This window comes from Cryptomeria japonica, chromosome 7, assembly GCF_030272615.1.
Source record: "Cryptomeria japonica chromosome 7, Sugi_1.0, whole genome shotgun sequence".
NCBI lineage: Eukaryota > Viridiplantae > Streptophyta > Pinopsida > Cupressales > Cupressaceae > Cryptomeria > Cryptomeria japonica.
The window spans coordinates 481,782,680-481,854,768 of record NC_081411.1 but is presented as its reverse complement, the minus strand read 5'-3'; the positions used below and the strand labels follow the sequence as shown (position 1 = coordinate 481,854,768).

The window sequence follows — 72,089 nt, the reverse complement described above, 5'->3', positions numbered from 1 at the left end:
AGATGCGTCTATAGACTCTAAGAGCTCAATCAATCACAAAGATAAAGCTAATTTGGATCCCAATTAAGTGATTTAATTGACCCTTTGGATTATCAATTTGATAGTCAATTGTGAAATTGGGTTCTAGAAATTGCAAAAAGGATTATAGTCAAATATGAAAAAAATTATTGGCAATTGCAAAAAGGATTGAGATCAAATACAAAATTCTCATAGGTCAGATGTGAAAATTGACAGGACAATTGTGAAATTTTGTTTGTTTTAGAAATGAAATTTTGTGGATTGTTTGAGGGAGATTTTAAATAGATTAAGTGATCAGATAGTTAGAATATAAAGAAAATAGTATGGTTGTGGACTTGGACTGCTCTGAAATTCAGAGACGCATAAAAGGGCGTAAATTAGCCCAAAAGTGGAATGACTTTTCTAGCATTGCACAATGATTTTTAGCAAATAGTTAGAAGACACACATGTATCCTACACAAGGCTACAAAGGATAGTACTCGATAGGGCCCTCGCTGCAATAAAATACCTATTCAAGGTGAACAGCTAGAGGTCAAGTGCCACTTGCTCTAGGACTAGCACTTAACATGCCCTTCATCTTACCTCGAAGGTCTGAAAACCATGTAACCAAGGGATTCATGTCTCACAAAGAGGGGTACATGAGGGATATCTATGGGGTACGATACACACTCATTGAATTATCAGGTATGAGATTTGGGCATCTAAAAATAAAGGTTCTTAGTCATTCTCCAAGGAACATCTCCACATGTGAAAATTCGTGAAGCGGGCTACTTAAGCTCTGACAACCATTATAGGTCCATGGTGATTGCACTCTAGTTGTATGTGATGATAGTAATTTATGTACCATTTTATGCCCCATTTCAACCTATTTCACGCACCTTCATACCCATTCCAACATTCCATTTTCGTTCCATTTTCATATCATTTAACCCTTTTACACTAAATATGATTTAATATATATGTCATATTTAATATAGTTTTGTGATTAAATTATGGAAATTAATTATTGATTGTCTTTATTAATGAGCATTGTTATTTTATGCCTTGGGAAATATATCTTGCAGATCTTCTTGTCACGTTCAATGCACCATCCTGTCACTTTCTGGCCAGGAACTTCTATATTTTACCTTTTGACCAGCAACTTAATCTTTCCAAAATATGATGTTAGCTCCCACAGTGGCATTGGTTACCTGTTGACTATGTACTAGGTTTGAGTTAGCATGAGAACCCGTGAATGGATATTGTTATCCGTTGTCTATTTCTATTCATTATAACAAAATAGCTTGTGACTGGATGACTCTCTTTTATTTGCCACCTCAACACTACCAACAGATCCAATGGGAGATGTATTTTCTATTGGAGAAAACTAAAATATGTTATTTCCTATTTCTTAGCTACTATTATAACAAAGTCATTTTGTAATATGTGGCCAAAAATAAAGGTCTTACGTAGACCATTAGTTGTAGACATAAAAAAAAAATTGCATGTAAGACATTATTTTGTTAGCAGATGTTATATGCTCGAGCGATATATATACTATGTAATATTAACTCAAAGGCATATTATTGTACATAGATTTCTATACCAAACTTCTATATCATTGACAGATTACTTTCTAATAAATAAAATCAATGTTTGTGTGATCAGTCCCATGTAGAAAAGCTTGTGTTTCATCATCCAACGCACTGAGGAAAGGCCCACTTCTTGGGACATCTGGTGAATCTATAGTTTAGCAGTGTGTTTATTTTGAATTAATGTTATTTGCAAGTGTGGTTTGTTATTTGTTTAAATTATATAATTATCATAAGTTTTTCTTGTCATAGATTGTTGCAGATCCTGTCGCTAGGAAGTGACAGCACCTGTCACTAGTGTGTGTGTGTGTGTGTGTGTGTGTGTGTGTGTGTGTGTGTGTGTGTGTGTGTGTGTGTGTGTGTGTGTGTGTGTGTGTGTGAAAAAGTGGTTTCTAGTTGTAAGCACAACACTTCAATTAAGTCATTACATGTATGGTTAGTAAATAAATAATCAATAAATAATAAACCATTACAAAGCGACTAATTGCCTTCTAAAAGATGTGAGTATAAGATTGCTTTCAGATTTTTTATAAGCAATACCAGTGACTAGACTACACCAAGATGAAGGATTTAATATATATGATATTAACTATATGGATGCAAGATGGATGAATAATTCAAACAAATAGCGAATTCAAACAATAATGATTCAAGCAATAATGAATAAACTAAATATGGATGCAAATAATCTAAAAAAGCACAATGATCTTCAATGACTCCAGAGCAAAATTAGAGTGATAATAATCTCCAAGCATGTTCTCAAAAATCTCTGGAGTGAATTGAATGAGAGCCGAGGATTGAATTTATAGAGAATTACAAAAGAAAAGCTCAATTTAGGATTAATTGAATAATTGAGAAATCAGGTTCAGTTAACCTTGAGATAGATTCCAATTATAGTTTAATTGAAATGCATTTAAATTAGAAGTTCAAGTTGCATTGGAAATAATAATAAATTAATTCCATGCATTTGTGATAAAAATAGATAATTCTTTTATTTATTCAAGAAAAAGGTCTTTTCAATGCAATTGAACTTCTTTTTTCTGAAAAGCTTTGAGTTCCAATTTTAGAGAATAATCAATAATTCAATTTAATTGCTTTTCTGAGTTCAAGTTCTAAATTTAGAAAAAGAAATAATATCTCAAGTTTGATTTCTCTCTCAATTCAATTTTTTTTTGTTTAATTTCAATTCAACTCTTGCTTTGTGATTAATTCCTCTTTTTTGTAATAAATTAATTTCTTTTGCATGATTAAATGGCAAATTTATTAATTAATTAAATATGCAAGGATATTTAATAAATTAAAATAGGATAATTGATCAAAATGATATTCTTGGAAATGATTCAATTAATTAAATAAATATTTAATTAATATTAAGTAATTGATTTTCCATGTGATATTTGATGATTAAAAAATTAATAATGTGCCCAAGGTTGATTTAATTGCCTTTGGTTAGAACCTTGGTGATGTTGTCGAGATTAGGGACCCATGGTTTAGATGACCATTTTTAGGGTATTACATTTGCCCCTCTTTGAATTAGTGTGCGAGCAGCACATTGGTTCAAAGAATATGTGATGTCTAGGAGATGCCAGTTCCAAACTTAATTGATCACAAACCAGATGAAGAGCAAGGTGTTTAGCTTGATTAGAAGCGATGAAGCTGAATGAAGTCTGATTAAAGCGATACTAATCCCGAACTTGATTGAACTAAGGAATGATAGAAAACAAAAGATACCGAACTAGAACTTGATTGATCAAGAAGCAGATCTTACTGATCTGGAACTTGATTTATCTAGACACAGCGAGTGAAGATAAAAATCAATCTTGAACTTGATTGATCAAGATATGATGAGTGAAAAATAAACTGGCCAGATTGATTCGAAGCGATGAAACTGAACACCTACTTAGATTTAGCATGTGATCAAAGATACTTTTTAAACTTTTGATTAAGTTTAAACGAATAATCAGCTTGACGAAAAGCGATGAAACTGATTAACGTTAAGAAATTGATTCAGATGAAAGACAAATATCAGCTTGATTTGAAGTGATGAAACTGATATGCCCCTAGCGATTGATTCGATACAAATGATCGAGAGATCTCAACTTGATGTGAAGCGATGAAGCTGAGATGCCCCTTTAGCAATAAGAATTGATTTTCTTTAGTTGAAAAGATTTTTGCTCGACTTATAAAGATAAAAAAAAATCTCGACATGTGAGATGTGAGATCATAAGGTCGTGAGTATGCCCCCTAGGCAATGAAATCGAAAGATAACGAGGGTACATTATAGGCAATTGTTGGTGATGATAAGTTATTTGAGCACAAATTGATCCTGAGGAATGTTTCAAAATTTGGTGATTATGTTGAATTGATCGCAAAGTTGATTTGTAGAATAAAAATTGAGATTCAGCATTGATTGATGAGAAATTGAGCACAATTTGAAGAAAGAATGAGCATTTGATGAAGAAAGCGCTAAGTGTTCCAAATTTTGAAATTAACTAGTAAAATGGCCTCGAATTTCAATTTTGATCCCGAAAATGGAATCAGAATGGGCAAATTAGCTAAGGGTGCAATTTTCATGTCCATCGGAGCAAGTTGAAAAATTAGGTTTTTGGCTATATATGGGAGGAAAGTGTCATTTTCAAATCATTTTAACCCTCCAAGTTTGAAAATTCAAAAAACCTTCTGCAAAGAAAATGGTGGTCCCTACTCGTACGCATCAATTTGAGTGCTAGAGACATCATAATTGACCCCAAAACTATGAGCCAGTGATAAGTGGTCAATCTTAAGCCTCTTTATGTTTTCAATTTTGAATTTTTTTGCTCATTTTTCAATTTTTTCGCATGTTTGGGGTCGGGTTTCACATTTTATCGTGCGAGGCAGGATTCTGTCTCGTACGAGTAACTGTTAAATTTTATTTTGTCATTTTAGGCCACTAGAATTGTTGTTCAGACCTTACCCTCGTATCGTATGACATGTTTGTATAAGACCATTTTGTCGTGCGAAGTCTAATAATGTGTCGTTTGGGAATGTTTTATCGTATGAAGGTCAATCCTGACTCGTACAAGATGTTGCCCTTCTGTGTTTTATCGTTCGGGAAACAGTGGCCATTTTTGAAGATCTAAATTTGAAATTTCAATTTTGTACTTGACTTAGTTAGATTTGTGTGATGTTTTATTCTTTTGTAGGCTCATTTGGAATGTTTTATGATCCTTCGTTGTTGGGTTTTTGTAGGTTTGATTACCTCCTGTTCTTTTCAGATGTGTTTATCCTCCCACCATGGCATTAGTATGACATTTATCAGACATTTATCAGGCTCATATTGACTTGTGCGGTTTAACTCATCTTCTTGGTTTACCAGATATCTGTGTGAATCATGGTATGCTCACAGCATTGGTTGAGCATTTCCATTCAGAGCATAACACGTTTCATTTTCCAGTGGGGGAGATGACCATCACTCCTAGGGATGTATATAGGACCCTTTGTATCCCTTTTGTTGGGGATAAGGTGGATTATGATGCAGCATTGTTACCTAGACTACAGGCAGTTAGACATGTACTCAGGGATCCAGACATTTTGACCCGTTCCATTAGTTGGGACATGATGATGAGCAGATACAGCGAGGAGTTTCCACTGGCGTGTGTTCTAGAAGGATTTATCAGTTGTTTTCTGATGCCAGATAGAGGGCAACAGGGTTTCTAGTGTGGATGGGGTAGGATGTTGATGAGATTGATGGAGACCCCTCAGAGGCTTGGTTGGGGTTCTTGTATATTGGCTCACATGTATCGCGAGATGCATGAGATTGTATATAGAGATGGCAAGAGCATGGTTGCAGGTGTATTTATTTTATAGGTTTGGACTTGGGAGCGCCTCCCAATTTTTCGACTGATAGTTGATGATAGTAGAGAGCTTGGGCAGCCGATTATATATAGGTATGTCGGTTATGTCACACAGCCCCATCTGGGCAAGACATATTTTTGGTGGCGGTAGTTAGATGACCTAATAGCCACAGTGTGGAGACCTTACAGAGGTTTAGAGCCATGGGATGACTAGCGACTAGTTCGCAAGGACCTTTATGTTACACGCCCTCTTATCAGGAGATCGCAGACTATTGTTGAGCGGTTCGTTGTATCACAGGTGATAAGGCAGTATGGCCAGCCTCAAGGGGTGTCGTAGGAGTATACAGCTTATGCGTGTTATGCAGATGAGGAGAGATGGGGATGGTCTCCACGGTTGTCCTACGCTTTGAGTATGCAGGAGCTGACTGGTCTACAGCGACTGAGATGGGACTACCTGGATGATATTGCAGATGCGGGGGTATTGCCCTAGTATAGAGATTTTTTCCAGCAGCATCTGTTTCCTAGGTTTACAGATCCAGGTGAGCAGGTTCCCCGTATAGAGGGTATTGAGGATGATGCCCCCGCACCAGGATAGGGCCAGGGACAAGGACAGAGAGTTGAGGCTTAGACGCGGGCAGGTGGCGATCCTGGTGCTAGCAGCAGCAGGGTTCTAGCTGGGGTTGGACAGCAGAGGGGTGAGGGCAGATCCGTAGGGCATGTAGGAGTGAGATTGGGCAGAGCTAAGGAGGAGTGAGCAGCTCTGAGATAGGTTCAGTAGCGGTGTGAGGAGCAGGGTGGAGGTGGAGATGGGGGTGGAGAGCCTGCGAGAGAGCAGGGAACTGACGTAGGGCGACCGATGAGAGAACGTCTTGCAGAGCTGCAGTCACAATTGACAATGGCTCAGACTCAGTTGGCGGAGTGAGACCGATAGCTTGTCGATCTTAGGGTTGAGCGTGATCGCCAGATCTCAAAGATGAGAGTAGAGACGAGAGCAGAGATAGAGGCCTTGCGATAGGAGGTCCTTCTCCAGACTAGTAGGGCAGCCTACTATGTTGCAGCATATAGCGTCGCAGTTTCAGTTGCACAGCAGGTTGTACCCTACTCGCAGTATATGGCACATTCAGAGGGAGCTCGAGCACCTCATCAGAATCTCGGTCATCAAGCTCCTCCTCCTCCACCATGCGATGAGGGAGAGGTTGAGAGCTAGATATTCTTTTTGTAGCTCGGATATTTTTTGTAGACACACCCATTTTTTTGTAGCCTATACAATTCTTTCTCCGATGGGAGTTTGTATATGTCATTTGACATCATTTTGTACTCTTAGACTTTATAAGATATATATATGAGATCCGATTTGACTTTATCATACTTGTGTTGATTCGTTTATGAGATGCGTTCTATATGCTTTATTCTATATGTATGCATTTCTTTTCAGTATGTAATGCAAATGATTATGGATATCTATTTTTTGTTTCTTTTCATATGCAAATAGATGAATGAGTAATGAGTAATATGAAATGCAATTTTTCATTTTCTATGTAATAAGATGAATGCAAATGAGTGAATAATGAAATGTATGAATCTATATAAAATGTTTATGTATGTAGCTAAACATCTCAAAACATAAATACTCGATCGAAGAAATGATGATAAATAGACCACTTAGCATAAGAAATGATGATACTTTTAGCTCTCATTCAGAAGATAAAGAGATTATTACCATACCGAAATCACTCTAGATTCACAAAATGCAGAATGATATGCAAAATGATATGCAAAATGCAACCTAAACCTAGTCAGTGGATTTAAAATGCTTAAGATTCATCACCGAGAATAACGAACACAACAGGCAGGTTAGAGTTCCTTTCTTTTTCAATGTGCAATATTTATTATCTTGTCCTCAATGACCCTTTTTCATTCATATCCTTGGACAGATTTCGTCGGGACCCAAATTGCATCATAAAGAAATTCCCTCAAAACAAACAAAGAAATGATGTGGACCTCTTTGTAGCATACAAATAAGTGGAGTCGAGGTATGTGAGGTGATTTCACCTTGATGTGAAGGCTCTTATCATAGACACCCAGCTAATTTAGATGTTTCCGGATCATTCCTACAAGCATAAAACAAAGAAAAAATTATACCCCCAATCCTTGCTCCTCTTAGTCACAATAGACTTCCTCGAGTTACTCAGAGGGATAATAATTGAAAACCAATATAAAAGACAACACACAAAGAAAATTTTCATTCATAGCTCAAACTATTTAGTGATTGTTTTCCATTATGTTGTTTTTCTTGTTTGCTCAGTGATAAAACTCTTTGGTAGTGAGGAGACAGGTGACTGACTTGGAGTGGACGATGAGGTTTCACTGACAGAAAGATGACTTGGTTGACACTTCTTAGGATATGTGATGTGCTCAGTCAATTAACCTAAGACTAGGACGTTAATCAGTTTCAAGTCATGAAGGTTCCAACAAACCAGGATGTCACAAAAGTGATTGAAATTTATGTACAAGTGAAAGCAAAGATGCATGAAAGCGGGAAATGCCAACGTTGTGTTGATAGATGGAGCGCTTGAGTATAAGAGGTGCTTGTTTGCCAGGTTTTCACCTGCTTGGTAGAGATTCTTTTTTTTTTACCAAGGTACCTGTTTACCAGGTTTTCACCGGGGCATTTTCTCTTTTAATATTTTTTTTCTTTTTTTTCTTTTTTTCAGGACGTTTTTCAGATTTTTAGGATTTCTTCAGGACTTTTTTCAGTTGTACATGTTCATGGCACAAAGAATGATAAGCGAATAATTTCTTCAAGTGGATGGTGTTAATCGGTTCATAGAGTTGTTCTCCTTCTGAATTTGAGAGTTGATAGGCACCAGAGCCGAATACAGTAGTAACGATGTAAGGGCCCAGCCAGTTGGGTTCAAACTTCCCTTTGTTGTCTCGAAACTGTTGATTTTGGGGATTTTCTCTCATAACTAAGTCACCAACCTAAAATTCTCTTTGTCTAACTTTCTTGTTATATCCTCTAGACATTCTCTTCTAATACACTCTGAGATGATCAAACATCACTTGTCGACTTTCATCCAGCAATTCGAGTTCTTGCAATCTAGATATTCTATGATCTTCAGCAGTAACAAGACCTTGCAAGGAAACTCTTAAAGACGGTATTTCTACTTCAATAGGTAGTACTGCTTCGGACCCATACACCAAAGAGAAAGGTATAGCCCCAGTAGGTGTTCTGATACTTGTTTTGTAAGCCCATAATGCAGGATTAAGTTGTAGATGACAATCCTTCCTTGATTCTTTTACTGTTTTGTACAAGATAGTCAGTAGGTTCTTGTTAGATGCCTCGGCTTGTCCATTACCTTGAGGGTAATATACTGATGACCAGTGTTGTTTTATTTTGAATTTCTCACAGAGCTCATCCAAATATTTATTCTTGAACTGTCCTCCATTATCATTCATGATGGACGAAGGTATCCCATACCTACAAATGATATAGTTTAGGATGAACAAGATGACTTGTTTACCAGTTGCTTTGATGAGCGGAACCGCTTCTACCCACTTAATGAAATACTCAGTGGCAGTTATGATAAATTTATGTCCATTAGATGAAGCAAGATATATCTTACCAATGAAATCAAAGGCCCATTGCTAAAAAGGCCAATGTGTAGTGAAGGGTATAAGATCCCTTGTTGGAGCATGTATGAGGTTTCCGTGTAGCTGACATTTTTCACAGGGCTTAGAAAATTTAATAGCATCTTTCTCCATGTCTGGCCAGTAGTAGCCAGTCCGTAATAGTTTTTGAGCTAGAGTAAGACCATTCGAATGAGATCCACAAATACCTTCATGAACTTCTGATAACACACATTTAGATTCTTCAGTTTCTAGACACCTAAGCAATGTACCATCCAAAGCTTGTCTAAAGAGATGATCGTTAGAAATGATAACATACCGTGAAGCATTTCAAGTTAGGTTTCCTTTCTCATTACGAGTAAGGTTTTCAGGGATAATTAGGTCTCGTAAATAAGAGTAGATGTGACTGTATCAGGATGAGTCATGTCCAATAATAGAACAAACTATTTGGGTCTCACGAGAATCATAGGCCGGGTAATGTAACTCTTCCACCAGGAATTCAAAGCGAAAATTGGATTCTGATAACTCAGGTATAGATGCCAAGGTGGCCATAGCATCTGCTGCTCTGTTTACGGATCTACGAATTTGTTGGAATGATACAAAAGCAAAATATATCTTAAGATCATCAACCATTCTCTTATAAGGCATTAGTTTCTCATCTAGAGTCTGATATGTATCATTGATTTGATTTATGATCAGCTGAGAATCTCCATAGATGTGTAATTCTGCAACCTTCCATTCAATAGATAGCTTGATCCCGTTCACCAGAGCCTCATATTCTACAATATTATTTGTGCAAGGGAATAGAATCTTATAAGACTTTGGGATTGAATACATCTGAGGAGTAATCAACAATATTCCAGCACCGGAACCATTTTGGGTGAAAGATCCATCAAAGAACATCTTCCAGGGTTGTTGAGTAAGATGCATTATTGATTCATTTGGAAACTCTATATGCAATGGTTGAGTGTCCTCAAGAGGAGCTTCAGCAAGTTGATCAGCAATTAGCTATCCTTTTATGGCTTTACATTCCACATATTCAATGTCAAACTCTATAAGGATCGTGACCCATTTTGCCAATCTTCCTGTTAGTGTTGCTTTGTTGAGTAGATACTTGAGCGGATCAATTTTAGCCACCAGCTTGACTGAATGTGCCAACATGTAGTGTCTCAATTTTTGTGATGCAAAGACTAATGCCAAGAATGCTTTTTCTATTATAGTGTAGTTGATTTCATAAGACACCAATGTCCTATTGATGTAATAAATAACTCATTCCTTTTTGTTGTCATCTTGTTGTGCCAGAAGTGCCCCCAGTGATGAATCAATTGTAGATATGTATAAGATCAATGGTTTACCCTAAATAGGCGGCATCAATATTGGTGGATTGGATAGGTACTCTTTTATCTATTGAAGGTGTTGTTCACATTCCTGATCCCAATTGTATATTATTCCTTTCCTCAATACTTTTGTGAAAGGTTGAGCTTTGTCTGCTAACTAAGAAATGAATCATCTGATGGATTGGAGACGTCCCTGTAGACTTCTCATTTGAGTGATGTTCTTCGAAGGCGGAATTTTCATTATGGCTTGGACCTTTTCAAAATAAACCTCGATTCCCTTCTTTAAAATGATGTATCCAAGTAGTTTACTAGATGTTACTCCGAATGCACACTTCTTTGGATTTAACCAGAGTTTAAACTTTTCCATTCTGTCTAGTATAGGACCTAGCTCTTGAATATGTGTTGATCTCTTCATAGTCTTCACTAAGGTGTCATTAACATAATCTTCCATATTCTTATGCATCATGTCATGAAAGATAGTTGTAAATGCTCTTTGATAGGTCGCCCCTGCGTTCTTTAGCCCAAATGGCATGACATTCCAGCAAAAGGTTCCCCATGCACAGGTGACAGTTGTATTTTCTTGATCTCTGGGAGCTATTTTGATTTAATTATATCCATAGAATCCATCCATTAGTGAGTACATCTCATACCCAGCAGCCATGTCGACTATCATATCAATATTTGGTAATGGAAAGTCATCCTTCAGACAAGCTTTATTAAGATCTTTGAAGTCAGTGCAAACTCTGATAGATTTGTCTGCCTTTGACATAGGTACTATGTTTGAAATCCATTCGGCATAATCTATAGCTCTAATGAATCCAGCTTTTAATAGTTTTTCTAGCTCAGCCTTGACCAGCAATGCTACATGTGGGTGCATCTTACGGAGTTTTTGTTTGACTAGTTTAATTCCTGGTGTGATAGAAAGATGGTGCATGATGAGATCAAGATCCAGGCCTAGTATATCAGAGTACGTCCATGCAAATTTTATTTTCTTTTTTGTGAATAGATGAGTGAAATCTTTCAATTCTTCTGGTGATAGTGATTGAGCTACATGAATGATGTGTGGTGTCTCTTGACTCCCAATGTTCACTGGCTGAGTTGGCTCGATCAATATGGAGGACCTTTCTTGGAAATGACTTGGCAGTACATCAAGTATCTCACCTTCAGGCACCTCAGAGAGGTTTTCACCTTTAGGTACGTCCTTTATTTTCTCTTTTTTAGATTCTGACACCGCCACAATGTGGTTTTTGCCATCAGATCTTTTATTTATTTTTTTCTTGTTTTTGCGACTAAGATACTTGACATCCGCTTCAGTCATGTTTTCACTTTGTTCACTGGTGGAAGAGTATATAGGTTCAACTGCATTGAGGTAATAGGCTAACGTACATAGTCATTGGCAAAAGTAGGTATATTCATGGGTTGGTTTTGTAAAGTACAGTCAATTAGTTCTGGATGTAGTAAGGATAAATGTTGGACAGGTTCGAGAGCGTTCACGGTATTGTCATCACAACTATGGATCGAAAAGTTGAGTTCCAGAAGGATACCTTGTGTAAGTGTCTCGAGACCAAGAAGAGTCAGAACATGATTATTAAAGTTCATGTTAATATTTAATTGACCTAATCCAATAGACATACTTGTAGCATCATTCCCTACACCGGACTGGATGTCATATCGTTGTTTGACAACGATAAGATCAGTAGACAAATTTTCATTGTTTGTATCAGATGATTCAGAATTTGAGGCTAAGTAGATATTGTCTTGAATAAGACTGTCATCAGAGTCATCAGAGTCATCGGATGAAGTTTATGAGTCTTCTTCAAGTTATTTAGTAAGTGTATGTATGGTATCAACACCAACATCTCTAATACTGCAAGTTCCTTCATGTTGTGGTTCATTTGTCATTTGTATCTGACACACCTGTTGACATGATCTTATTGTTTCTGTGACTCAATGTCGTCTACTCCATTCAGTTTCTTCTGGACTGATAACTGGTTCTTTTTCTATAGCTTCTAACTCTTCTTATGTAGTGCTATACCTGATTTGTTCTATTTTAGCATAGGGGTACATAGATGAGAAGCTTTCTTGTACTCTTCCTTCCTCCAGTCCTTGTTCATAGTTTGTTTGTCTCCTTTGTCTAATTTATTGTATTTCCTTCTCTAGTTTTATGTGCATCAGCTCTTGAGTATCATCTATGACACCGCTAGACTCTTTTAGAGTTTCTGTAGTGGATGTGTCTGAGAGGTGGTTAAGACCCCATTCATACTCGTTTGAGTCAGTCTTTGAATCATCTACTTGTTGCCTACCAGTATATATGACTGGAAATTTTAGTGGTGCACACAATTCTCTGATTCTTACTACTTCATCTCTTATATCCTCAGGGACCTCAACTTCTTGTATTATTGTAGCTAAAATCATCGAAGCTTGAGCACTGACTGTTTCTTCTTTCTTGACTGCTGATTCCTCTTTCTCTTTTCTACACTCTGCTTTTGTTTGTTGAGCGTCTGCTTCCTGTAATGTTGAAGGTGATATCCTTTTCTGCCACTTAGACTTAGAAACATGTTTTTGATCTGATGTCTTTTCGGATTATACCCCAGTCCAGCCTTATCATTTGTGGATTTTGTTTGTAGCTGAATTGGTTCAGTAATACCTTCCTTTTGTTTGCCCAGAGGACCGATACCTGGATATCCCATGCGCTGAATCATTTTGTAGCCAGGACCATACTGGTTAGAGGAAATCTCATAATGTCATACCTCCTCGTTTTGACTATCTTCCTTAAAGAGCCAGTTAAGAACAACATCTTCCATTTCATCTTTTAGGGAGGTAGAGAACTGTACAAAGAGACCATCATATATGGTATTCGGAGCTGAAGTTTGTGTTCTCATAGCCTCTGATGGCTTGCCCAACTGTTTTGGTGATGGAGGGAGAGAGACTAATGAAAGTATCGGTTCTATCTTGTAGCCATCCATGCCGGTATTTGTAATCTTCAATCTCTTTTCCAAGTCTTTCATCAGTGTTTCTGGATCTTCATTTGTAGAGGCTACCCTATTATGAGGCATAAAAGTATCTGCACCTTTTGTCAATGCATTATAGACAACATTCGTATCAGCAGGAATACTAACTTCAGCTCCATTATAAGGGAATTTTAAGCATTGATGGTATGTTGATGGTACTGCCTTCATTTCATGAATCCATGGCCTGCCCAGTATGATATTGTATGACAAAGGAATATCAAGTACCTGGAAAATGAAATCTCTTTCTACAGGTCCCACTTTGATAGGTAATGATACCAAACCTTTAGAGGTCCTTTCTTCTTCATCATAGGCTTTTATTGTTATTTTCTTGTCGGGATCAATGACATTTTTAGAGAATCCTAGTTGTGTAAGCAGACTGTAAGTACAGATATTCAACCCCGCGCCTCCATCTATCAAAACATGTTTGACTTTGTGTTTATGGATCATGGCTTCAATATGCAATGGTTGGTTATGTGGATGATTTAGCGAGTTGTCATCTTCTTCAGAGATGGTCAGATAGTGAGGTGAAGTCAAATGACCCACCATAGACTGAAACCGATCAATGTCTAAATCTTTTGGAATGTTAGTGGTGAGCAATGCTTTGTCTAGGAATCTTTGTGAGCAGACGAGAGTTTTAGCAATTCAAAAATTGAGATTTGAGCATTTGTCCTTTTCAACTGTTCAACAACATTATATCCAGAAGATGATGATGAAGTCAACCTTTTAAATTTATCCAAGGTTGATTCTTTTTATTTGTTTGACAAGGCTAGTGAGTTTGATGTTGCTTGAGCTGGGTTGGAAGAACTAGCTCCTTGGAGAGTGACTTTCTTCTGAGAATGGATCATAGCTCTTGCATATCGTGATTCATTTAGTTTATCTTGGACTATAATCACATTGCAATATTCTGATTGGGAAGGCTCAATCATGTTAATGATGTTGTCATTGCTAGTATAAGTATAATTTACTTTGGCACCTCCTTTGGTCTTTGAGGAATCACCTTTTTCGTAAACAGGTAAAGGGTCCTTAAATGCTTTATGATCAGCATTGGTTGGATGATTCCCAACAACTTTACCAGCATCAATGAGATCTTGAATCTCATGTTTTAGCTTCATGCAATTGTTTATATTATGACCTTTATTCTGATGGAAGTCATAGTATTCATTTACTCTCCACCATCTTGGTTTGACTTCTAGATCATATCGTCTGGAGTTATCTGGTAGCGTTATCAAGTTGTTTGTCAATAGAGTTTTGAAAGTGGATTCATATGATTCTTCGAGAGGAGTAAAATCACGCTTAGGTTTGGAAAGCCAAGGCTTTTCTTTGAACCATTCTTTTGTTTTCTTTGGTGGATTTTCTGTTGTATCCTCAGTAGCTTTAAGTGCTTGTGTACCACTAGCCAAGTTGAATATTGTGGGCTTTGTGTTAGCTTTAACAGTATCTACTACTCCATCATTAACAACATTCTTGTTGTTGTCTTTGCCAAATTTCCAATACTTGTTCTTCTCTTTAGAGCTAGATCTTGGTTGTGTTTCTTTCCAAGGTGAGATATCTCCCTTCTTTATGAGCACATCTTCCATTCGAATGGCATTATCTACCATTTTGTTAAATGATGGGTGCATTTGCATTTGTATACTATACTTTAGTTCAGGGATCAAGTTATTGACAAATATATCCATTTTCTCAGAGTCTGGGATAGGTCGAGAATACCTAGAAAACATCTTTCTCCAGCGTTGGAGGAAAGTAAGAAGAGGCTCCCCTGTTTTCTATTTAGTATTGCAAAGCTCGATCATAGTCACAGGATGTCGAATGTTGTATGAGTATTGTTGTAAAATAGTTGGATTAGTTCTTCAAACGTTTTTATTCCTTTGGGTAGACTTGAGAACCATTCCATTGCTTGTCCCCCTAAACTCCTTGGGAAAAGATGCATGAGGTACGTTTGATCATGCATGAACTCCATACAGGCGGCACAAAACTCTCTAACATGATCTTGAGGATCCAAGGTACCATCATATCTATCAAATTTTGGGATCTCAACTCATGAAGGAAACAGAGGCATGTATAGATTTTTGTCAAATGGAAAGGGACATATTGTTTCCAGAGAATATTGTTTTGGGGACTTATCCTTATTCTTCAATTCTGTAACCTCCATCTATAAGGCTTGTAATTGTTTGTGTACCATGAGTATAGACGATTCTTCCTTTTTAGTAACAAGTGTCTGAACATCATATCCAGTAGGAAGTTTGGCACCTTGTTTTGCTAGTTCTAAGAAATAGTCTTCCTTCTCTCGAGCCAAGATAGCTTTCATCATTTTTCTAAAGTCTTTGTCCTTTTGACAGTCAAGAATATCTTTTTATGGGAGTTTTGTGTCTTCTTCAGCTTCACTTGATGAGGAATCATTGTCGGTTTTGTGAACATTACAGTTGTTTTTGTTCTTGTCGTTGTGTTTCATCTCATATATAGTGGGAGATTCAGGTTCATCAAAAATTGGTCTGCCTGATGACAAAGGTATGTCAGTGAGTGGATCCTCCACGTAAATGGGTTGTCTTGATATGAGAAGGGTTGTCCTTTGCCTTTGGTTTCTTTCTTGTGAGAACTCCTGTTTGAGTAGGCATTTTTATGGATTAGTGTGACCTAAAGTTGTTTGTGATACAGAGGTCAAGATCAATTTCAGAGCTAGTTGTTCAGTTAATGTATTGTTTGAGAGAAATAATTGAGATTTTAGTCTGGTTTTTAGAAAGATCTATCCTGTATAAGATGTCTATATAAGTTGATTCTAAGAGTAGTGTGAGATTCAGTCTGGTTTCAAGAACGATCTATGTTGTGTAAGACGTTTTCTAAGTGACTTAGGTTTGATAGGTAGTTGATTGAACTAGCTGAAAGATGATCGACCAAATCATGCAACACAAATGGCAGAGGTACACTGTCTTGATCTGTTTATGCTTAGGATAATGATAACCAGTATTATGTTCATTGTAGACTATTTTTAGGCAAGTTTGACTGTTCTGTTTTGACAAAACCAGAGACCCGTACGACAGGATTTTCTGAACCGGATGACAATTTAGCAGGTATAGGACGACAACAGTTTTGTTTCATATGAGTTGTTGCCTCGTACCGTATGACAAATGGGTAATGTGTAGGATGACAAAAGAATCAGTGTAGTTTTGTTTCGTATGACACATAATTTAGCTCCAGACGACAGATGAAAAGATTCGTACGACACAGGATCTAGTGCAGGATGACAAATCAGAAGACTCGTACGCCACAGGATTTGGTACAGGACGACAAATTAGGAGACTTGTACGACACAGGATTCAGTGTAGGATGACAATTTACCAGACTCGTACGACTGTTCATAGAGCAAAGACTAAAAGTTCTGAGCTTTTTTTATTGTTGAGTAAGACAAATTCTGAGATGGACTAATTTTTGACTTAGATAGGCTAGTTTTGGACAGAATTTTGACTTAGGATCGACAAGTTCTGACACAGACAGAGTTTCGACTTAGGATGGACTAGTTCTGACGTGGACAAAGTTTCGACTTAAGATGGACTAGTTCTGACGCGGACAGAGTTTCGACTTAGGATGGACTAGTTCTGACACAGACAGAGTTTCTACTTAGGATGGACTAGTTCTGACACGGACAGAGTTTCGACTTAAGATGGACAAGTTCTGACACGGAGAGAGTTTCTAATCACTGAGTTTGTTTCTTGTCTTCTCTAATGTGGGTATTTCAGTTTTTTTTGTTTCAAGGATGAAAACACAGAAAACACGTAGTATGAATAGTAACTCAAATCACAACATGCAAACCCTAAGGAATTTGATGAGGAAAGAAAACCTTTGCTTGTAGGCTCAGGTACACACCCAATAGCTAATCAGAATACAGTCATTGAGTCTCACGTAATGGATTCTCAACGTCATATTATCCGACTCCAAACGCTAATGGGGGTACGAAATGACAAGTATCTTGGGAGAGTTACTATCTCTCTTGCACAAAGATTATCCCCCTTTCGGAGGTGAACCGGGTAGCTTCTAATTTTAATTGGAACTAGTAAGGGATTTGTTCGACGCGTCGAGGTATAAACTCAATTAAGAGGTCTCCCAGCCTTGAAAACCAAGATTTAATATACCCGAAGGTACGGAGGAGAGCTATTCCCGAGCACTGTCGTTGACTTGATTTTCATCAAATCACATTTATTTTATAGTGGGTTGGAGTACTTGGCGTTTAGCCATTCCCACTTAGGTTGTTCCCCTCACACCAGCCGTAACGGCTTTAAGAGTTTTTCAACCCCTCAGGAGGGTAGGCCTGCTAAAGATGTACAAATCTCAAACAAAGAAAAAGCCTCAAGGGTCTGGATTTCTGATTGTCTAGAAAAAGACAAGAGCATACTCTCCTACCTCTCAGAATCTTCTAAAAAACATGAAAGACAGATTTGTTCTTTAACCAGATAGCAATTTAGGTGCCTAAAAAAAATGAATTGAAAGAATACACGATGTTTGGTCAATTTTCCTTAGGCAACCTACAAAGACAATGAATCAGTAGTCATATTGTCTTTGTGCGACAAGCATATTCTTTGGCAAGCGTTCTACAAAAAACTGATTAGGCTGTGAAAAATTCTAAGATATACAGATAAACAACCAAGGTCAGTCGTCAGAATAATCAATTTGAACAGAAAACCAAAATCGTAAAATTTGCTTCTTTTGTCTTTTTAACCAAAAAAAAAAAAAAACAGAATCATACGACAGTATGTAAACTCGTACGATGCAGGATTTCAGCTCATACGAGACAGGATTCTTGTTCGTACGACACCTACAGTTTTTCATTTCAGCCTGTGGGAAATGTTGTACGAAATGTACGGACGAAAATCTGAAAAATCTAAAAACTGGAAAATAACAAAATAATAAGCAGTCAGTCTTGGAGGCCAAAAAATGTAGTCTTCTGCCCCACGGTGGGCGCCAGAGATGTGTGTGTGAAAAAGTGGTCTATAGCTATAAGCACAACACTTCAATTAAGTCATTACATGTATGGTTAGTAAATAAATAATCAATAAATAATAAACCATTGCCTTCTAAAAGATGCGAGTATAAGATTGCTCTCAAATTTTTTATAATCAATATCAGTGACTAGAATAAACCAAGACGAAGGATTTAATCTATATGATATTAACTATATGGATGCAAGATGGATGAATAATTCAAGCAAATAACAAATTCAAGCAATAATGAATAAACTAAATATGGATGCAAATAATCTAAAAAAGCACAATGATCTTCAATGACTCCAAAGCGAGATTAGCGTGATAATAATCTCCAAGCGTGTTCTCAAAAATCTCTGGGGTGAATTGAATGAGAGTTGAGGATTGAATTTATAGAGAATTACAAGAGAAAAGCTCAATTTATGATTAATTGAATAATTGAGAAATCAAGTTCAGTTAACCTTGAGATAGATTCCAATTATAGTTTAATTGAAATGCATTTAAATTAGAAGTTCAAGTTGCATTGGAAATAATAATAAATTAATTCCATGCATTGTGATAAAAATAGATAATCCTTTTATTTATTCAAGAAAAGGGACTTTTCAATGCAATTGAACTCCTTTTTCTGAAAAGCTTTGAGTTCCAATTTTAAAGAATAATCAATAATTCAATTTTATTGCTTTTCTGATTTCAAGCACTAAATTTAGAAAAAGAAATAATATCTCAAGTTTGATTTCTCTCTCAATTCAATTATTTTTCTTTAATTTCAATTCAACTCTTGCTTTGTGATTAATTCCTTTTTTTTGTAATAAATTAATTCTTTTTGCATGATTAAATGGCAAATTTATTAATTAATTAAATATGCAAGGATATTTAATAAATTAAAATAGGATAATTGATCAAAATGATATTCTTGGAAATGATTCAATTAATTAAATTAATATTTAATTAATATTGAGTAATTAATTTGCCATGTGATATTTGATGATTAAAGAATTAATAATGTACCCAAGGTTGATTTAATTGCCTTTGGTTAGGACCTTGGTGATGTTGTCGAGATTAGGGGCCCATGGTTTAGATGACCATTTTTAGGGTATTACAACTAGATTTATTTTGATTTGTAGTAGATTTATTTTCATGGCTACTTTCATAACCACTCATCTCATAACTTTCACCCATTTGTGGCATACAACCCCGACACCTTTTGCAAGCTTACGTCTCAGATTGACAGGTAGACTAAGATGAATCTAGTGATTAATTCCTCTTATTTCTTTACCCTAGTGTTGGCCTATCAGTATGCTTTGAATTGGGCAAGCTTTCACTTGCTACCCTTTTATATATAGACTCAAAGAGAAAAATCGCTCAAGGTCAGGCCTTAGGGTGACGAAATCCCCAAGGAAGCCTCTCCTAAAGAAATCTCAAGATTTGCACTTACAACCAAGATCCGCGAAGACAAGGGGAGAGGGTACTTCTCTTGAGATTTCGAATTAAAATAAAAACAAACATGTCGAATCACAAGATACTCAAACAAGGGGTTAATTCCTTTAGGAAAATGAAATGTTTTCTAACCACCAAGTAGATGAAGACATAAAACAAGAAAACAAAATTCTACAAAGAACATATCAGTAGTTTGATTTGTTTATCTTGGACCCACGAGAACCACATGCTAAAAATTAGATATTAGTAGCAAAATTTCTAACCTAAAGGTGTAGAAAATCATAAAGGACCAGAACAAAAACTTGTTAAAAATGGAACAATAATAAAAATAAGAGTGTCATACCTCTTAGATTTTATCAAGCAATTGCAAAGTTTTATTTCGCAAATATGAAAATTTCAAATAGCAGATGCAAAAATACTAAGTGATAGTTGTGAAATTTCTTTAGCAAATGCAAAATAAATCACTATCAAATGCGAAAATTAATTTGCAAGTGCAAAATCTAATACATGTAGCTACACATCACCCGAAAATAAAAAATCAGTAAGTTGTTTCTTCAGGTCGGGTTCACCAAATGTTCTCATGGGAAAATTTAGCACGAATATTAAACTGAAATGGTAACCACCAAACCTCTAAATCTAATAAATGAATCCAAACACAACACAATAGAGGAATACAAACGAAATCAACAAAACAACATGAAATTGTGAAACATATAAATCCATGTTGACTCCAATGGACTTGGCCTACATTGTTCTCCTTCTTCTTGTGCAGATAATGGCTCTCAAAGTTGCACTTCATGAAAACCTGCAAGATGTAAGCACAAGAATTACAAAGATAGTGGTTATTGATAGTAGAGATTGATGCTCAATTTATAGATTTCGAAAGGTTTGATTTGATGGCTGAGATTGATTTGAAGATGAAACTGATTGATAGTTGAGATTCAATGAAATTTGGTGAGAGACAATTACTCATTTTGACTGAATTTGATTGAGAATAATTCACTTAACTGACTAGTTAGGAGATATGATTAAGAGTGGAACTGAATTGGCTAAGCAGTTAGAAAAAGTGATTTTGAAAAAGGGGGAAGTGATTGACAAGTTAGAAAAAGTAATTATTGAGTCAGTAGTTAGAACTAAGTGTTAGTGTGTGTTAGGAATCTCTACATGTGATGTAAGAAATTTAGAATGAAATGTCATTTGGATTGAATTTGTGTTTTCAAAAATGTGAAATGAAATTGGAATTAGTGGGAAGTAAATTTGAATTGAATTTGGAGGGAAATGAAACTTATTCGAAATGAGAGTTAAATGAGATTAAACAAATTTAGGAATTTATTCAATTTGAGAAGACAGCATTAGATAATTAAATAATTTAAAGAAATTATTTAATTATAGGAATTATGAAAATTGAATTTAATTAAACAATAAAGATCATTTAATTAAAATTAGAAAATCAAGATTATTTAATTAATTTAGAGGGAAAATGGCTAATTGATTAAATGATTAAGAAGGAAATTGAAAAATTAATTTTAAATGAAAGGAGAATACTAATTCTGAAAAATAAAGTCAAAATAATTAAATAATTCCTCTATCTTAATTAAATAATTCGGAAAAAATATTTAATTAAGATAGAGGAATACTTAGCGAAATTGACATTTGGAGGCGTAGGACAATTTTAAGTCTACAACCATTGTTAGAGTTATCTTTTATTAGCTAATAATTATTTATTTAATTATTAGTCTATTATACTCTATGCTTAAGCTAAACTTAGGACTCTTATAATTCTTTAGGGTTTTCTCCTTAAGGGTTTCGAGTATCCTTTTATAAGGATTCTCTCTTTGTATTTTCATAACAACTGTAATTATTGAATTGCATTCTTGTTGCACAATCAATATGACTCCTCTTTTCTGGATCTCTAAATTCTAGCCTCCATAGCTATTTTGCTTCTCTCTTTCTGTAACAGGTTTGCATGCAGGTGATCTTTGGGAGCTGTAAAGTTGATTTTTCCTCAACTCCAATATGGTATCAGAGCTCCAGATCTGCATGCCCCTATTCTCTTCATGAGAGATTTTGGGTCTTGTTCTTCAGATCTATGTATTTGGGGGTTTGTGCTGTTGTTTTTTCATTTCTGAGAGTAGCTGATTTTTTGGTACATTTTGGTGCCAAAAGGACCTTACAGTTGGATTCAAAAAGTTGATTCCATGAATTTTGATATATAATTTGTCTATTTTCGATGATAGGGGCGTCTGGGGCATGATTTTTTATTGGCACATTTTTCAAGGCACGAAAAATCCGTTCGACTGTACCGCGTCAGAAAATTTTCGTCAAAAAAAAAATTATTTTTTTATTTTTTTTGCTTTTACCCTCTTTATGCCCTAAAAGAGGAGGTTTTTTTTTTCTTTTGGCCGTAACTTGGTCATACGGAGGCGCTTTTTCAAAAACTTCATATCGTCAAAAAGCTCTTTTCGAGCTCTCTTCAAATCTAGAGGTTTGATCTTATGATTTTTATTTTTTTATGGTGTTTTTTTCTGTCAAAGCCAGAATTTCGTTTTTGCACTCCAAGAGACATAACTTGAGCATCTGAACTCCGTTTTTCAAAAACTTTATATCATTGGAAAGCTTGTTCTGAACACTTTCTAGTCATATGAGTTTTATTTCTAGATTTTGCTCCAGGTATATTTTATTCAGTTATTGTCTTTTCTACACTTTAGTGAATATCTTGGATGTTTCAGGTCCTGGGATCTCTTTCTTTGAGTAGGATATCTCGTCTTTGGCTATTATTTCTATATTTCCAATCTTTTGTCTCTTTTGATCATTATAGCATTTTATTTATGCAAATGCACTGAGATAAAGTGTCATCATGCATTGTATACTTGGGATCTTGCAAATCTTGTGCCTTATTGCACATGCACTACTTATAAAGTGCCATGGGGGGGTTGATGTTTGCCTTTTGTTTTCCATCTACCTTTGTCAAGTGAGTGTTCCTTCTACAACATTGGTCTCATGATGTGTGTCAAGTGAGTGTTCCTTCCACGACACTGTACTTTCTCTGCTCCTTCGATGTTCCTAGTTCTTTGTCATGCAGTTATTGTTGGCCGTTTTTTTCAGTGTACATGTCCCTCTCCCATTTCAGCATTATGGGGAGGTTTGTCCTGTTGGTTCTAATGCTTTCGTGGTTCGATTGATCAGCTCTTTAGGCTTTGGTGTTTCATGCCATTTGTATCTTTGAGTTCAGTTGTTTTCCTTTATTTGCCATCTGATTCGAGTAGTGTCATTTGAGGGCACTCATGCAAATTACAGTCTTCTCTACCTGGTCATGTTCTATTTTAGTGGAGGTTCTTCATATCAGCAGTTACTCTTCGACAATGTTTGCAGCTATTTCATGCTTTAGTGGTGTTCTTCATTCTCTTCTTTTTGTTCCTATCTTCTGGAACACTCTTGTTTGGAGGCTTCTTAGTCCTTCACTTGAGCTTTCATCTCTTCTTGGAGAGGAGTTTTGTTCCCACGGGGTTTTCTCATTTTTCTCCACTTCACAGAGATTTTATTATACTTGGGTACCTCATCAGGCCTAGTTGTCGGGACCCATTGTTGCTTTCCTGCATTTTTTACATGTTTTTTTAGTTCTTAGTTGTTTTTTAGCTACTACCTAAGTTCATCTTAAGGGGGGTATTAGAGTTATCTTTTATTAGCTAATAAATATTTGTTTAATTATTAGTCTATTATATTCTATGCTTAAGCTAAACTTAGGAATCTTATAATTCTTTAGGGTTTTCTCCTTTAGGGTTTCAAGTATCCTTGTATAAGGATTCTCTCTTTGTATTTTCATAACAACTGTAATTATTGAATTGCATTCTTGTTGCACAATCAATATGACTCCTCTTTTCTGGATCTCTGAATTCTGGCCTCCATAGTTATTTTGATTCTCTTTTTCTGTGACAGGTTTGCATGCAGGTGATCTTTGGGAGCTGTAGAGTTGATTTTTCCTCAACTCCAATAACCATCTTGCACACAAGGAAAGAAAAAAAACCTAATCTAAGAAAAGCATTTTTATTTTATTTTTTGAGTAAATATATTTTAGGAATGGGATCTACCAATGCATGCAAATAAATATTAAGGTGGCTTCTTTTGTGCCTTTTTAGAGTGAAGTACTTTTGATTTAATATGCAAGAAATGAAAGAGAAACTAATTTTATTTTTATGGTGTTTGATTTCAAAATGAATGCTCGAAAATGATAAAATTTGGCTCTTTCTCCTTCAAAATTTGAGTGTTTTATCTTTAAAAAATAAAACATAAATGTGTATGCATGCAAGTAATCATAAATGAATTCACTTTCCTATTTGTTTTGAATTCAAGTTTTGATTGTTTTGTCTCGAGAAAAGTGTTTGTTGATTTTAGTCTGCAAAAGATTATTTTTAATTTGGTTGATTGTCTAATTGATGGTGTAGGTTGATTTTTTTTTTTGTGATTTTTGTTAATGGATATTCAATAGTTTTTGAAATTTTTTGAATATGATAAGTGTTGTTTGAATAACACTTGCAATGAATCTAAGTTAAACTTCATATATATAAAAAACTAAATCAAAATTAAATCCAATCTAAATCCAAGAAGCAAAAACTATGTGTTATACTCCCCCAAAAATAGAATAGCTACACTAGTCTACTAATCTAAATGCAATTACTAAACTAAATTAAATTGCAATTGAAAAATAAAATCCTCACACTTGGATATTATGCATCCAAATCATACAAGAGTTGTTTGGTAATGTAGAAGTCCTCATGGACCTAGTGTTACCTTCAACTTCCTCTCTTTCCTATGGGCTCTCCATTTGTGATGGAAGAAGACAAATGAATTAAAATAGAATAAGTTTTGAAGATGAGAAGAGAACAAGCATGATGAGCAGTGTTATTCAAAGCTTTGAAGTTGTGAGCATGTGTTATGTTGAAGAGCCTATGGTTGTAGATGGTGTATAAGATTTCTTGGAAGCAATAAATATTTTTGCAATGTGATTCCTCATTTATTTTGAAACTCATTTGAGTATTGAGACGACTTCTAGATTCTAAGAACTTGATTGTAAAATTCCCCTAAAAAACACCCTAATATGTCTTCTTGTCCATTGAAAAACCTAAATCACGAAAAGAGAGACTGGATCCCAAGAAAAGCTAAAACCTCTCTATTTGTAGCTTCTTATGCAAGGAGGAGGACAAGGCCTTTCTTGGGTTTACTAGATATGTTCATCTCTCAAAGTAAATTGGAAAAAAATCTCAAAGAAGCATGCTAGATGGCAATGAGGAAGAAAGGAGAAAATATCCCATTTACTTTGTTCATTAATAATTTGTTTGATTTGATGGATGTCATTTACCTTAGGGAAAACTAATGCGAGGGGTAAACATGCAATTTTTTAGGTAAAAAAAATAAAATTGAGAAGTGATAAAGTTGCACACTTGGCAAATGGTCAAAGTGACATGAAATGTCACCAAATAGGATTCCTAAGGGCCAACTAAGCACTTCCATCACTTTGGGAATTATAAGGGGAGAAAATTTCATGATTTCACACCACATAGGGTCATACTCATGTTTTGGTCCACTAATCGTCATTAGATGTTAAAATGCTTGCATATCTGAATTAGGGCACTTATACTAGTAACCAAAAGTTTTGAATCACCCCAAATAGATGAATTGGGGTTTTTGTCTAGTATCCTTAATGGCTTTTGCCTAAGTTTGGCTCTATAGATACCAAGGGGGCAATTCTTAATCTTGTTTTCAAAGTACAAACATCTATAACAATTGTTGCGAAAATCAAGATATATCAACCTTTGGGTATGTCATATTTGGCCAATTTAAATATTAATTAACTCCTTTAGATCTTTAGAAAGATCATCTCAACCCAAACATAGTTTTGTGGGTGGGCAAATGAAAAAATGCCTAGCTCAACACAAATAGCAAGGCCTAAAGAGGCCTCAATATGGTTCAAAAAATTCTAACATGGCAAAGAAAGACCAAGTAACTCAACCTAGACAAGGCCTTGCATGATGACAAAATTCTAGGTCCAAAGTGTATAGACAAATAATGACTTACACAAGTAGCAAGGGTGATATTTAATCATAGCTTATATATGACTAGGCCCTAAAAATCTAAAGAAAAAAACTTTTGGTGAGGTTTTAAATAGCATAAACCTACGGCTTCTTGACCGATTTTTTACCATATTTTAAGAGGGAACTCCCCTAACAAAATAACCTATAAAATTTTAAAATCATTTACATATATCTTCAAATTTTAGAATAGGTAGATCAATGTGAGTTGAAGATTTAAATGACATGCCTTGTGAAATACTTTTAAAATGAACTTTGGAGGACACTTTGGAGAAACAATTACCCTAAACTTTCAAACCAATAGTTATTGCTATAATGCCTAAGTTTAAAATCATTCAAAAGTCACACTTGGAAGGCAAAGAAAACAAACAAATCACAATAAATGTGGGTGGGTTATTTGAATTCTAATAAAATTAATGTCATTTTTATTTTTTTATCATATTATATTTATATACTTTTGAATTGAATATGTAAAATAATTTAATTGAAGAGAGTACGAGCTTCCATATATTTTGAAAGAAACTTTTAAGCTTAGACTACACTACATAATTCATAACACAAACTTACAATATTCTTTAAAAATCTCAACAAATACATAATATTCATAACACAACCTTACAATATTCTTTAAAAATCTCAACAAATCCTAGTAAAGCTAAACCTCCTCTCATAGGAGGTTTCAAATTTAATGTTTGATGTTAAAATAAATGCTCTAACTTTTGAACTTTTCACTCGAGGTTGATACAGGTAAATTCTGAAGTGCAGTTGTATAGTCCCAGAAATCTAGTGCTTTTATGCGCCCAATATAAGTGTGAAAGTCTCTTTTACTGTGAGGAGTGTATATTTACAGTCCATTTTGCTGTGTATAAATTTCTGAATTTTTAACTTCGATAATAAATGATGAATCTCTCGTCTGCTGAGGAGCTTCCAGTGCAAAGCGAAGTTGGGTTGATATCAGCTATGCAAGTTCTTTTCTAATCCTTTCTAGGATTAGTTTTGTGCTCGAAGATTTTGATAGTCTCTCAAAAATTCATTTAGATTTTGTAAGGTTTGGTGACAGATTATGTAATCCTGTAATGTTACAAATTCAAAATTTTCATCTATAGGAATTGTGTTTCCTTGTCTGAACATTAGTGATATGATTGTGGATCTTTCTCTAAAGCAGGGGCATAAGTTGATAAGGCTGACAAGACTCCGCAAATCCAGGAAGTCAGCACTGGGTAAAAACATGAATCAAGAAAAATAAGAAATTTTGTTGAAGTGCAGAGGTATTTGTTTCCCAGTCTACATTACGAATTACACCTGTCCAACGATTGACTGATTTGTTGTAACAGCCAACGTGTGGCGTTGATGATAAGATACCTGCCCCTGTTGAGAAGGGTTTGGTTTGAGTTACAGGGTGAAAGATAAATAGTTGATCTCATAGGAAAAAGAAATTTCGGTAATCATTAGCTGTTTTGTGTTTTTTTATGAGAGAGAATGTTGGATTGAAGATTTGGGATGCTGTGGAAAAATTGGCTGTGTTTCCTTGATAATTGAGTGCGTGTCAAAAAAGTTTGATTCTCAAATCCGTCCGGATTTATTTGTTTTCTTTGTTCCTCGAAAATGTTTTTTCTTTGTTCACTTGTATAATCAAGTATCGGAATAGCCAAATTTTAGAACATAGCTTGAGCATCTGATGTCAAATAATGATAAGAGATGCTGATGTCGTAAGGCACCCAAAAAAACTGTACGCACTGGTACAAAGTGTAATTGTAGAAGAGGTGCAAGCACTTCTTAGGAGACTTGAAGAGCTTAAAAATGTAACAAAGAGGAAGAGCTATTCAATAAAGTGATGAGACGCAAGGGAACCAGAAGCCAACAAATGAAGGGAACAAATGCTAGAAGAAATATGAATTGTAGCAGTATTCAATATGAGCAGTACACCAAGAGTCAAAGTTTGTACCTTTGTTGGAAGAATAAACCCAAACGATTAACTGACTGGACTGTCGAATATGCTAAATTATTTGAATTACGAATGGAAAATCCTACGACTTTTACCAGCACCGAGTTGAAAGAATTTGCTGTGCACTTAGATGGAAAGATCTACAGATGGAAAGATGAAGAAAAGACACAAAAGAGAAATTATATTAATGTTCAAGGATAATCAAAATATTTAGTAAGTTAATGGGGCGATAGGGTATCAAAATGCAGAGATAAATTCCTTCCAGCTGATTGCTGACAGTCCTTACTCGAGAAATTACAAGATCTTGCACAGTGGGAGCTTTGCGTAAAAAAGAGAACATTAGGGAGTCTTACAAATTGACCATCAGAGTTAGTCATTCTGAGAAGATGAGTAAAATATTTCCAGATATAGAAGTGGCTTAAGGATTATCATTCAAGATGAAATGAGTTTCCACAAAATGCATTACATGGAAGGGGCTTATCCATTAGCTTTATAGGATGAATAGAAGTTGTCAAGAAGCTTTTGAAAAAGACTTCAAGTGGAGTGATTCTACAATTTTCACTGATGGACAGAGAGGATCTGTAAACGGCAGAATAACTAGCATATGGGGAAGACAAGAAGATGAAGGAATAGGTAATATTTCTCATGAGGGGCAAAGGAAAAATGCAAATTGTCAAAGGAAGAGCCTTTGAATGAATTGATGTAAAAATGGCAGGTTTGATAACTAAGAAAATTGGTCATATGGCCCACATGGGCACCAGAGTGAATGTAGCTCAAATATAAATAATAGTCCAAAACCAAGAGATCACTTATAATCAACTGGAAACATGAGAACCTCATGATGAGAAAAGCCTTGCTGAATCTAAGAAATAAAAAGATCGATATCTAATAAACAGTCTTTTCACAATTTATTGTGAATCAAGAGGTAAGCACTGCAGATTAAACATTGACAGAGAGAGTACTTGAAATTTAGTTTTTCCATAGAGATGCAAAATAAGTTAAATTAAAATGAATGACACATTGACATCCCTGATAAGATGGTTATAGGAGCATTGGGTAATGATGATGAACAATGCAAGGTCAATCTTAACATTGTTGACATTGAAGATGAAGTAATTTGCATATTGGTGACACCACCAAAGGATGGAATGTGTGGAGAACTTGTACTGATTTTGGAGACATCACCTAAGTTATTATCAGGTACATAGCTCCTTGACAAATAAATTAATAATGGATGACATTATGGATTGCTTACAAGTGTGTGTTCGTTGGAATGATTTGGAAAGCTAATGCCACCAAATCAGAACTAGAGAAGGGGGTGAATGGGAAAAAATTCAAAACCAAAGATAGCTTTCTTGAATGGTTGATAATGTTTTTTAGGCTTACAAATGCTCCAAGCGCCTTGATAAGATCAATGAATGAAATTCTAAACAAATTTTTTGAGAAAACTTTTGGTTTTGTATCTCTACATGGTATTCTTATTTTCACCAAGACCAAGGAAGAATATATGCAACATTTTGAGACAGGTAAATGAGAGTGCCAAAGCAAGAACGATTGCATGTGAATTTGAAGAAATGCTCAGTCATGCAGGAAAGGGATTATCTATTTTACCTAGTAATTCTAAAGGTTAGCAGAAAAGGGCTCTTTAAAATGGTTAAGACTATATTAGATGTTAAATCCAGTGAGTATCACCTAGGTGAGAAATTTTCATATTTTGTTAAGCTTTTACCAAAATTTTATTAGGAATTTTAGCAGTGTTTAGGCACTGCAGACTGTACAAAGAGAAGTCTTCATATGGACATAATCAATTGAAAGAAGCTTTGAGCTACTAAAAAAGTTATTTGAAAGCACTAAATTGCCCTTGTCAGATATCAGAAACATATTTCCGGTTGATTGCGATGCCATAGGAACAACAATTGAAGTTGTATTAGTCAGGAAGAAAAGCCACTTGCCTATTTCAGCAAAAAAAATAAATGAGGTCAGAAGAAACTATTTGCTATATGACTAAGAGTTATGCTATTTACAAGAAATAAAGACATAATCTATTACCCAAGGAATCTGTACTTAACATTTAAAGTTTAAACCACCATTCAAAATTTTGAGTTTATCAATACTCAATCCAAGCTGAATAAGAAACACATATGGTGGGTTAAAATTCTGGTAAGTTGTAAAATTATTCATCTGTCTCGAAGCATAGATCTAACCAATCAAACAAAATGCAGATGCAGTCCAGCTAACGAATGCCATTATTGACCATTATCATACTATGTCAATGGAAGTGGTAGATTTGATGCCGTCAAGGACTTGTATGAACATGATGCTGATTTTATATAGCCTATGAAGGCATGTAGAATCCTTCGCTCATTAATAGGATCATAAATATGGATTATTTTCTGCAAGATGGATTTTCGTTTAAAAGAAAACTATTATATTTTCCTAAAGGTTCTACGAGGGATAACTTAGTAAAAGAACTGCATCGTTGAGGATTAAGTGGCATTTTTGGCAGAGATAACATTTGGGCAATTTTGAGAGAGAAGTTTATCGTCCTACTTTAGATGTCAGCAAATATGTAGCAAGATGTCATTTATACCAACTTGCCAAAGAGAAAGCCAAAATCAGTATTCTATACTCCTCTACAGTGCCAAAAGGACCATGGGAGGAGATGGCCACATATTTTATGTTAGGTCAGTCAAGGAGACAAAGAGGAAATGATTCGATGTTTGTGATGGCAGATAGATTATATAAATGACATATTGCATATAGAAAGGCTCGTGGTGCTTAAGAAAATGAGTGAATGAATTTTTTCTCAAAAAAATTGCTTGCAAGAGTTGCCTCAAAAAATCACATCACTAAAGATTCTAGGTTCTTAATTTCTGACGATTATTTAAAAGAGATTTGGCACTAAATTAGAGTAGAGATCAGCATTCCTTTCATAAACTGATGGTCAGACCGAGGTTGTGAAGAAATTTATTGCATCATAATATTTTATTGAATAGGATCCACTGGACAATCTCCCTTTCACTTGGTTTATGGGACAAACCCAAAAGAGTGATTGATTTATAATTTATATGAATCACCAATAGCTAAATGAAGAAGCAGGGAACTAATCTTCGGCTGAGCAAATGCAAAATTTACACGAGGAGGTAAGAGAAAAGTGGCAGACAAGCAAACAACAGTAGGAGTTAGTTGGGGGTGAAACCCCAACTATCTATCCTCCAAGTCTAATGAAACCATAAGATTTAAGCCATTTGATATGCCAATCAAGTGATGGTAAATTTGAGAAAAGAAAGATTTCCTGCTATGACCTACAACAAGCTCAATTACAAAAAGAAAGGCTATTGCAAAATCCCAAAGCAAATTTGAGATAATACCTACTATGTTGAATTATGAAAAGAAGTTAATATTCCACAGTTTTTAATTTTCTTATTTATATGATTTCCATACAAGGGAAGAAATGGAAGAAGAAGAGGAGCATGCATCAGGCTGGAAACAGCATATTCCAGTAAAAAGTATAAGTAATTAAAGTACTCGATGAAAGAACCATTAGCACATAAAGATATGAATCTGGATTTCAGAAATCATTTACATGAAATTCAAAGGGGAATATAACTTATGGATTTGAGTGACACACTAAGCATCTTCCAAAGTAAAAGGAGAACACGGGGACATCAGATGCTGTGGCAGATAGACCTCATAAATACCAGGAAGTTAGCATTGTGCGGAAACATGAATCCAGAAAAATCAGGATTTTAGTTGGAAACGCAAAGGGATTTGACTCCCAGTATGCATAATCAACCATAGGTGTCCAACAATGCCATCTTGTAACAGCTTGTAAAAAAGCAAAAATGATGAGAGAATGGCCTCTGTTGAGGGAGGTTCAGTTAGAGTTAAGAGTAAAAAGGATTTTGGTAATAATTAGCTAATTTGTGTTTTGTTTAAGAAACAAATTTTGTATTTTGGAACGAAAACTTTACATCAGCTGAGCATTGTGATAACAACAAAAATTTATCCCTACATAGGCAACGAAAGAGAACATAATTCTGTGCCTTAATGGATAGTAAATTGACATCCTTTTAAAAACAATCAAGGCTAGCTTGTACAATCAAAACCAAATCTTGGTTAAAAATTCACAACGTACCCATGCCGACTCTCAGTGTGATCTTCAAAAGTACCTTTACAACTTGTCCCAAGAACTTATCCCTGCTAATCAAATTGTGTGATGACCTCTCCTAGTAACATTCAGAAAATAACCCAGAAAAACAGTTACAAGCATATGACAAACCCAAAAATTCTAACCAAAACAGCTTACTGAACATGTCCACATGCAAAACTAGACACTATGGTATTCCCGACGTCAGTCTGAATGCAGGACTGCTGCTGAAGGGTTTCTGTCCTCAAGAAGCCAAACCTTTGTGCCTAGAAGGTTTTGTCTCCAAGCCACAGCTGCTGAAACACGTCATCCAACCCAAGAAAAGAAATGATTTTTTCTTTCAAATTTCTGAAGTTTATCCCTTCTCCTCTGCCCAACACATTATATTTCTCAAGCCCTCCTTTCCCAGCATACCTCAATCAAAGGCATGAAATCCCTCAAATTTTGGCAGTAACTGGGCTAGTTAACTAAGGCTGGAGTTCCATGAGGGCCCTTCAAAATCTATTTTTGAGGAGTGGGGGGTCTCATGAAGCAAAAAAAACAAATATGTTACAGGATTAATTAGAATCTTTCCTGAATAAAAGCAACTCCTACATTTTAATTTGAAGATTTAGTGGATGCAATCTTTCCTGAATAAAAGCAACTCCTACATTTTAATTTGAAGATTTAGTGGATGCAGTTGGGGTGGAGTTAGAATTGCCCCACCAGCTTAGGCTCTATTCTGCCACTTGACAATCATCTGGAGTTTTTAAATTTCTACTAATTAGTTTTTTTATTATTTTATATTTAATTACTTTGTTGAATTGAATATGCAAAATAATAAAATTCATGAGACTACTAGCTTCCATAAATTTTGGAGATTAAACTTTTAACCTTAAACTGCACTACAAAATTCAAGTGACCACCTGCTTTAAACTATTTCTAAAAAAATTCAACAGCACCCACTGAAATTTTTTAGGAAGCTCCCGTCCATAAGACCCCACTTTAACAAATCTAGCTCCTCAAACTGGGGAAATTAAAAGGGAATTTACAAATTATATGCCGTAGACACTTGCAATTGTCCCTGAACATCCAAGACTACCATAGAAGGCATTTTCACCTAGAAATGTGCTTTGGCTTTGAGACAGATTAAAGGATTAAAGACCTGTGATAAAAGGATTACTGTGTTTTCTTGTTAACTGAGTATGTATTTGATTTAAGTTATTTATTAATTAGAGCTGTTCAGACTTAGCTATTTTCTCTGTTCTCTGCAATTATTTTTTTTGTTCCTCTGCATAATTCTTGTATGCCTTAGTGAAATGATATCTTAACTTGTCAAAAAAACAACATAAAGTATATACAGGCATCTGATTTTCCTATTTTTACAAGGATAATCCGGAGAAACTAAGCCATTTATCCCACTCCATGTTTACCTTTATCTATCTAGGCATCAGAAATCAAAATCTTACCAAGAAGAGTTTAAAAAAAAATTAAGTGTCTTCTTGATAAGATTTTCATTTCTGATACCTGGATAGACGTTTCCTCCATGTTTTGGGGCAGGGAAAAGGCAAATTTTTCAGGATTCATTTACTGGCACGGGCACATAGGGATATTATCTCTTCCCTACCATGGAAGGGAGTAGGCGAACTTGGACGCTTGCACATGACCAAAACTCTTCTAAATATTCTTGTGAAATTCATTTCTCAGCCTTATCATAGGTGGCAATAGGCAAACAATTCTATTTTTTCTCTGCATAGTTTCTACTCTTGAGCAACCTTCTTGTAAGAACCTCAACTCAGGGTCTTAAGAACCTCAAAAGGCCCTCAACTGAGACAACTAACGTTTTGCTGAACCTGTTGCGTTTCAAGTATGTTCTTTGCAAATAATGACAGTAAATAGAATTTTGACAATCTTAAGCACAAAAAGCAACTAGCAAATAGAATTTTGACAATCTTAAACACAAAAAGCAACTAATGGTATTTGCTGGAAATCAATTTATATTCAACAACACTGATCACACCCTCATTATATCCGTTCATCATTTATTAATACTCAAATAAAAAATAACAAGAAGCTAGAGAAGAACTGATAAATACCATTATATTCTGTTAAAACCCTTATTTTCCTATTGCTGGTCATACACAGATTTTATGACAGCAAGCTGCAATTTATTTTAAACTGACCCGAAATACTCGCATGTTAGCCCGATGGAAAGACATTGGCAAGGCGTCCCTTCTAGCATTTGTTTCGGAATTTTTGGACAACTCCTCAGCAAAAATCGTACCCTTTCAAGGAAGAAAGGTACGGCAGACCAGCAAGTTGTACATGCACAAAACCCCCATCTGTCACACACTTATTCCTGCCTCTGTTCTGACTCTGCGGCTGCAATCAATCTTTTGCATAAAAATTAATAAACCACTGTCCAATCTGTCCAATCTTGGTTTCTGGATAAAACCAACTAAAAGAGCAAGATCAACTGATGTTGTTGCACAAGAATCCCACGTTTTCCTGTACCGATACCTCTGATCACTGCAGAAGAATCTTCTGCTGAAACCCTAGGCCAAAACTCCTCTCAGAGCTCCAAAGCAAATTATCCAAAACTCAGCATAATGAAAGAAGACCTAAAATCTTCTTTAATCATCTCCATTTAGGGTTGGCGCGATTCCCAAGAAAGGTGCGATTTGGCCTTTAATAATGTTTTAACTTGTATTATTTATTTTTGACTATTGAAGTGTCAAAAAATAAGTCTTTTTCCATTTAATATAAAATTGGCCCCATCTGATGAGAAATAGACCCTCACTTAAGTTATAACTTAAAGTGACTTTTAAAACATTAAAACATTAAAGTTCGCCATTTAATATTTAATTAAAATAATTAAATATTAATATCTCTCTAAGTATTCATCAGAAATGCCTGTCGTGCCTGTCGTCTGAACTGGAGACTGCTAAACCATAATCTGTCCTTGCCCAACCTACTGGCTATAAATAGCAAGACTGCTAAAAATAGAAAGTATCTCAAACGGAGTCCTGGAGACCTCAAACGAAAACCAGACCTGGAGTGCTCGCTCTGAAGATGGTGAATCAAACTCTAGAAGACCCTCTACCCAACCTCATCAGCCTACGAGGGTCAGTGATAGGCTAATCTACTCAGCTGACAGATGTCAACTAGAAGGGGACATCACACTTCTTCTTATTCCCTTCTTGAGCTCTTCAATTTCATTCTTCTCCCTTTTGAGCTTTTCAAGTTCATTCTTCTTATTATAGACGGCAGGCAAATTAGCATGAATAACCTATGTCATACCAAGTTTTTGGGATGGAGGTACAGGTTTCAAGAATGGATTTTTAAGGCAACTTTTAGTGGATAGCTACTTAAAAAGAAAATTTTAAAATATAAGAAATTTCCAATATTTTTATGATAACATTGATAAAGTATTCATTATATACCTATGTTACCAGAAATGCGATGGAAAGCCCAGTTTCGCGTTTCAATGGCCGAAACGGGTTTCCCATCGTGAAACGGCCATTTCTAAGCCGTCTCCATCTGACCGTTCCTATCGACTGCGAAGGAGTTTGTAGCAAAAATATCTGCCACTTTTTGTGCTTGGCAGTGTCTGCTGCGTCCTTTTAGGCTTTTTACTCACCACTTGCACGAGTTAACCAGCAGTTTTTCATGCATATGGATTTAATACTTTTTTAAGTAGCGGTTGACGTGTTGATTTTCAACTAAGCTAAGCAAACAAACACAGGTAGATTTTTAAAATGGGATTAGCAGTGACCCTTCTTTGGTGGGTCTATCAAAATACTCTAATGATTTAGCAGTAAATTATGCAGCAATGGACGGATGGATGGGGTCCTCTTCTTAGGGTATTTCATAGATTTAAGAGTTTATTTCTATAAAATATTTAATATCTGCTTAGCATTTGTTTGAATGTTAAATTTATCTATATATATATATATATATATACACACGTTTCCATTTCTGGTAACATAGTTATATACATTATAGAACCTTAATACATAAATTTACTCCTGAATTGAGATTTCACACGAGTATAAATTAACAAAATGTTATTACTTTCATTGTCAATATGAAATATATAATAAACTATTTTAATATTTGACATGAATGTTAAATTAACTATATATGTATAAAATTTGCTTACCCCTTGAAATAGTCAAATGCTCCTTCATTCATGCTCAAATAGTAGACTTATAATATTATATAAATACCTCAAGGTTTTGCAGTGCTCTTGTGGTATAAATGTTTGCAAAACTGATACGACAGTTTAATTGGATGTAACTTTGCAATCATCATATCTGAGTTCAGCTAGACTTGGGGCAAATTTACTTCGAACATACGCTGGAACTGGGAAATGTTTTATCCGCCATACTGGTCTTGAATTTCAAGTTTATATAAATGAAACATAAAAACGATCAACATACTATCATAAGCAATGCATAAGTGTCAAGAATATGGACATATTTTAATAGAATACTAAAATTTCTCAGGTACAGGTTGCACACATTATGATTTGAAAATTAAAAGTCCACTAAAAGAACATCTTCCTTTAAATTGCTGATAACTCTCCTTGGCTGAAGCAACTGATGTTCTCAATCAAGATTTATGTGTAATGAGACTTGTGGTAAGCTGATTGATATTCATTAGTTCTTAGAAAACCTTAGAATTGTTGGTATGGCTTGTGGTTGCCAAATATGGGGCACTGGACACGTTGATGGCAAACTTTCATCATCTCACGAGCTACCAGTAAAGTGAGATTATTGTTTCATCCTCAGACAAACAAAGCCATTGGCAAGTCCTTTTCTTTCAATGTTGTGTTTTTTTCTTTTAAATATGCTTTTTTATTGGCTGGACCATAGCCAATCCCCAGAACGAACAAAAACGTCCACTAAAAGAAAAAGATGTCCAAGTGATATTTCCTAAAACTTATGCAAATCAGGGATGGCGGGGGAACATTTCTGACCCATCCCTAATATGTTCCCTGTACGGGACAGAATCTGAAAATGCGAGGGATGCATCCCCGGGATACATAGATATCTATTGATCATTTTTATCACATGACATTGAGTCTCAGCAGATGATGCCCAATCAAAACATCAAAGGCAGTAACCCGAAGCCATTACAAGATTTTATTTTTTTGGGGGTACTCAATCTAAATTAGAATAATGTGATCAGTCATGTCGTCGACTGCTTTCCAAGTGGTCAGGAAGTTGGTCTTTAACAAAATTGGGCCTAGTGTACCCAATAATGCAAAATGATAAAAATATGTGTGTCCAGTATGCTGATGGCTCAGTTCATGCCTCCAAGTGACAATATACGATTAAAAATAAATAAAAAATCCATGTCTCAATTGAATATATCCCTTGTCCAAAATGCAAGTATGGGTATAACTCTTTATAAAGCCGACCAATACTTGCAAGAAAAGTATGCTTGAAAAGCGGATCTATGTACGCTCCAAGTTTTCATTAAGTACAACAGGTCATAATCATGGGTAGGCAAACCCTTCGAAATCCAGCCAGAGAAGAAGGGAGTATGTTTTTTTGGAGATGAATGACATTCAAAGACATTAAATTGTCAGAGTCCATAATATTGTAGATAGTTTTCCTGGATTAACCTGTGTAACAATTTTTCTCATCAATCAAAGATATTAAATCTCTAGATAGTCCATGATATTGTAGATAACTGTATGCAGATGATAGTCATGTTTTTTCCCTAACTCCCTTATACGTATCACATTTTGATGCAATCAGATGCACCATGAAGCTGGTCCAAGGACTCTCCAATGGTAAATTTTTCAATATGGCTTTTCTTCTACGCATTTTCCATCTTTTACCAAAAAAAATATGTCAGCTAAAGCTGGAGACACTTGAGATTGCTCTGCAGAATCTGCACACGTAGGAGAAAGTGGTTTATATCGTTGAGGCTGATTCCCAGGTTTAAATCATTATGACTACAACACCACTAGATTAACTCAATTGACAATAAAAATCTGAAATATTGGTAGGGACCCTACAAATTCTTTCCAGGGGAAAGAATCTTTTAGACCCTAAGCTTTAGATGTATATGGTTTTATGGAAAAGATTTTGAGACACTTGAGATCCCTTCGGACATCAATGGAGCAATGAGGGCCATAAGTAATTCTCATGTTTAAAAGACGTTCTCCATGGTGACAATTGCGATGACCTTACCGACCTCCCTATAAGCACTCAATAGATCAAAGACAAAACTTTAATTGTTGTACTCTCTTAATTGATTGGGTATGTTTGCGTTGCACTCCTGTGTAATACCAATTAATTGTCTTCATATATTTTAGCTGAGGGAATTGTTTTGATGCAGAGCATCCTGCCTACCTGTGGCAAAATGGGAGCATCAAAATAGAATATGGACTTCTATCAAAGCATAATGGAGAGGGGAATTTTGTCAGATATTTAAAATGGGGAATAAAGACAGGAGCCTTTTGTCAGAATGCCTCAACGAAATGGAATAATATATGTGCAGATTGGATTTGTAAAGAAGGCCTTACACTTGGCATGCATCACGCCAAATTCTACAACCATTGCCCACATCCTTCCTACGTATAGGAAGTTTGTGGCTGGCAGTTTGTAACGGAAACACCAACAATAGAAGAGAAATAAATCAAGGCAGAACAATAAAAGATTACAGAAGATGGCATCGACGGGATAGAGGAGTGTGGGACTGCATGGAAGGGAATACCAGTCAATGAGGTGGAGCTGCGTGGCAAATGAACAGATGGGGGTTACATAACACCATTGAATGAAAAATTGAAGAGCTGCAGATAAAACTAAAATAAGAAGATAGGGCTGCATTAATAAGAGGGGGGTGATTTGCATCGGGGGGAGGAGGCCTAAGGGAAGGCACCGGCCAATCTGTTGTATCAGCGAAGTAAAATGTGTGTGAGGCTTCGCATCCAGTGAGAGAAGTATTGTGAGGTATACGGGAGTTGAAATGAGCACAGAGAAGAGTGTGCTGACATTAGCCATTAGAATGTGGACTTTTGGCATGAGAATAGAATGAAAGCAAGTACCATTGCAGAGAATGGTAGCTGAGGCTTGTGCTAAGTTTATGAAATGTTATGTAGGAAGGGAAAGAAGCCAATAGAAGGCCAATGCTTGTAAATTTGTGTTTGCAGAATTAATGGAAATAAAACTTTATTAGTTGTTGCAATCTAGTCTCTATTTTATGTTGTGTGTTCTTGAGTCTTAGAGTTGCAGAGCTGAGAGAGTGTTTCCTACTGCATCTTGTTTCCTATGCCGTTAATCCTTTCCTCATCTGTCTGCATCAGAATTCCATTTTCATGTGTAAATGTGTCCTGTCGCAAAAAAGAAGTGAATTTCTTTAACCATCCTCCTTATATTTTGAATATAATGGTGCCATCTACAGACATGTAAATGGAAGAAACCTTACTATGACATGAAAATTTCAAGAAAAACAATTTTCAGATTCTTTTGACCCGATTTCAATTATACATTATGACTTCATGGCACCAACACATCTGACTTATCTGTTATTCCAAATAAAATTATATTATTAAACTGTAGTCATCCTCGTCAGTTTTCAGTGAAATCATATATTTTCATTAATAAACTATGCCTCTGTATTGTATATTCAACTAGGTTCATCGTGTAATACGATAATTTTATCACCATATTCGAATTTTCAAAAAAAATTGTTTCCAAATCTAAATATATACATGCAAAATATTCAAATATAGTTAACTGTGTAAATCCAAGCATTCTCCATTTCCATCAGCTCCAGTGAATTTTGAAGCTAAACTTGGGCTAGCTGAGAAGCAGATACTCTCTATCTGTCGAGAAGATGACACCTCAGGGAGCAGAAAAAAAAAATACAGTTCTTTACTGAAAAGAAATTGCCTTTGCATCTACAATTACAATTTTTGAGAAAATTGCTCCATCATTCTAATACAAGTTTCAGCATTCTTTATGATAATTATAAGGGATTATGACATGTTCCATATCCCAAATTCAATAAAAAATGGAGAGGAAGGAGGGTATACCATTCTTGCTTACAAAAAAAACGCATAATTTCTATTCTCGCCCACTTTAATAATTCAAATTTCCACAAAACCAACTGAATCTACTCAAACCAGACTTGAAGAAAAATATATCTGCGTACCTACATTTCACAACTTCACAACTCACTTGTACCTAATGGAGGCACATTAATAGCCTGAAATCAATTGAAACCATTTTACAATGAATGACATGGATATGATATCAACCCATTCCATGCCACATAGTCGGTACATGTTCCAGTATTTGATGCAATCTTGGTACCTTTCTCCAGAACAAAGGCTCTAGTCTAAATGAGGTGTTCTTATTACGCAACCTTTTGGCCTCGCACATCTCGTTCCATGCACGGACTATCTCATCGATCTTGAAACCTAAACCTGTAAAATATTTCATCAATTCATGAATAAATCTTGCAGCGTGTCTGTAATATCTCAAAAACTGTCCACTCACAAAAAAAAAAAATTTAAAAAAAATTATTTTAAAGTCCTCGGTGACATTGAAGATGACTTCTGAATGGCGACTGTTTCAAATTTCAAATTTGCTTTTTGAACGGATTAATTTTTCAATAGTGCTTATTTTCGTCATTACCTTCTTGATTGATTGCATTGGATGAATGGTTCTTCAGCAGTACGGCAATGTCTGTTGGAGATGTTCCCGCATACTTAAATTTCTCAACGGCAGCTTCCAAATGTTCTTCCCACATCGGCAATCCCAATTTGAACTCAACATCCGAATGATCAAAAAGCATGTTCCCCCAGAATCGATTGATCTCGGACCTCATTTCAACAGCGCTTTCTGCAACATCATCAGCTGATAGCACCTCCTCCTTGAAGCCATTAGAGAAGCTACTTTTCTTTGACAATTCTATGCTTGGAAGAGGATTCTTTAAGGCCTGCAGATGCTGCTCTTCCAATCTCTCCCACATTTCAATGCCCATCTGCATCTTCTCCTCTGCGATACTGAAAAGATGGAGTGTTTCTGAAGCGTCCCATTCCTCTAACTCAATATTAGTAGCAAGAGCCAGGGAGCAACCAAGTCTGCCACTCTCGTAATGCTGCCGTGCCAATGCAAGGAGGCCTTCATAGAAGTCTGGCTTTATCCTCAAAGCTTCCTCATATTTCTGCCCTGCTTTAGTATATTCCCCCTGGGCCCAATCATAAGCAGCTTGAAGTTGAGTCATGATCTCTTCCTTCGAAGAATTTTCTTCCAGATGAATCTTCTTCGTCGCTGTACACATGTGGACATTACCCCAATTAAACAAGGCCACAGCTGCAATCTCCTGAAACTTGCTTGCTGCCATCTGAAACAAACGTTGGGCATCTTCACTTGTTGCAGCCTCTCCCAAAGCCTCTGAACAGAATTCCATACCCATTATTTGCAAATCCATGTGTGCTTCTGGGTCTATACCAAGATGTGTCCTAAACAACTGCGCAAATCCATATATCCACTTGTCCAATTCCACTTCACTGCCGGCAATACCCCCTTTGACCCCGTTCCCGTTCATCTTCACCCTATCATCTTTGCAGTAGTTAGCATCCTCAAACAAGGGCTCCTGATTTGGGTCAACCTCAACCACATACAACCTCAAGTATTCACTTGAATCCCCAACCTTTTCAGCCAATCTAAGTTCTTGGGTATTTGTAATAGTTACAAGATCGCCCTCTGAATCCTTGTATTTGATCAGAACGGCCCTAGAACTTGGGTACCTCTCTCTCACAATTTCCCTCACCTCCGACAGCCTGCAATTTAATGGCATCTGCGCAAGCCTGATATCATCATGATATACCAACTTCACCGCTCTACTTTCAACCTCCTCCAATGCTGCTGCTGCATCATTATCTTTTTTTCCTTCTTCTTCTTCTTCCTCCTCCCCCTCTTTTACATTTGTTGTCAGCCTCTGTGCAATGTCCAGAGCTTTTTTTCCTTCTTCTTCTTCTTCCTCCCCCTCTTTTACATTTGTTGTCAGCCTCTGTGCAATGTCCAGAGCATCCATATCATTGGGTTCTGCCTGGAGAAGAGCCTCCACGTCTTGCAAAGCCATATCTACCTTCCCCAAAGCTTCATAGGCCTTGGCCCTTCTCAAACGAGCCTTTTTGTAATGAGGACTGGTAGCCAAAGCCAAACTACACTCCTCAACAACCCCCTTATAGTCCACAGGCTCTATGTTCATCAAACAAACTGCTCTATTGCTATGCAAAAAAGCACTCTCACTGTGGTCGGGGGACACAAGCTTGAGAGCCTTGGCATATAGCTCCATGGCTTCCACATACCTCTTGTTCTGAAAATTTGCGTTGCCTTGGTTTTTCAAATCTTGGGCTTTCTTGATAGAAACTGCTGTTCCATCACTCTCTCCCTTGCTTGCTACTGAGCTTCCCCTCCTTACTGGCCGTGTGCTTGCACTTTTCTTCTTCTTTCTTCCTGACCTCCCCATTGAATGTAGAACAATATACAGAGACCCTCAATCACACAACAAAACCAAATGAGTGCTTCTTCCCAAAACGATTGGATTCAAACCACCCAAATATCGTATTGGATTATAAAACCCAAATTGGGTCGTCTTGACTCTTCAGTTACGACAACAAAAACAATAACAATGGCGGCCAGTGCGTCTCACACCCGTAAGGCAAAGAAGCCAAAAAGCCGTTGATTCTCCTGTGCCTTTGATTGTGATTAAATCAACACAAATTGTCGTTTGATTTTTTCCTAATACTGGTCATAATTGTCCGGTTAGAATTGTTCCTGTCTTAAATTTCTTAGGAGAATATTCTCACAGCTAAACGTTGAAACACGTGGAAATATAATATGAAATTTAATACCGTTTTCCTTTTACACTCCAACATCTTTGGGGGCCATAAACCAGAAATGAAAAATGTTTATTGGTTGTTGGACAGTTGTTAGAAAGCCATTGGATGGATCTTACTCAATCGTCCCATCATTCCTTCAATATGACGGAGGGGCGTTTACTTCCAAGCTAAGTATCCTCCTACCTAGCATTACAAGTAATTGCACATTGCAAGGAATTTGGAAATGAGTTAACCATTTTAGATTATTTGGTCTTTTTATTAAAATTAAATATTTTGGTCTTTTAGATCATTTAGTCTTATAAATGTTTTTGATTATAAAGCAGTCAAAATCGGAGGCTGATGGGAAGGAAACATAAAAAAGCACCACCAGCACACACAAGTATATCTATATTTAAAAAATATATGTAGAGATATCTTATAATAGAAGAGAATCATATGTAAAATAAAATGTTCTTCTAAAATATTAAACCCCAAGAATACAAATCCATTAAAGTTGTGCATTGTAAAAAGTTGTGAATCTAGGAGAGACAAGTGGCAAGGGTTCTATTTTATTTGAAGTAATAAAATAACACCTTCACAAAAGCTGAAACATGGCATATTTCATGCATTTACCTGTCATTTGCATGTCAAATTGTTTTAAAAATAGATTTTTGTTTAGTAACATTTGATGTCATTGTAGATGTAATTTAGAAACATTAATTTATCCAACTCATGTTGAAAATAACAAGAGTTGTTTCTCCACTTATCTATATGAAATTCTTTTGCATCAACATTCGAGATCTAAAATGTTGATAAAAACAATTGTTTTGTTTTTTATAATAACAAGAGAGAGGAACTAGTTTCCTTATTAAAAAGAAGTATGGTTGATCATAATGAGAGATTGCATTAAGTTAATTCATAATTTATTTTTTTTAATAAATTTAAATTGTTATATTGAAAGAATAAATATTGATATTATTAGCATATTTATCTTTGGAAAATTCTACATAAAAGATATTGAATTTCAAGCACTTCTACTTAAATCGTAAATCTAATTGTCTAGGAATGATATCTCTTGGCATCTTCTACATATTTTTTTTCTTAGTTTAATTAAATTTATTTAAGAACAATGTTTTAATATAAAATATATATGATTACAAAAGAAAGCCAATTTGAACTTTTCTACTTTGATATATCAAAATTTATATTACTCTCAAATACTTAAAGGAATCACTTCATCATTTTCATGATTTTTTATAGATTTTAAAATTTTAATATTATTTTATTTGTTTCTAACTAATCTTCATATACTTCATACATATACAAACACGTATATTATTTTATTTATTTAAAAATTACTTTATTCTATTTATTAATTAATTCTTGTGAAAAAATGTTTGAATAATATTTATATGGTTAAACACTATTTAAAAAGTCTATGACTCTCTGGCATTCAACATATTCAATCAATAACTCTTTATTTTGCTAAGGGAGTTGGTAGCTCTGCAACTTTCCCACCCCTAATACCTTCTTGAATTTTGAAATCCCTCACATGACCATTGTCCCTAGGGAGGATCCTTCCTCCCTGCAACCAGACCCCCCTCCCAATACTATTGTTGGTTCGCATGCCTCTCATGAGGCCCCTGTGTCTGCTTATGGGACCCCACTGCTTGCAAGTAATTCGAAAAATATTGACAAGAATGGAGATTCTTGTGGTTCATTCCCTTCTGTACTGACGGAATCTGCCCTTGGTCAGAAGGATGTTGACAAAAGAAAGGATAACCTTGAATCTAGTAATAAGAAATCTCCTTCTATTGTGCCGAAAAATGTTGTTGGTCAAAAAGATGCGGAAGAAGGTAAAAAAGAGACCAAATCCAACTAGAAAGGTGCCCTTGTTGGTTCTACAAATATGACCTTGGAGACGGCTTTGGCTAACTTTATCCAAATTGAGGAGGGGACGAAGATCAGGCTACCTGATAATCTCATGGATAAAATTGCTTCATCTTTGCATTTGGCGCTTGTGGGAAGATTTTTCTCCTTCAGACCATCTATCGACATGGTTAGGCGATGGGTTGCGACAAGATGGAAGTTAAAGGGAAGTGTTGACATATCTACTATGCTGGGAGGTCTCTTCCTTTTCAAGTTTACTGTTGATGAGGACTTGATCTTTGTCCTTTCAGGCTCTTGGGCCTATGGAAAGCATGTTCTAACTATCTCCAAATGGAAACCTAGGTTTGAACCCTCTATTGAACTCAACCGTATGGCCCCAGTTTGGGTCAGGCTTCCTGGCCTCCCCCTGGAATTTTGGGATGAGCAAATCTTCCGTTGGATTGGGGATTCCTTTGGCAGCTATGTCACTGCTGATTCGGTCACCCTTGCTAAGTCTAGGTTACTTTTTGCTTGTTTTTGTGTTAATGTTGATATTAACAAAGTGTTGCCTAACTTCGTGTCCCTCAAATCAAAATGGGGAAAATGGTCTCAGCCCCTTGTCTATGAAAATGCTACTCTTTACTGTCAGAAATGCGCTAAGAAGGGACACATTATTGCTGACTATAAAGCCCCGACTTCTTGTGAACCCAAGCTTAAGGAGAAATTTATTGTTAATGATTATCCTATCAGCCCAAGTGCTCCCTCATCCTCAACCCCTAAAGGACTGACTGACCCCGGTGGGGTGACTGAAGACTGTCCCCACACAGATAAGATCCTTGATATAATCAAAACTCCTGTTGATTTTGTGAAGAAAATGAAACCAGTTGAGACTCTTGAAAATGGGGAAATCCCTTCGGTGATTAGCCTATGTTTTTTTCCTAATCCTTCTACCTCCCCCTCAATGGGTAAGGATGATGTTCACCATACCCCTCATGCCAATGGTGAAGCCAACCCCATGCTTCACCAAAACCCCCAGAAAATCGGTGATGAGAAAGCTACTCCGGGAAAACTAAATCAACCAAGTTTCACATCTCCACCCTAGTCCCCTAGCAACTCGGTAACCTTGGAGGACTTGCCCAAGTCGTTTCTATTGACCTCTAATGTGAATACCTCCCCCCCCTATATTTATACTATAGACAATGAGGAATGGTTGACATAGAAGAAAAAAACCAAGACTAAGAAGGCAAATGTGGGCACTGACAACAAAGTTGGAAGACCAATTGAGAAAGTGCTGAGACAAAAAGCTATGGCAAGGGATATTGCAAGGAAACAATAGATGACCCTTTGATGGAAATAACAAATATAAGAAATGAAGTTCCTCTCCTAGAACATAAGGGGACTCAACAGCCCCCAAAAGCAATTTGCTATAAAGCAATATATCTTAGATATGAAGATTGATATCTGTTTACTGCAAGAAGTCAAAATGTCCTACCAAAATTTTGCAATGACTATTGGCATACTTTGGTTGGGTGTTGTGTTTCTGTATGTGGAGGCTTTGGGGGCGTCTGGTGGAATTGCTACCATTTGGAACCCCTACAAGCTTCAAGCTACTTCACATGTGAGCTCACAGAACTATCTGGTGGTGACATTCTAACTTGGTGAGCTCTGTTGACACTTGCTTAATATATATGCCCCCAATTCTAAGTTGGGAAGGCATCTGGTTTGGGAGGAAATTGTTGATTGCATCCTCAAGGATCAGAATACTCACTACATGTTGGTAGGCGACTTCAACACCCCCCTCTACCTTTCTGAGAAATGTGGTGGTCTTATGGATGATTCTGATAGTATGGGGGATTTAGCCAATCTTATAAATGTTACTAGTCTTTTTTATTTAGATCTTCAGGGTGTCCCTTTCACTTGGTCTAATAATAGGAAAGGGAACCATCTAATCCAAGTCAGGCTGGACATATTTTTAGTCTCTACTAAATGGGATATTGGTCACAAATCCTCTCTAAGGACCCTCCCAAGGACTGCCTCTGATCATATCCCTCTCCTCCTCCACTGGGCCGATAGACCCCCCTTGGGACCCTCTCCTTTTTGATATGAGATTATGTGGGCCTCCCACCTGGATTTTAGAGAGCTGGCTAGTAGGTGGTGGGCATCCCCTATCCAAGGGACTGCTATGTTTAGGATATCTAAGAAGCTGAACCTCATCTAGCAGGAAGTGAAAGGCTGGAATAAAGCAACTTTTGGTGACATATTCAAGAAGAAGAAGGATTTGTGCTCCAGACTAGAACAAATTCAAGTCATGATGGCTTCTGGTGATCCTCCTCACTCCCTCCTTCACGAAGAAGAGGACTACGGGAAGAAATGGAAGGACATTCTATCTAAGGAGGAGATCTATTGGAAACAAAGATCTAGAATCCAATGGCTGAAGGAGGGAGACATGAACTCTGCCTTCTTCCACCGCTCAGCTAGTATTCACAAAAAGAGAAACGCGATCGAAAGTCTAAAGGATAACAATGGATAGGAGATCATGCCTGAAGCCCAAATTGGTCAAACTGCTACTGACTTCTTCATCTATATGTATACTGAGATTGGGGAAGGAAGTGATGCTATTCAGGATAGGCTTTTGAGTAAACTACCTACTGCCATTGGTGAAGAGGATAATAGTTAGCTTCTATCACCCATTTCTTTGGAGGAGGTCCGTATTGTAGCCTTTTCTATGGGTGCCTACAAGACCCCGGGTCCGGATGGCTTCCCCCCAGCTTTTTTTCAGGAATTCTGGGACATTGTCAGCTTTGATGTCACTAGAGTTGTGAAGGATTTATTTAGGACTGGTAAATTGTTGAAAAAGTTGAACAACACCTACATTGTTCTGGTTCCCAAGTCTCAAGACCTTAAATGCATGATGGGTTTTCGGCCTATAAGTCTCTGTAATACTATTTATAAGATCATCTCTAAGGTCTTAGTGAACATAATCATACCGGTTCTTCCCAAGTTTATCAGCCCTTCTTAAAAAGGTTTTGTCCCAGGTCGTCAAATCTTGGATGTGGCCATTGCCACCCATAAAATTATTCATTCCATGGACAAGAGCAGTTCCCCAGGTATGGCCTTTAAACTAGACATCTGAAAAGCCTATGATAAAGTCAACTGGTGTTTCCTGTTTAAAACTCTCTCAAAACTTGGCTTTAATCCAAAAATTGTTGATATGATCCGGGATTGTGTGTCTACGGTTCAGTTCTTTGTCTTGGTTAATGGGTTTCCTAGGGGTTGCTTCAAAACTAAAAAGGTATCAGACAAGGGGACCCCTTGTCCCCCTATTTGTTTATTATGATTGCTGAGGTTTTGGGCAGAAATTTCTTGAATTTGATGGTCAATGGGAGAATACAAGGAATCAAAGCTGCTTCTACTATCCCCCCTTCTGTGATCCAACAATTTGTTGATGACACCTTCCTATTTGGTAAATCCTCTGTGATAGAAGCTAAACACTGGAAGAACATGCTTTCTGATTATGCCTCTACTTCAGGTCAATGTATTAACTATAATAAAAGTAATCTTTACTTTTTCAACACCCCTATTGACTTGCAGACTAAAACTCTTAATATTCTTGGGTGTCATTCTGCCAATTTACCTAGAACTTACCTTGGTCTCCCTCTTACTATCAAAGAGGTGACCCCAACATTCTGGAATACCATCATTGAAAGAATACAAAAGAAACTCGTGGGTTGGAAGGGTAAATTCCTTAGTAGTGCGGGGAAGCTCCAGCTCCTTGTTGCCTCCCTCTAGGGTATCCCTATTTATTTCCTTTCCCTATTAAAAATTTCGAGCTCTATGGGGAGAATCTTGAGAAGATTCAAAGAACCTTCCTCTGGACTGGCATGGAAGAAAAGAAACACCTCTCACTGATTAATTGGGATATTGTTTGCTTGCTTAAGACTATGGGTGGCCTAGGTATCAAAAAGATAAATATATTGAACAAGGCCTTAATTGTCAAAGTGGGCTAGAACTTAGCTAAAGGGGAGGCAGATTGGTGTAACATTATCAAAGCTAAGTAATTGGAAAGGGAACAGTTTTGTTCCAACTTGAATTCCATTGGCCTACCTCCTGGATCTAAATTATGGAACAACATACTTAATCTTAGACCTATTATCAGAGAGGGATTGAAATGGCAGATTGGAAATGGAAGAAAGATCAGATTTTGGGAGGATACGTGGTTGGAAGATAAACCTTTCGCTGAAACCCACTTCTACCAATTAATGTACATCCTAAAGGACCAGTTTGGTGATTATATTGTTGAATACATTGTGTCGAGAAGAGGAAAGTGGAAAAAAATCTCTCTGATCTTCATTGATTGGCATGACCTCTTGCCTAAATCTTTGGAACTTCAGGCCCTCATGCACACATCGTAGGTACCTCTATCTTTCTATCTTTCTAAGAGGATAAATTCATCTAGAAGGGGACTCAATCTTGGGATTTCTCGATTAGGTCTGCTTACAGACAACTTTTAAGATTCAATGGGGATATGGAATGTTGGAAAAAGATTTGGAACCCACAACTTATACCAAAGATTAATTTTTTTTGGTGGACTCTCATGCATGGAAAAACATTGACTCTAGATAACTTAAGGAGAAGGGGCTTCTTATTACCTAACAGGTGTATCCTCTGTAAATCTGAGGAGGAATCTATCAACCATCATTTTATCCACTGCCCTTTTGTTAGGCACTTGTGGACCATTATCATTGGAAAATGTGGCCTCCAATGGGTTTTCCATGGTGACATACACCAGTTTGTGAATGGATGGTCATCCCCTTCTCACCACCCCCTGGTTATACAACTGTGGAAGCATATCCCTCCTCATATATGTTGGAGTGTTTAGAAAGAAAGGAATAGTAGAATCTTTAGAGATGTTGAAAACTCCCCAGACAATGTTTTTAATAGTTGCTTCAAGATTATTATGGACAATATCTCAGTGACTAGATGGAAAACCCCCTCTAACCCCCCTAACTTGGCTAACTAGAGGATTGTCGAACATTGGAAACTCCCCCCAGAGTTTAAGTTGTTTAACAACACTAAAAAGATCAACAAAAAAATGACCAAATGGAAAGCCCCAACTCCCTCATGGCACAAATTAAACTTTGATGGGATAGCCCGCAATAATTGGCAAGCCGGAGGTGGTGTTATAAGGGATCATCGGGGTGGTCTTATCGCTGCCTTCGCTGGAAGCTTGAGGAACAATATTGTCAACCAAGTTGAGGGAATGGCCCTTTTATAAGGAATGAAGTTCGCCATGGCTATAGGTATCAAATAGCTTGAAATTGAAGGTGATTCAAAAATAATTTTGGAGAATGTCAGTGGAAGAAGTGTGATAGGTTGGAAAGTGGAAGCGGTATTGAGGGATGTCAGAATGCTTCTAGCTAACCTTGACAGTTTCATTATCTGCCATATTTACAGAGAAGGGAATGCGGTTGCCGACTCCATGGTTGTTGTCGGCATGCTGCAAGAAGGCTTATGGTGCTAGAGGAATGTTGATCCGCTACCAGTGATCACCAAGGAGATCCTGGAGAGAGAAGAGATTAAGTGCTAAAATGTTTTCTCCCCCTTTGCTTTACCTCTTAATCATTTGTAATCTGATGAGGATTATAAATCATCAAATTTTGAATTTGAAGTCGGAGCCCGCCAATTGCGGGGTGGATATGCCACGTGGCTACATATGGCCTAGTCATCATTCCCAAAATAAATCAAGGGGATTGGATAATGATTTTATTTCCTTGCAGAGTACCGATATCGGGAAAGGCAATATTTTTTAATCATCTGGATGAATGACATTGGTGGTGATGGAGGCAACAACCTGTCTCGTCTAAGTAACATTGGGCGGATTGATGGTTCACACGAGTGGAATAGATCTCGGGCTTGGGAGATTTGTTTAAACATGTCTTGCAATAATCATGACGATTATTGCACTACCTTATTTCGGAATTTGTTGGATCTATTTCTGGACTCTTCTTTGGCTCTTGAGAGGCTTTGTATTTCCATTTCCCTGCTTCTCACTACTACCATTAAGCTGGAGGAAGTGGATATGGGGGGACAAACTGAGACTTGAACTGGATAAAACAGATGGTTTCAAAGCCAGGTTGACGGTTTGGTTTGTGTGCATTGAAGGAGGGATAGATAAGTTCATGGAGAGTGTGAAAGGCAATGATGAGAGACCGTCTAAACAGTTTGTGGCTTCTTGGGCAGCTAGAAGGGTCACTATGGGTGTCATTTCATTTGAAGTGAATGAGGAGGTTATTGCTCAGGTGGTGGGCCTTTCCATGGAGGGGCAAAATTGGAAAAAGTAGAGTCGTATCTCAGACACTACTAGTCTAAATCAATTCTTTCGGGATGGTGAGAACCCTGTGAAGCGGGCTGGTGGGTTCAATCATGAGGAGCTTTCGCCATCGTGGGACGAGGTGAGCTACATCATTATGAAATATTTTACCCTCGAAGGGCAGTATGGGGTTTTCTATTACTACCATCTTCCTTTTCTCAATCATCTTAGGAATAGGGATCTTATCTCTATTATGTTTTTTCTTCTACATTCTATGGCTGCTAATGTGAAAGATGTTGTTGAAGCTAAGAAGAAAAATAAGGATTATTCTATTCTCCATCAAGGCCTTATCCTTCGCTTGTATAATTTCCACCTGACTCTTTTCCCTCCCTGAATGATTACTATCCAAAATGTGCCCGAAAGCCACTCCCCGCCCATGGCCACTGCTAATCCTGAAAAAAACCCTACTCTTTTGCTTGAACCTGGCTCCTCCAGCAAGAACTTCAAAAAGCATGCCTGCCACTCAGAGGACTCAAAACCCTTTGAGCCCAAGAAGGTGAGAATTCAACAAATTGACTTTGATGTGGAGATCATTGATGAAGCTAATACTCCTCGTCGCTCTGTGAGACTGGCGTCCAAACCCCCTGAAAAAGATAAACCCTTAATGGATCCCTCCTCATCCCATGACATAGGTGATTCTAAGAATGTGGGTGATGATACCAATCCCTCTGGAAAAGTGGCCCCGTCCCACTCCACCTCGACCCCTCATCCTGAAACCTCTACCCATGTCTCTGAAAGCCCTAACAACTCTGTGAACCCGACTGTTGAACCCAAGTCCCGGGCCAATTCTTTGTCCCCTACCCCTAGGATCGAGAAAATGGTTATTGTGGAGGAAGCTAACAGTATCAAGGAGGAAGCGGATGACAAGCTATTAGAGTTGGAAAAGAAAGTGAATTCCTTCAATGAGAAAATGTAGGAAATTGTCTAGTGAGTGGATTTCACTGAAAAAAGGCTTCATGAGTTCACCAGGTTCTCATTGAAAGTCATGCACAGCTCTGCGACCACCTTTGTCTTTTGCAGGAGAACAACCAGAAAGGAAAACCGAAGGAGGAAGAGGACTACAAAGACCTCTTTAAATTTATCACCAAAGAATGGGCTAGGAGGCTCCTACCCAAGATTAGTCATGGCAAAAAGAAATAGGGATGTTTGCTACTTGGTGGTTTTTTGAGTTTTTGGATGGCCTCGGTGGCCTTAGTGTTTTTAGTTATGATTATAATCTTTGTTAGTTAATCTTGGACTTGATTATCTTTAGCCCCATGTGGCATGTTTTACTGCTTACTATGACTCTAATAAACTTTGTTAATATGGTTAGTAGGTTTAGGGTTTTTTATAGAGGAAAGTTTTAGGAGGTTGTGACTTGGTTGTTTTCCTTCTAACAGTTGCTCTTCTATTGTTATTGTGTTGTATCTGGGTCAGCCCCCTAGTTTTGGCTGCTTTTAATATCAAAAACATATTCAATCAATGTATGGTTGTCACCCTCTATTGATGACAACTTGTCAATCAAACAAAATCACTATTTAAAAAATATTTTGTTAAAAAGCATTAAAAATTACATAACAATTTTAATAATCTTTAATTATTATTTTTCCTATTCTATATTTTCTTGTGTTTTTTATTTTCTAAAAGTAATAGATATTATATATATATATATATATATATATATATATATATATATATATATATATATTATTTATTATTTTATGAAATATAAAATTTATTTGTTTTAAAATTTAAATACTATTTTATTTCTACTTAAATTTAAAATACTATTTACTTTTTAAATTTATTTCACTAAAATTATTCTATTCATTATAGGTAAATTAGAATAATGATATGCACAAATATTTTGTAGAGTTGTTAAACTTTTCTATGTAGATCATATATTTTTATTATTTTTGCATATTGATTCTTTAATAGTTTTTATAAACATGCGTCATTACACTCCACTAAAACATTTGAATTTTTAGGAGAATTGAAATTATATTTATTTATATTTTGTATATACTAAGATTTTATTTCTCCATTTAATATGGTTTTGTCAATTAAGATTAACATTCTAGAGAAGTTGGGGTACACTCACCCACACCCCAATTATTTAAGATTCTTTCAAAAAATATTTTTAATTACCTTACAACTTCCACAATATAAAGATCCTTACAACTTTTGGGAAAGCATATTTTAGTTTTCTTCAATATTTGATTGTGTGTGATGCTTCCTTTTCTTGTCATGCAATTTCCATACTTGGTCCATGGTCTATGCAACACGCTTTGGTCTTTAACTAGGAGAAAGGATCTAGTAATTTAGCATGTTTCAATAGTTGGTATAACTGTTATTGATTTAATGTCCAATATTTTTAATAATATTATATCAATAGTCGTGACTTTAAATTTGTTAGTGTTGATGATGAGTATTCATAATTAATGAAATTTATACCTCAGATCTAAAAAGCAACAATCATGTGATGTCACATGAGCATACCAATAAAACATGACTTAGTGACACCTCAAATAAAGCATAATAATGTGGCATCATAATTACTTATGTGGTCCTCAAACCTCAGTTATAAGCAAGGGACTTGTCGAATAAGATATTGTAAAAAATTGGGAATAATTTGAAATTTCCACATAAGATTTTGAGAAGCACAAAATTAGGATGCTCAATTACTAGATCTTCTCCCTTTTATATAACTTTGATCTTCCTTTTTTCAAATCTTTTGAATTTAAAATTGATATAAATTTGAAAGGTTATGTTTAAATCATGATCAAAACCTTATTTTTAGATCATAATTTATTTAATTCTAATATTGAGAATTATCTTATGATTGCACACTTTATATCCTATTTCAATGTTGACTTACGTAACCTATATCTCCTAATCTTAAAAATGTAAACTAATATAGTAACAAATGATTAAATAAATAATATCTAGTTTTTGATCTCATTTAGCCTTCTTTAATTCATAACAAATTGTTAATCTCCCAATATAACCAAATGTGCTCAAATGTATTCACGTGGGTTTTTAATTAAATGTGCTAAAGATTAGTCAAGGGAAATACGATAAGAAATTAGAAGATGAAATCCAATAGAATAATGGATAGTTGATTAGGTTGTACTCTACTACGATGGGAAGATGCATCCCAATCTTATGGATGTTCCATGAATAACCAAGCATAAAATTAAGGGATTTGCAATATTAAATTTGGTTATCTTATTTAATCATATAAGGATCATGGATTTTGAAGGTTTTTTTAAAGTGATTGTAGCTTATTTTCTAATGAATTTGAGAGGTTTCGAATTAAAGGTATTTATTTATTTATTATGATTTATATCGTATGTGTGAATTGTAAACATTATTATAAAAAATTATTTGAATATATGATATGACATGAACCTAAATATTAGAACTGTATGAGAAGAGGAGTCTACTAAACAAAGAGGTGTGTTGTTGATTACTGCAATCTTGACAAAAAAAGAAGAAGATGAGATTTCAATTTCAAATACAAAAGATCTTTCTATGTAAAATTTTAAATAAATTGCACAATAAAATTAAATCAAGGTAAAATGGTAATTTAAGTATATAGAGGGTTTCGACATATACCATTCATTTGTTTAAGAAAATGAGTCATTGAAATTTTTATTTTCCTGCTTACACTATATTTATTTTTAATTATTCTTTTAAGATTTAATTAATTGATTGAAAAATAAAAAGTTTTATGAACTTTTATTTGAAAATTTGATGTTCTATTCTTTTTGTTATTTGATTGCATAGCTTAGATTGGGAAATATGAGGACACCTTCTTTAGATATTTGCAACCTATTGAGATCAAGAATTTGGACTGTTATAAAAATATTATTAAAACAATGAAGACTAACATGGACTATTGTAGAAACATGTTACTTTCTTAGAGATTTTAAATTGAGTTCTTATCTCAATAAGCTTATACCATTTGTTTTAAATAAGGAATGTTTTAAATAAGAGACTTTCTTATTGGAGAGGAGAAGGAACATTTGGAGCTCTTTATATCATCACCAACATATATTCAAAATTAGGAAATTATATCCCTCACTAAATATTAATAATCTTATTATATTTGTGAATAATATAAATGACCAATAACTAATTCATATGCAAGAATTAATGTTATTGTTGGTGATACTAAAATTGCATTAAGAACAATATCATGTTTCTTAGAATAATGGAAAGCATATGTGATTTTAAATAGTTAATATGAAAGCATTCATGTTCAACACATATAAATACTCAAAATTAACATAATTTTTTAGGATAATTAGTCAAAAAAATCAATTTCTTGCTTATACACAACATATATCAAGTAATTCCCACTCTGCAAAATTCAAATTTCAAACCTTCGTCGTTCATGGTGGTGTCTGTTGGTGGGGATCTCCCCCCACCACCCACGACCCCCGGTATGGACCCTGCGGCGCTAACACTATCTGCCACATCCTCTGTTGGTCCCACAGCGGTTCCTCCTTTCGTTCTGGCGGTGCCCCATAATGACAGCTCTCCTTTGGAGAAGAGGGTCACGAGCGAAGTTTCGGATTCTGACCCTATTCTTGTAGTGCCGGTTGTTCTATCCTCGGAGCCTTCGACTGGCAACAAGAATCTCAAAGGTTGGAAGAATGTACTGGTTAGAAAGTCGGAGACTGTGGTCCCCAACTTTATCCCAGTCTACTCACATTCTGAGGAGGGAACATCTTTTGAGCTTCTTGACGTTGTCTTGGACCGCATTTTATAGAACATGGCTAACACTCTGGTGGGGAAGTTCTTCTCCCTGCACCCCATGGTGGAGATGGTCTGAAAACGGGTCAAGGACAAATGAAAGTTGAAGGGGAGTGTTTCTGTCAGTACTATGCCTAACGCCCTCTTCCTCTTCAAATTCACTGTCGAGGAGGATGTCGCCCATGTCCTCTCTATTTGCTAGTCCTATGGTCGTAACAACCTCTCCCTCTGTCGCTGGAAGGCTGGCTTTGACCCTGCGACTGACTTGCAAAAAACTGTACCGGTATGGGTTCGTCTCTCAAGGCTCCCCCTTGAGTACTGGGACAAATCCATCTTCAAATGGATTGGAAACTCTTTTGGTCACTTTGTAGGTGTTGATGAAATCACCAGATCCAAATATCGTCTGGTCTATGCCCGCTTTTGTGTCCAGGCTACTGTAAGCATGAACCTCCCCAACTTCATAACCCTCAAATCCAGGCTGGGTAGCTGGACTCAAGCTTTGGTTTATGAAAATGCTACCCTCTTTTTTCAGAAGTGCTGCAAATTCGGGCATGTTATCTCTCAATGCAAGGCCCCAAAACCCCCTCTCCTCAAGCTTAAGGGCCGGACCCTGGGGGAGGACTCTGTGATTCACCATGACCTTGCCATGGGGCCTGTTATCACCCCTACTCTTGGCCCAGACCTGCCTCACTTGGCTGTTGAAGACCCAGCTATAGAAGAATACCCATTTGCTGAGAGTATCAACAACCTTCTCCAATCTCGTGCAAATATTGTGGAGGAAGCCCCTATTCCGGCCCGGATGATATAGTGCATGTCCCCGACATCCAACTTGGTTTCTCTGGTTGATCAACTGGAAGATGGTGAGATTGCGAGGGACCCCTCTCTCATTCCAGAGATAGCTCACTCCCCATTGGTGGCTCCCTCCATGAACCAGGGCTTAACATCTCCTGGTGCCACTGGTGCATCATCTAGTGGCTGCATGACCCCTACTGATGAGGGTTGGATTACTTAAAGATGCAAGACCAGGACTGCTAAGCTTGATGTGTGGACATATCTCAAAGCAGGACGACCATCATAGAGAATTTCAAGACAAAAGGAAGCAGCAAGAGGCATTGCCAATGGCAGGCAGAGGACCTTGGAGACGACCATAAAAATGCAAGAAATTAAGGTCCTCTCTTGGAACATGAGGGGCCTAAACAACCCCCAAAAGCAATATGCTCTGAAAAAATGCATTTTTGAAAATAAAATCATGGTGCTTCTTCTCCAAGAAGTTAAGATTTATTTGTCCTCTTTCTCCATGGTGGCTAGGAAAATCTGGGTTGATGCTAAGTTTGCTATTAGTGAGGCTAATGGAGCCTCTCGGTGGTTTGGTCACCATGTGGGACCCCTCCCATTTTTCTGGCAATCTTCTCTCCTCCTCGGCCAACCTTTTGGTTTCTGAACTCTCCTCCCTGATGGACTCCTGCATCCTTGTTAATGTTTATGCCCCTAATGTCCGTTCTGGTAGATTATTGCTCTGGAATGAGATATCTGCTCTAATTCAAAATAATGCCAATGCTCACTAGCTGACTGCGGGTGATTTCAACTCCCCTTTGATTCCCTTTGAGAAGCTGGGAGGCCTTCCAGAATACTCTGATAGCATGACTGACCTAGTTGGCTTCATTGGCAGAAATGGGTTAATGGATGTGGAACTATCAGGGCAAAAATTCACTTGGTCCAATCTTAGGAAGGGAAAGGATCTTATCCAGGTCAAACTTGATAGGTTTCTCATCTCGGGTTACTGGGGAATTGGTCTAGCCTTGAAGCTCACTGCCCTCCCTAGAACAATCTCTGACCACAACCCCCTGCTCCTTTGGAATACCACTAATGTTGTCAGGAGGAAGTTTCTTTTTCGGTATGAAATCATGAGGAACTCTCATCCTGAGTTCAAGGACTACATCAAAAGATGGTGGAGTACCAACATATTTGGCACCCCTGTGTTCAGGATTGCCCAGAAGCTCAACTTGGTCAAAAGAAATGTCTGGGGCTGGAACAAATTCACCTTCGGGGATATCTTCAAGCAAAAAAAGGAGCTCAACAGAAAATTGACTGCGATTCAAGAGCGTATTGACCAAGGTGACTCCCTTGAAGCCACCCATATGGAGGAGGCTTCTATTCATAGGCATAGTAACCACATCTCTTCCCTCATGGATGATAACAATCTAGTAGTCAATGACGTTGACGACTTGGGCCGTTTGACTACTAATTACTTTGCAACCTTATTCCGAGATGATGATGAATGGGGGGACCTTGCGGGGGAGGATCTTCTCAACTGCCTCCCACCAACCCTCTTGGTGGAAGATAACAACCTCATCATGGTCCCTGTCTCTGAGGAGGAAGTTAAGTCTACTGTTTTTGCTATGGGCCCCTTCAAAGCCCCGGGTCCTGATGGTTTCCCCCTGGCCTTTTTTCAAGATTTCTGGGATGTGGTTGGCCCTGATGTTGTTTTGGCTACTAGAGATTTTTTCAGATCGGGAAGGCTCCTCAACAAACTCAATCACACCTTCATTGCTCTTGTTCTAAAAATTCAGGAGGCATCTTCTCTCAAGGAATTCCGCCCCATCAGCCTCTGCAACACTATTTATAAAATCTTCAGTAAAGTGCTTGTCAATAGGCTCAAACCTTTTTTGGATCCCTTGATCAACCCATCCCAAAAGGGGTTCATTCCTAGCCGCCAGATTCTTGATGCGGTCATCTCTACTCATGAGATTATACACTCCATGGATAAATGTCATCAGGCAAGGATGGTTCTCAAGCTTGACATATCTAAGGCTTATGATAGGGTCAATTGGAACTTCCTCTTCAAAGTTCTTAGAGCTATGGGGTTTGGAGACAAACTTATCAAACTTATTGGGGAATGCATTTCTACTGTCACCTATGTTGTGTTGCTAAATGGAAACCCCCTCGAGAAGTTCAGGGTCTCTAGAGGGCTGCGACAAGGGGATCCCCTATCCCCCTACCTTTTCATCATCCTTGCTGAAGTGTTGGCCTCTAACTTGAACTCTTTGGTTCGCAGGGGTACTTTGCTAGGTATCAAGCCTGCCTCTACGATGCCCCCTAATGTTCTACAACAGTTTGTTGATGATATGATCCCATTCGGTGTCTCCTCTGTTTGGGAAGCTGAAGCTTGGAAATCCTTTCTTAACGCCTATGCTCTAGCTTCTGGACAACACATCAACTATGACAAGAGAAGCATTTACTTATTTCACACTAATGACCATCTCCAAGATAAAGTCTACAGAATCCTTGGCTGTCAAAAGGCCTCTCTCTCTGGCACCTATCTTGGTCTCCCTCTGACTGTTAAGGATGTCTCTAATTCCTTTCGGATCTCTATCCTTGAAAGAATGCAGAAAAATTTGGTTGGCTGGAAAGGTAGATTCCTGAGCAGTGCTAGGAAGTTGCAGCTTCTTTCCTCCTCCCTCCAGGGGATCCCCGTGTACTTTCTCTCCTTGTTCAAGATTTCTGTGACTATGGCTACTAAGCTAGAGAACATTCAAAAGGCTTTCCTTTGGATGAGACTGGAAGAAAAGAAGAGGCTCGCCTTGGTAGGCTGGGACAAAGTTTGTCTTCCCAAGACCATGGGCAGCTTGGGAACCCGTAGGATCTCTAAATTCAACAAGGCCCTCATGACTAAAATTGCCTGGAAGATTCTAAACAAGGATTCGGATTGGAGTAGGATCATTAGGGCTAAGTACTTAGGCAATGCGGTTTTTCCTCTATCCTGAATAAGGAGGGTCTTCCCAAAGGTTCCAAAATTTGGAATAACATATTGAGTTGCAGGGACCCTTTATCTCATGGTTTGAGGTGGATCATTGGAAATGGCAAGAATATCATTTTCTGGGAAGATTGTTGGCTTGGAGAGGGACCACTGGCTTCTTCCCCTTCCCTAAGACGGATATAGGATGTCACTAAAGGCTTCTTTAGTGAAAAGGTCAGTGACTACTTCAACAACTACACTTGGAAGACCTTGGAGGACTGTTGTACAGACCACCCCTTGCTGCTTCTTGCTGCCAGAGAACTCCAGAAGCTTTTGGCTGGTATTTTCCTCCCCCTGTTCCCCAGGGATGATAGACTTATTTGGAAATGGGACCCCTCTGGAGACTTTTCTATCAAGACTACCTATATAAGCCTACTAAGGGAACTTGTTGCCCCCTTTATCTGGAAAGAGGTCTGGAACCCCCAACTCCTCCCCAAGGTCAATTTCTTTTGGTGGACTTCCCTACTCAACAAAATTTTGACCCAAGACAACTTGGTCAAGAGGGGATTTCATCTCCCAAACAGATGCATTCTCTGCAAAGAGGATGAAGAAAGTACTGCCCACCTCTTCCTCCACTATGCCTTCTCTCGGGAGCTTTGGGGGATGGTCTATAATAAACTCAATATCAGTTGGGTAATGAATGATAACTTGGGTAATATATGTCAGGAGTTTCGGGGCCCCTCTTCCAACCCTCTTATCCAACAGCTATGGAAGCAGATCCCCCCACATGTTTGCTGGTGTATCTGGAAGGAACAAAATGATAGGATATTCAGAGACAAAGAGACCTTTGTGGAAAAGGTGTTTGCTCAAATCCTTAATCTGATTCTTGAGAATATCTTGGTCTCTAAAAATTGAATGGCATCCAAGCCCCCCTCTACTTGGGACTGGGGAATTGCTAGATGCTAGAAAATCCCCCCCTCGTTCTCCCTTGTTGATTCCTCTAAGAGACTTCTAAGACAATGCACAATTTGGTTCCCCCCAGTTACTAATTTCAAATTGAATTTTGATGGGGCTACGAGGGGGGGCCTTGCTGCTGGCGGTGGGGTGATTAGATCGCACCTAGGGGCCCTCGTTGCTGCTTATGTGGGAAACCTAAATGGTCATTCCTCTAACCAGGCTGAAGCAATGACCTTAGCTTGGGGAATTTGATGAATACTAAGAGGGGGGGGGTGAATTAGTATGCCAAAAAATATTGTAAACAAACTTTTAAACAATTTAGCAGATAACCGGTACAACAGATTCACTAATAAACTGGTTAAGATAAATGCAAACCAAATAGCAAACAAAGCATTCACCCACAAGAGCACAATCACCATAACACAAGATATTTGACATGGAAACCCAAATGGGAAAAACCACGGTGAGTAGAAACTCACAAGTAACTATCTGTAGAATAGTAACAAGACTGGTTAAGGTCAGACCGGTTAAGGTCATACAAGGTTCTTCACCATAACAGATCTTGTTAGGAATCTAGATCTCTATTAGGAGATAAGTCTTGTTAAAGACTACCTTGTTAAAGGATTTCAGATCCACAGTTGTGAACCACCTTGTTAGAGGATTTACAAAGGCTTTGCTGGGCCTACCCGATTAATGGTTTTAGACTTGTCAAAGATCTTAGTAATCAACAAGTGAATGATCTAGATAATAGCACAATATGCTTAGTTAGATCCTTGACAGCTCATTGTTAATGCATTTCAGCATTACTTCAGTCTTCAATATCTCCACACTCTGTCTCTTCACATAGACCTAATCTTCTCTATGATGATCGCACATAGCCTTTTCTATTCTATCTCTCATACACATTATCTCATACATACAAACCCTAGACATAATGTCCTTATAAAGGAAACTGATTTCATGTCGGTCCAATAGGATTAGACTACAAGTTCCTAGGTTCAGTGCATTTAGACACATTTGGTAACACGACACAAAATCACCACCAAAGTGTCGGTGGATGATAACTCATCACACATTACAGTAATACTGGTTGGTAACTCATCACAGAGTAATACTGGTTAATACAATATACCGATTACCGGTTGTCAAAAATGAAGACTGGTAGATCGTAGTGTTCCAATCAAAAGTTAACTACCGCTTGGTTCCTTCGTATCGCTTGAGCTCCTCGAACCGCTTGGGATCCTCATATCGCTTGGGGTCTTCATACAATCTGTGACCAATAAAACACCGATAGTCTAAAGACTATACATTCAATAATACACAATACCGGTTGGAGAAATTACCGGTTAAGCATAACTCATACATCAAGAAAGTGTGTGTCCATTAATAACAATCAAAACATCATCAAAATGCCAATAGAATTCACATTGCCCTCTCCATGGGAATCAGAATTATGGACATTGAGGGGGACTCCATGCTCATTATTGATGTTGTCAAAGGAAGGAATAAGCTTAATTGGTCAATCGAGAGAACTATTAGGGACACCTTGAGGCTCATCTCTGGGCTTGACTCATTTAGAGTGATGCATATTTACAGGGAAGGCAATTGCGTGGCGGATGCCATGGCTGCCATTGGCCTAAACCTCTTAGGGTTCAAATGTTGGAGGAGTCTCAAATCTCTTCCAAACCATGTCAACTTCCTCCTATAGGAAGAGAAATCTAGAATTCCCACTAATGATTGAGTGGCTGCTAAATGCTTCCTTCCCCCTCCTATTTTCCCTCGAGATTACTTGGCGGTGGTGGTTTCATAATTCAAATAACAAGAATATTCCTTAGATCCCTTCTGATGAGGTGGCGACTTGTTTGGCCTGGCTGGTGACGATGCAGTGCTGTTGTGCTGGCACTTCACTTGGGCTTGCAAAGCCATGATGAAGTACGACGGGTTTGGAAACATGTTGGCTACCACCGGTTTCTGTTGGTGCTTATTGCCTCATTTCTAGCAAATCATTACTAAAAGTGACTTCTTGTTTTCCCATGCGCCCAACTTTATTTCTTATTTTTTGAATTTGGGCTCGTACATTCCCCATTTATTGAAGTTGGGCTCATACATTCACCATTTTCTTTGTTGGGTTAGCTTCTCGAAGAATCCCTATATTTTCCTCTGTTTCATGACCAAGGAAGCTTTGTTGGCAGACAAAATGGGGGGCGATAGAGTAAGATATGAACCAGACAATCCAGATGATTTTAAAAATGATCCTCTTGTTTGGAAATTTTGTGTTGAAGGTGTAATTGCTGATTTTTTGGATTGCCTAAAAGGCCATGACGAGTAGCTCTCGGCTACTTTCGCCTCCTCCTAGTTTGGAAGGCGGGTCTCGGTTGGCAGCATTAATTTTGATGTCTCCAAGGAGACTATTGCCCAAGCTACCAAGCTAACCCTAGATGGCCACCGCTGGAAGCGCACCAGTCACGTGGCTAACAACGAGGGTTTGAAACGGTTCTTCCGTAAGCATGAGGAACCTATCAAGTTGCAAGGTGGGTTTGTGTGGGAGGAGCTCAAGCACCCATAGAACATGATCTGTCTTATGATCATGAAATACTTCACCCTCGAAGGCAGGTATAAGGTATTCTACTACTACCATTTGCCCCTCCTCAATCACTTCTGCAATAATGATTTGCTTTGCTTGCTGTTTTATTTATTGCACTCCTTGGAGAGCTCTGTTAAGGACACTATGGACTCCAAGCATGGGGATAAACCTCCTTTCCTCCTCCACCAGGGTCTTATATACAGGTTGTACAAATTCCATGAGGCCCTCTATCCCCCAAAGAATCTCTCGCTCTCTCAGCCCCCATGTCAACTCCCTAGCCGCTCGCGGCCCTGTCTTTGGCTTTCCCTAGATTCTTTCAATTTCCCCAGGAGGGATTTGCAATGGCCACCATGTCCCTGGCTGCCTACGCCTTGTTTGTTTCTCTATCGGCCTCCCCTAGTTTAACTCTCCTTGCCTCCCCCTTTGTTTCTCGCTCCCTGGCCAAGGGCAAGAGTAAAACCCCCACTAAATGCAAATGCATTGTCTATGACGACAATTCTTCCTCTGAAGATGCTGACAATGATAACCCCTCCCTAACTTGCTTCCAAAGGCTGTAGGAAGAAGACCCCAGCTATTGAAAATCTTGACTTTGAGGAGGACCACATTGGGGACAACAAGGAGGAGGGCCCAAAAAAATTGGGGGCCCCTAATGGGGGTGCTGACAATGTTAATATGACTAGGGACCCCATTGTCCCGACCACTACTTCTGCTGTTGACATTACTACTCCAGAAAGGAAAACCCAGGATCTCATTGATGATAAAGATATGGCCCCTGACACTCTGGGCCTTATGGATGTGGAAAACCCTAACAACAACGCTCTCGATCCTGGAAATTTGGAAGTGGATTTAAACTTGGCTGAGAAGGTGATGCATTCTATACCGTTGATGGACTTGGTTAAAGACATTGATAACCCCATTGCTGGTGGCGAGCAGAAAGAGACTACTGAGGTCCCTAGGAGGCCCCCACGATACAACAAATGGAAAAGATGAGCACGAAGGTTTCAGATATTACACAGAGAATTGAAAATCTAGGCCCCGTCCTAGATCTACAGTCTATCAAGCAGGAGATTAATTAGCTAAAGAACAAAATAGCGTCTTGGGAAGCCCAAATGGTGGGCCTAAACAAATTTCATATGCAGGTTCTTCGCAGCTCCGCACTCACCCTCTCTCTGTTGAGGGAATGCCATGCTGAAATCGAGGAGGACAAGATGGAGGCTTGGAGCCTCTACAAATTCTTGTCTAATGAATGGAGCATTACTATGGAGGCCTGGGGGGTGCACATGGCACCTCTGTAGTTTGTTTTCCTTTCTTATTTTTGTTTTTTATTGCAAAAAAGACTTGGTTCCTTTTTTATAGTTGTTGTTTTTTGTTGTTATAGTGTTGTCTCAGTGCTATGATTTTTGATAGTTCAGCTATGTAAAGGGTCAGTACCCTTGTTCTCACTGCTTTTTTAATAAAAAACACATAAAAAGTCTCTATAGAATATAAATCATTAATAAAATAAAATAAAATGTGAGATAGCTTTTTCTTTTCTACATCTTGTACTACCAAATTACATGTGCATTCATACAAAGTATAATTTCATGTACAATTGGGTCACAAAAGTAGTTGGTTTTCTCATATAAGCATAACTCTCAACATAGTGTGTTCTAGATCACTTACTAATTGCAAGATTCGGGTGTTAACTACCATTCACATAACATGATTAAATTTTTAGATTATACAAAGCTAAGTTTAATTCAAGCAAAGAAAAGATGTGTGAATAGTATAATGGCCCGCATATAACTATTCTCAATTGACTAATAAAACTACCCAAAAATGATATTAATGTTATTATCTCTTTTAATGATAAGAGATTTCCACAATCCATACTGTCAATAATATTGCTTCTAGTTTAAATTGTGTGCATTGTTTTTGAATTAATGTTTCAGATCACAATATGTGATCCATCATCGTAATGATAAAGTGTTAGGATGAAGAAATCGAATTGAAAACAGTAGATAAACACAATTAAATATACACAACACAAATAACAAGAACACACAGATTTATCGTGGTTCGGCAATGTTGAAATGTGGCGACTGATTAGCAAAGTACTATACACTCAGCACGTATCCTCGCCGGGGTCCAGGGTCGGGCAGGGGTTTGGGGGCGGCAACCTCCAAAATTTTTTTTTTGCCATTTTTCGTTGATGAAAACCGACATTGTAATAAAACCCTAAAAAAAGGCCGACTTTGTTTGTTGCCCTAAAAACGCATGTTATAAGCAGCTGGGATGCTTAAGGCATTGTAAGGCTGATGTACTATTTTTGCTGGATAATAAGAAAGATTGGACGACTGTGTATGGTGGACGTAATCCATTCTGGGTGAACCACGTTAAATCTCTGTGTTATCTATGTCCTGTTTTATTTCTTTATCTTTTGTATTTAAATCTGCATATAATTGTTAGTTCATATTTGCTTCGGATCTGCTTGAAACCCTAACAATTGGTATCAGAGCGAGGTTTTCTGTAAATTAGTAGGACTTTCAGATTTGAGTGGGAGCAATGGAGGATTCCAAATTCAAGGTCGAAAAGTTTAATGGCCAGAATTATCAGTTATGGAAAATGCAGATGGAGGATTACCTGTATCAAAAGGATTTGTGGCGACCATTGGAAGGAAAGGCAAAGAAACCGACCACAATGTCAGATGAAGAGTGGGACATTTTAGATAGAAAGGCACTGGGATCCATTCGATTGTGCCTCGCATCATCTGTAGCATTCAATATAACAGAAGTAAAAACGACTGTAGATTTGATGGCAACATTGGCTAAGTTGTATGAGAAACCCTCGGCTTCGAATAAGGTATTTCTTATGAAGTGTTTGTTTAATTTGAAAATGAGTGAGGGAGGATCTATAGCGGAGCACTTAAATGAATTTAATACAATTACCAGTCAATTGTCTTCGATAAAAATTACCTTTGCAGAAGAGGTTAGGGCTCTCTTGATTTTATGTTCTTTGCCAGAAAGCTGGAATAGCTTGGTTATGGCTGTAAGTAACTCTGTCTCTGATAAAAATACTTTGGTATTTGATGATAATGTTGGTGTTATCCTAAGTGAGGAAATGCGAAGGAAAAGCACAGGTGAGACTTCAACATCATCGGGTAGTGTTTTGAATGTGGAGAATAGAGGAAGATCAAAGGAAAGAGGAAAAGGCCCTGGGAATGAGAAGTCACGAGGGAAGTCAAAGAAAAGACACTCTCAATCTAGAGGAAAGAAAGATTGCTGGTACTGCGGAAAGCCTGGTCATCTAAAGAAAGATTGTTGGTCTCAGAAAAACAAAGAAGGAGACAAAAATGAAAATGACAGTAAGGAAGCTAATATTGCAAGTAATACTTTACAAGATGCTTTAATCTTATGTTTGGATAATGTTAATGATTCCTGGGTAATAGATTCTGAGGCTTCATTTCATGCTACACCCCATAGAAAATATTTTCTAGATTATATTCAAGGTGATTTTGGACAGGTATATTTGGGTGATGATGAGCCCTGTCAAATTGTTGGAAAAGGAAAGATAAAGATCAAGTTGCAGAATGGTAATGACTGGTTTCTATAGGAGGTAAGACATGTTCCTAATTTAAGAAGAAATTTAATTTTTGCAGGGCAACTAGGTAGTGAAGGTTGCATAGTTACCTTCTCAGACAGTATGTGGAAGGTCACTAAAGGATCATTAGTAGTAGCTAAAGGTGCGAAGGTAGGCACATTATATCTGTGTACTGGTAACACTTACTCTACCTTAGCTGCTACAGATAAAGTTACTGCAGGGACAACAACAATAAATGTTGCAAGAATAGATTCGATAATGTGGCACCATAGGCTTGGGCACAGAGTGAGAAAGGGATGAAAATCCTTCACTCCAAAAAACTATTGCCAGGACTAAAGAAGATTGATTTAGAGTTCTGTGAAAACTGTGTTTATGGTAAACAGAAAAGAGTCAAATTTCTCAAGGTTGGGAAAGAGAAAAAGAGTGAGAAGTTAGAGCTTGTACATTCAGATGTATGGGGACCGGCTCAGGTATCATCTCTTGGTAGCTCTTGTTATTATGTTATTTTTATTGATGACTCAACCAGAAAAATATGGGTATATTTCCTAAAACAAAAATCAGATGTTTTTGAAACTTTTAAGAAATGGAAAGCTTTGGTTGAGAATGAGACAGGAAAAAAGTTGAACTGTCTCAGATCAGATAATGGAGGTGAGTATTGCAGCAAAGCATTTGAAGATTACTGTTCCTTAAATGGGATTCGAAAGCAAAAGACAGTCCCAGGAACTCCACAGGAAAATGGTGTGTCAGAGAGAATGAATAGGACTATCATGGAACGTGCGAGGAGCATGAGATTGCATGCTGGATTGCCCTTACATTTTTGGGCAGATGCTATACATACTGTTGTCTATTTGATAAATAGAGGACCTTCAACTCCTTTGGATGGTGGTATTCCAGAAGAGGCATGGACTGGTAAAAAGGTAAATTATTCTTTTCTAAAAACCTTTGGTTGCGAAGCTTTTGTCCATATTGATAAAGAAAACAGAACCAAGCTTGATGCTAAATCTCAGAAATGTACCTTCATTGGATATGGGATAGATGAATATGGCTATCGATTATGGGATTTTGAAAATAAGAAAATAATTAGAAGTAAAGATGTTATATTCAATGAGAAGGTTATGTATAAAGAACAGATGCAGGAAAAGAAGCATGAACATGACAAACAAGAATATGTGGTGTTGGATGAGATTCCTGAAAATGAAATGCCACAGGTACCTGATGCTCAGCAACAACAAATTTTCCCACAAACTCCTACAAGTGTTAGATGTTCTACGAGGACAAGTAGACCCCCTGAAAGATTTTCTCCTTCTTTGTATTCTATTTTATTAATGGATTCTGGTGAACCAGAAGAATATATGAAGAAGCAATGCAGGTAGATGCCAAACAACAGTGGGAGCTAGGCATGAAAGAGGAGATGGACTCCTTGATGAAAAATAAGACTTGGGACTTAGTCCCTTTACCTGCAGAAAAAAGAGTCTTGCCTAACAAATGGGTTTATCGGCTGAAGGAGGAGGAAGGAGGTCAGAAAAGATATAAGGACAAACTTGTGGTAAAAAGTTTTGCACAGAAAAAGGGTATAAATTATGATGAAATATTTTCTCTAGTTGTAAAAATGACTTCAATTAGAACTGTACTTAGTCTTGTTGCTGCAGATGATTTACATCTTGAACAATTAGATGTCAAAACAACTTTTCTCCATGGAGATTTGGAGGAGGAAATTTACATGTTGCAACCACAGGGATATGAGGTCAAAGGTAAGAAGAACTTGGTGTGCTGGTTGAAGAAAAGTCTATATGGCCTAAAGCAAGCACCCCGACAATGGTATTTAAAATTTGATAGTTTCATGGCTGAACATGGTTATCATAGATGTCATTCTGATCATTGTGTATATTTTAAGAGATTTGATAATGGTAGTTATATTATCCTATTGCTTTATGTTGATGACATGCTTGTTGCTGGGTCTAACATGCAACATATAAATGATCTTAAACAAAAATTAGCCAGGTCATTTGCTATGAAAGATTTGGGTGCAGCTAAGCAAATTCTCGGTATGAGGATTACACGGGATAGGAAAAATAGAACCTTGAATTTGTCTCAAAGTGAGTATATAAAGAAGGTGTTGAAAAGATTTAACATGCAGGATGCAAAAGTAGTTAGTACACCTTTGGCTAGTCATTTCAAATTGACTAAGGAGATGTGCCCAAAGGCATAGGAAGAGGTTAATAAAATGTCTAACATCCCGTATTCATCAGCTGTTGGCAGTCTGATGTATGCAATGGTATGCACAAGGCCAGATATTGCACATGCAGTGGGAGTTGTGAGCAGGTTTATGAGTAATCCAGGTATGGAACATTGGAATGCTGTGAAATGGATTCTTCGGTATTTGAAAGGAACTACTACGAAGGCATTATGTTTCAAAGGATCTAATGCTGCTCTGAGTGGATTTGTTGACTCTGATCTAGTGGGTGATATTGATTCATGGAGGAGTACTATAGGGTATGTCTTTACTATAGGGAGAACTGCAGTCAGTTGGATTTATAGGCTGCAAAAGGTTGTTGCACTTTCAACCACTGAAGCTGAGTATGTTGCTGCTACAGAAGCCAACAAGGAGATGATTTGGTTGCAATGTTTTATGAAGGAATTGGGTCAGACACAAGAGGATAGCCCATTGTATATTGATAGCCAGAGTGCCATTCATGTTGCAAAGAACTCTGCTTTTCATTCAAGGACAAAGTACATTCAGCTCAGGTACCACTTCATCTGGACTGTTTTGGAGGAGAGTCAGTTATAGCTTGAGAAGATTCACATAAGTGAGAATCCTGCCGATATGTTCACAAAGGCAGTTCCACAGGAGAAGCTGATTTCTTCATCAGTTTCTGTTGGTCTTCTTGATTGATAATTATGGAATTTATACCTATCAAGTCCTAGTGTTTTATCCAGCGGATGTTGCATGTACAGTGGTGTCATGTAGTATCAGTCTCCAAGTGGGAGATTGTTCGGTGTGGAGCCTGATCAGTCTCCAAGTGGAAGATTGTTGAAATGTGGCGACTGATTAGCAAAGTACTATACACTCAACACGTATCCTCGCTGGGGTTCGGGGGCGATAGCCCCCAAGAAAAGCGAGGGTTTGGGGGCAGTAGCGCCCGAGAAATTTTTTTTTGCCATTTTTTGTTGATGAAAATCGACATTGTAATAAAACCCTAAAAAAAGGCCGACTTTGTTTGTTGCCCTAAAAATGCATGTTATAAGTGGCTGGGATGCTTAAGGCATTGTAAGGTTGATGTACTATTTTTGCTGGATAATAAGAAAGATTGGACGACTGTGTATGGTGGACGTAACCCATTCTAGGTGAACCACGTTAAATCTCTGTGTTATCTGTGTCCTGTTTTATTTCTTTATCTTTTGTATTTAAATCTGCATATAATTATTAGTTCATATTTGCTTCGGATCTGCTTGAAACCCTAACAGACAATTGCCTACATCCACACTTGAAGCAGGGGAATCACTATATTATTCACCAATCTGGTTTACATCTACACAACTGCAATCAGCTATGGCAATCAACTTCAGAAAATGAATTACAATCAGCTCTTAAAGAGCTTCCAGGAAGAATATGAATAGCCAAGAGTTTTGGCCGCAAACAGGGAAAGAGTCCGTTGGACTTCAACTTCCAACAATCTCCCACTAAAGGCCAACGAACTGCTGCAACAAGTAAATTCCCCCACTTAGTTCTACTATCAGTTATTGGAAAGACCGAGAGAAGCTCGACAAAAATCGAACTTCTCCCACTTAACTACTTTAGTGAGTACATCAGCTGGATTCAGATCGGTATGAATCTTGTCTACATGAAACTTGCCTTCTTCAACCATATGGCGAACATAATGACTGTGAACATCAACATGTTTTGACCTCGGCTGAGATGTTTGATGTTTAGTCATAAAAATTGCACTGCTGTTATCACAAAACAAAGCAAATTTTCATTGCTTCAAACCCAACTCGCTGAACAAGAGTTGCAGCCATACCATCTCTTTTGCTCCCTTAGAAAGAGCTATGTATTCTACTTCTGCGGTTGATTGAGCAACTGTATGTTGCAATTTTGAACCCCAACTAATTGCTGCCCTGGCAAATGTGAAAGCATAACCAAAAGTAGACTTTCTTTTGTCTAAGTCATCGGCAAAATCTGAATCGGTAAACCCTTGCAAAACTGCCTTGTCCTTTCCAAACCATAAACAAAAATCAGAAGTACCTTTGAGATACCTCAAAATATACTTAATCGCCTCCCAATGTGATTTGCCCAGATTAGCCATAAATCTGCTCACCAATCCGACGGCATGAGCAATGTCCGGTCAAGTAGACACCATAGCATACATGAGGCTTCCAACTACAGATTTGTATGGAATTTTATCCATAAACTCCTTATCTTCTTGTGTTTTAGGACACAAATGAGAAGACAACTGAAAATGAGAGGCTAAAGGTACACAAACAGATTTAGCATCTGCCATACCAAATCTATCCAAGACTTTTTTAATGTAGTCTTGCTAAGATAGTTTGAGTTCTCTCTTTTTTCTATCTCGAAAAATAGTCATTCCTAAGATCTTCTTTGCTGCCCCTAAATTTTTCATGGCAAATTCTTTTGCTAAATGAGTCTTAAGTTCACTCACAATCCTCATGCTTGTGTTGGCTACAAGCATATCATCCACATAAAGGAGAAGAATGACAAATTCACCATTAGGAAGCTTCTTGTAATAAATACAAGGATCAGACTCGCTGCTAGTAAACTTGTGATCAATCATGAATTTGTCAAATTTAAGATACCACTGTCGGGGGCTTGCTTAAGCCCATACAAATTGTGTTTCAATCTGCAATAAAGGTGTTCCTGCCCCTTTTTAATGAACCCTTTCGGCTGATGCATAAATAATTCCTCATCAAGGTCGCCATGGAGAAATGTCATCTTCACATCCAGCTGTTCAAGTTCAAGATCCCATGCTGCAACTAATCCCAATGCTGCTCGGATGGTATTCATTTTAACTACTGGTGAAAAAATTTCTTTGAAGTCGAGGTCTTGCTACTGAGCATATCCCTTTACAACTAGTCTTGCTTGAAATCTTTTGTGACCATCGGCTACATCTTTTAGTTTATACACCCATTTATTTCTCAATGCCTTTTTGTTAGGCGGAAGTGGCACTAAATCCCATGTCTGATTCCTCACTAGTGCATCCATTTCTTCGCACATTGCAGCGTGCCAGTTATCATAGTCTGCATTTTTACAAGCCTCTTTGTATGTTGCAGGCTCTGTTTGATCATAGATAAGCAAAGAAGGTTCAGCCTCTTCATAAAATAGTAAATCATAATCAGAAAATTTTGCAGGAGGATGCCTCTGTCTGATTGATTTCCTCAATTGACTCTCTGATGGAGTAGTAGAATCATTATGTATTCCC

General features: G+C 37.2%; 1 protein-coding gene across 1 annotated transcript; it reads right to left on the bottom strand.

Moving 5' to 3' along the window:
• Nucleotides 1-39,834: 39,834 nt before the first annotated feature.
• On the bottom strand, nucleotides 39,835-42,681 carry LOC131065743 (protein PHOX1). Its single transcript, XM_058000366.2, has 2 exons — nucleotides 40,625-42,681; nucleotides 39,835-40,413 (listed from the first exon to the last, which is right to left on the bottom strand). The coding sequence occupies exons 1-2, from the start codon at nucleotides 42,465-42,467 to the stop codon at nucleotides 40,241-40,243; spliced, it is 2,016 nt and encodes a 671-aa protein (XP_057856349.2). The 5' UTR covers nucleotides 42,468-42,681; the 3' UTR covers nucleotides 39,835-40,240.
• Between the last annotated feature and the right edge of the window lie 29,408 nt (nucleotides 42,682-72,089).

What these genes read in the sequence shown, in the direction of transcription:
- LOC131065743 (XM_058000366.2), bottom strand. Translation starts at nt 42,467, where the DNA reads ATGGGGAGGTCAGGAAGAAAGAAGAAGAAAAGTGCAAGCACACGGCCA. An exon ending in CAATGCAATCAATCAAGAAG is followed by an intron (nt 40,414 to 40,624) that starts GTAATGACGAAA and finishes AATATTTTACAG; the next exon opens with GTTTAGGTTTCAAGATCGAT.